The 72,089-nt window shown below is 37.1% G+C and overlaps 1 protein-coding gene across 2 annotated transcripts; it reads right to left on the reverse strand.

Moving 5' to 3' along the window:
- Nucleotides 1-1,218: 1,218 nt before the first annotated feature.
- Nucleotides 1,219-42,361, reverse strand: WDR75 (WD repeat domain 75). Of its 2 annotated transcripts, XM_060302158.1 has the most exons (22): nucleotides 42,223-42,328; nucleotides 39,001-39,158; nucleotides 36,379-36,508; nucleotides 30,638-30,703; nucleotides 29,659-29,749; nucleotides 25,592-25,716; nucleotides 23,780-23,850; nucleotides 22,708-22,827; nucleotides 22,179-22,267; nucleotides 19,374-19,532; nucleotides 18,467-18,526; nucleotides 18,259-18,374; nucleotides 17,003-17,178; nucleotides 15,819-15,976; nucleotides 15,179-15,359; nucleotides 14,282-14,376; nucleotides 13,204-13,299; nucleotides 12,431-12,600; nucleotides 11,789-11,848; nucleotides 8,847-8,996; nucleotides 1,957-2,048; nucleotides 1,219-1,563 (listed from the first exon to the last, which is right to left on the reverse strand). In XM_060302158.1, the coding sequence occupies exons 2-22, from the start codon at nucleotides 39,003-39,005 to the stop codon at nucleotides 1,359-1,361; spliced, it is 2,415 nt and encodes an 804-aa protein (XP_060158141.1). In that variant the 5' UTR covers nucleotides 39,006-39,158; nucleotides 42,223-42,328; the 3' UTR covers nucleotides 1,219-1,358. The 2 variants fall into 2 exon arrangements, with proteins under 2 accessions (XP_060158141.1, XP_030703584.1); XM_030847724.2 differs by lacking the exon at nucleotides 39,001-39,158 and having other exon boundaries at nucleotides 42,223-42,361.
- Nucleotides 42,362-72,089: the final 29,728 nt, after the last annotated feature.

Here is a 72,089-nt window from a genome sequence, read left to right on the forward strand (position 1 = left end):
CAGTAGTTCTGCTCCTAGGTATATAAACAGGTGAAATGAAAATAATAAAAAGAAATGAAGTACTGATACATGCTGCAGAATGAATGCTAAGTGAAAAGAAACCAGTCACAAAGCCCACATATTATATGATTCTATTTTTATGCAATATGCAGACTAGGCAAATTTATAGAGACAGACATATTAGTGGTTGCGTGTGGGGTGGGGCAGACTGGGAGTAATGGGGAGTGACTGGCAATGGGTTGAGTTGTGGGGTGATGAAAATGTTCTAAAATTGACTGTGGTGATGGTGTGCAACTCTGAATATACTAAAAACTGCTGACCTGTATACTTTAAATGGGTGAACTGCATAGTCTGTGAGTTATCTATATCTCAATCTAGCTATTTAAATGAAATGTATAGATCTTACTTGGATACTGACTCAGACATACTTAAAAAGCCACTTACAGCAATTTTGTGAACATTCCCTGAGATGTGCTTTTGTGATGTGTACACTTGTTTTTGCATTAACTTTTTAAATATAAATTTTATGGAAGTGTATCATGGAACTGGAAAACTCTAAATGCTAAGTGGTTAAAATGTAGAAATTTCACTACTTTAAGGTAATACAGGAGTCTTGCATTCTTTTCTACTAGCAATGGGACTGTGCTTAAAAAGTAGTTGTTATTTGACTCAGTATAAACAGGCATAACACTGACAGAGTAATACCAGCTCTTCTTATCTGCCAAGGCTGTCATGAAAATTGTATTTACAAGTATAGTAGACAAGACCTTACCCGAAAGATATGTGACCAGATGATGTGAATGTAGAGTTTTTCAGATTTCAGGCAGCTCATATTATATAAAATCCTCAGTGGGGTCTGTGAAATACCACCATAATCAAATCATTTCTCTAAATTTCTCTATGAGAAGAGAAATACTCTAAGAGGGATTAAACAAGACTACAGAGAACCTCATATCAGTTCAGGTCATATTTGGCCACCAAATGAATTTTGAACTTAACATCATCAACAAAACCTTTTGACTTTTTGTATCTATCTATCTCCGAATTGCAGACAGGGGGACTTATGCTGTAAAAATTCAAGTCCCAGCTCTGCTATAGCACCTGTGAAGAAAATATCTAGCTACTCTATAGGGCTGGTAAGTGAAAAGAGATGATGTATATAGCAACTAAAACATGATGCAAATATAGCTTAATATTACCAGTCATTTAAAAAGTAGAGCCTGTTAATATTTAACATTTTATGAACAAATAACATTAAAATAGAATTCTGGAATAGCAACATACAACAAAAACAAACAAAAAAACCCCACAAAACAAAAAAACACAAAGTGTAAAACCCTCTCCCTATTCTCCAAGGCTTAAAGAGCAGTCATCCAGCTGTAGTCTACTTTCCTAAATTTTCTCAGTTCCTTTTCTTCAGATTTTGACAACTGATGTATAATGTCTTTTCCCAAATCTGTGTTATTTGTATCCTGGACCTCTTCAGTGAAGTTATTTTCTTCATCTGAATCAACACTTTCTTTTTCTTCTTCCATACTGACATCATCAGGAATTTCTTCAGCACTTTAACAATAACAGAATAAAATACAATTACTATTAAAAAATATTTCTAAACAATAACTTTCCAATTTAAGGTATCTATGAAAACACAATCATGAACAAAATAAATGAAAATTCTTGTTACTGAATACACTTTAAAAATTATGGATTATTATAAAACAACAGGTAAATTTATAAAACATGAAATTTTGAAACCCTTAAAACATTACCACGAAAGATCTCTGATATTTAGTTTCGATGAATTTTATTTATTTGACTTAGTAATCCTATATCCTTTAACTATAGGTCAAAGCTGAAATAAAGAGAAACACAGGGAAAGAATATTCTAATCAAGGATAACACAAACCATCCTGTTTCTCAAAACAGTATCTAAACATATCTTATGAATTGCCTTACCTCTTAGTCTCCTTAGACAGCAGCAATGAATTTACAAACATGGAGCACAGGAAAGAAGCAGATGGCAGTACATGGGCTGGAGTGTGAAGAAGCTACAGTAAAACAGAAAAACAGGGTTTCATTTAAAAAGATGAAATACCAAGGCTTTCATCAACAGTAGGCTCTCCCCACAGAAAAACCAAACCGAAGAACTCCCTACTTTTGGGGCTCCCTGGTGGTGCAGTGGTTAAGAATCTGCCTGCCAATGCAGGGGGACATGGGTTTGAGCCCTGGTCTGGGAAGATCCCACATGCCACAGAGCAACTAAACCCAGGCACCACAACTACTGAAGCCCGTGCACCTAGAGTCTGTGCTCTGAAACAAGAGAAGCCACCTCAATGAGAAGCCTGCACACTGCAACGAAGAGTGGCCCCCGCTCGCCGCAACTAGAGAAAGCACGCACGCAACAACAAAGACCCAAACGCAGCCGATAAATAAATAAAATTAATAATTAAAAAAATAGATTAAAAAAAGAACTCCCTACTTTTATGCAAATAAACCCATGTCAGGCTACAATAATCAGAAATTGTAAGTTTTAGGCCATTTAATTCGGGAATTAAAGTTGCACAGTATATAGACTGGTTCAACGTGCTGGAGTAGAAAGATGTGTGCTCACTCCCTCTTGTGAGAACACCGGAATCACAACTAACTGCTGAACAGTCATCGACAGGGAGACACTGGAACTCACCAAAAAAGATACCCCACATCCAAAGACAAAGGAGAAGCTGCAATGAGATGGTAGGAAGGGCGCAATCAAAATAAAATCAAATCCAGTAACTGCTGGGTGGATGACTACAAACTGGAGAACACTTATACCACAGAAGTCCACCCACTGGAAAAGGTTCTGAGCCCCATGTCAGGCTTCCCAACCTGGGGGTCCAGCAACAGGAGGAGGAATTCCTAGAGAATCAGACTTTGAAGGCTAGTGGGATTTGATTGCAGAATTTCAACAGAACTGGGGGAAACAGAGACTCCACTCTTGGAGGGCACACAAAGTCGTGTGCATCAGGACCCAGGGGAAGGACCAGTGGTTAGTCTCCTAACCCAATGGAGACTGAACCAGGCCTATCTGCTAGTGCTGGAGGGTCTCCTACAGAGGTGGGGGGTGGCTGTGGCTCACCATAGGGACAAGGACACTGGCAGCAGAAGTTCTGGGAAGTAATCCTTGGTGTGAGCCCTCCCAGAGCCTGCCATTAGCCCCACCAAAGAGCCCGGTATGCTCCAGTGCTGGGTCGCCTCAGGCCAAACAACCAACAAGCAAATTAAAGTTTTACCAAGCTCTGCCTACCACAGCAACACCCAGCTCCACCCACCATCATTCCCTCCCAGCAGGAAGCTTGCACAAGCCTCTTAGATAGCCTCATCCACCAGACGGCAGACAGCAGAAGAACTACAATTCTGCAGCCTGTGAAACAAAAACCACATTCATAGAAAGACAGACAAAATTAAAAGACACAGGACTTTGTACCAGATGAAGGAACAAAACTCCAGAAAAACTAAATGAAGTGGAGATAGGCAACCTTCCAGAAAAAGAATTCAGAATAATGACAGTGAATATAATTAATGATAGTGAATACGATCCAGGACCTCAGAAAAAGAATACAGGCAAAGATCGAGAAGATGCAAGAAATGTTTAGCAAAGACCTAGAAAAACTAAAGAGCAAACACCTAGAAGAATTAAAGAACAAACAAACAGAGATGAACAATACAATAACTGAAATGAAAACTACACTAGAAGGAATCAACAGCAGAATAACTGAGGCAGAAGAACAGATAAGTGACCTGGAAGACAGAATGGTGGAATTCACTACCAGGGAACAGAATAAAGAAGAAAGAATGAAAAGAAATGAAGACAGCCTAAGAGAGCTCTGGGACAACATTAAATGCAACAACATTCGCATTATAGGGGTCCCAGAAGGAGAAGAGAGAGAGAAAGGACCCGAGAAAATACTTGAAGAGATTATAGTTGTAAACTTCCCTAACATGGGAAAGGAAATAGCCACCCAAGTCCAGGAAGTGCAGAGAGTCCCAGGCAGGATAAACCCAAGGAGAAACATACTAAGACACATAGTAATCAAATTGACAAAAATTAAAGACAAAGAAAAATTATTGAAAGCAGCAAGGGAAAAATGACAAATAACATACAAGGGAACTCCCATAAAGCTAACAGCTGATTCCTCAGCAGAAACTCTACAAGCCAGAAGGGAGTGGCATGATATATTTAAAGTGATGAAAGGGAAGAACCTACAACCAAGATTACTCTACCCAGCAAGGATCTCATTCAGATTCGATGGAGAAATCAAAAGTTTTACAGACAAGCAAAAGCTAAGAGAATTCAGCACCACCAAACCAGCTCTACAACAAATGCTAAAGGAACTTCTCTAAGTGGGAAACACAAGGGGAGAAAAGGACCTACAGAAACAAACCTGTAACAATTAAGAAAATGGTCACAGGAACATACATATTGGTATTACCTTAAATGTGAATGGATTAAATGCTCCGACCAAAAGACACAGGCTTGCTGAATGGATACAAAAACAAGACCCATATATATGCTGTCTACAAGAGACCCACTTCAGACCTAGGGACACATACAGACTGAAAGTGAAGGGGCTGGAAAATGATATTCCATGTAAATGGAAATCACAAGAAAGCTGGAGTAGCAATACTCATATCAGATAAAATAGACTTTAAAATAAAGAATGTTACAAGAGACAAAGAAGGACACAACATAATGATCAAGGGATCAATCCAAGAAGAAGATATAACAATTATATATGCACCCAACATAGGAGCACCTCAATACAGAAGGCAACTGCTAACGGCTATAAAAGAGGAAATCAACAGTAACACAATAATAGTGGGGGATTGTAACACCTCACTTACACCAGTGGACAGATCATCCAGACAGAAAATTAATAAGGAAACACAGATTTAAATGACACAACAGACCAGAGAGATTTGTTATTTATAGGACAAGCCATCCAAAAACAGCAGATTACACCTTCTGAAGTGCACATGGAACATTCTCCAGGATAGATTACATCTTGGGTCACAAATCAAGCCCCAGTAAATTTAAGAAAACTGAAATCATATCAAGCGTCTTTCCCGACCACAATGCTATGAGATTAGAAATCAATTACAGGCAAAAAGACGTAAAAAACGCAAACACATGGAGGCTAAACAATACGTTACCAAGAGAACACTGAAGAAATCAAAGAGGAAGTTAAAAAATACCTGGAGACAAATGACAACGAAAACATGACAGACCAAAACCTATGGGGTGTCAGCAAAAGCAGTTCTAAGAGGGAAGTTTATAGCAATACAAGCCTACCTCAAGAAACATCTCAAATAAACAATCTAACCTTACAACTAAAGGAACTAGAGAAAGAAGAACAAACAAAACCCAAAGTTAGTAGAAGCTAATAAAGATCAGAGCAGAAATAAATGAAATAGAAACAAAGAAAACAATAGCAGAGATCAATAAAACTAAAAGCTGGTTCTTTGAGAAGATAAAATTGATAAACCTTTAGCCAGACTCATCAAGAAAAAGAGGTTTTTAAAAATACCAATTCATGGGTCCCACTCCAGGGATTCTCATTTGATTGGTCTAGAGTGCAGCCAAGGCTTTTTCATAAAAAAAAATTTTCCTTATTTTTAAAAACTCCTTGCGAGATTCCAACATAGAGTCAAGTATGGCAGCTCACGTTCTGAGGGATGCTTATACTCGCATACACACACATGGCATCACTGTTGTCACTGGCCACAGTGACTGTCCTCTGCAGAATCTCTTGAACCACAAGCAAAGCTGACCAAAAAAAAAAAAAAGGAAAAAAAAGAAAAAGTAAAAGAGGGAGAGGACTCAAATCAATAAAATTAGAAATGAAAAAGGAGAAATTACAACAGACGCTGCAGGAATACAAAGCATCATAAGAGACTACTACAAGCAAGTCTATGCCAATAAAATGGACAACCTGGAAGAAATGGACAAATTCTTAGAAAGGTATAACCTTCCAAGACTGAATCAGGAAGAAACAGAAAATATGAACAGACCAATGGTAAGTAATGAAATTACTTCACAGGTGAATTCTATCACACATTTAGAGAGGAGCTAACACCCATCCTTCTCAAACTCTTCCAAAAAATTGCAGAGGAAGGAACACTCTCAAATTCATTCTATGAGGCCACCATCACCCTAATACCAAAACCAAAGATACTACAAAAAAAGAAAATTACAGACCAATATCACTGATGAATATAGATGCAAAAATCCTTAACAAAATACTAGCAAACAGAATCCAACAACACATTAAAAGGATCATACAGCATGATCAAGTGGGATTTATCCCAGGGATGCAAGGATTCTTCAATATATGCAAATCAACCAATATGATATACCATATTAACAAACTGAAGAAGAGAAACCGTATGATCATCTCAATTGACGCAGAAAAAGCTTTTGACAAAATTCCACTCTCCAGAAAGTGGGCACAGAGGGAACCTACCTCAACATAATAAAGGCCATATATGACAAACCCATAGCAAACATCATTCTCAAGGGTGAAAAACTGAAAGCATTTCTTCTAAGATCAGGGACAAGACAAGGATGTCCACTCTTGCTACTATTATTCAACATAGTTTTGGAAGTCCTAGCCACAGCAATCAGAGAAGAAAAAGAAATAAAAGGAATCAAAACTGGAAAAGAAGTAAAACCGTCACTGTCTGTAGATGACATGATACTATACATAGAGAATTCTAAAGATAACACCAGAAAACTACTAGAGCTAATCAATGAATCTAGTAAAGTTGCAGGATACAAAATTAATGCACAGAAATCTCTTGCATTCCTATACACCAACAACGAAAGATCAGAAAGAGAAATTAAGGAAACAATCCCATTCACCATTGCAACGAAAAGAATAAAATACTTAGGAATAAAGCTACCTAAGGAGGTAAAAGACCTGTACTCAGAAAACTATAAGACACTGATGAAAGAAATCAAAGATGACACAAACAGATGGAGAGATATACCATGTTCTTGGATTGGAAGAATCAGTATTGTGAAAATGACTATACTACCCAAAGCAATCTTCAGATTCAATGCAATCCCTATCAAATTACCAACGGCTTTTTTTTACAGAACTAGAACAAAATACATGAAAATTTGTATGGAGACACAAAAGACCCCAAATAGCCAAAGCAGTCTTAAGGGAAAATAATGGAGCTGGAGGAATCAGACTCCCTGACTTCAGACTACACTACAAAGCTATAGTAATCAAGAAAATATGGTACTGGCACAAAAACAGAAATATAGATCAATGGAACAGGATAGAAAGCCCAGAGATAAACCCACGCACCCATGGTCAACTAATCTATGACACAGGAGGCAAGGATATACAATGGAGAAAAGACAGCCTCTTCAATAAGTGTTGCTGGGAAAACTGGACAGCTACACGTAAAAGAATGAAATTAGAACACTCCCTAACACCATACACAAAAATAAACTCAAAACAGATTAGAGACCTAAATATAAGACCAGACACTATAAAACTCTTAGAGGAAAACATAGGAAGAACACTCTTTGACATAATCACAGCAAGACCTTTTTTTGATCCACCTCCTAGAGTAATGGAAATGAGACCAAAAATAAACAAATGGGACCTAATGAAACTTACAAGCTTTTGCAAAGCAAACTACAAACAACACAAAAAGACAACCCTCAGAATGGGAGAAAATATTTGCAAACGAATCAATGGACAAAGGATTAATCTCCAAAATATATAAACAGCTCATGCAGCTCAATATTAAAAAAACAAACAACCCAATGCAAAAATGGGCAGAAGACCTAAATAAACATTTCTCCAAAGAAGACATACAGATGGCCAAGAAACACATGAAAAGCTGCTCAACATCACTAATTATTAGAGAAATGCAAATCAAAAGTACAATGAGGTATCACCTCACACCAGTTAGAATGGGCATCATAAGAAAATCTACAGACAATAAATGCTGGAGAGGGTGTGGAGAAAACGGAACCCTCTTGCACTGTTGGTGGGAATGTAAATTGATACAGCCACTATGGAGAACAGCATGGAGGTTCCTTCAAAAACTAAACATTGAACTACCGTATAACCCAGCAATCCCACTACTGGGTATATACCCAGAGAAAACCATAATTCAAAAAGACACATGCACCCCAATGTGCACTGCAGCACTATTTACTAAAGCCAGGTCATGGAAGTAACCTAAATGCCCATCGACAGACGAATGGATAAAGAAGATGTGGTACAAATATACAATGGAACATTACTCAGCCATAAAAAGGAACAAAATTGGATCATCTGTAGAGACGTGGATGGACCTAGAGACTGTCATACAGAGTGAAGTAAGTCAGAAAGAGAAAAACAAATATCGTATATTAACACATGTATGTGGAACCTAGAGGAATGCTACAGATGAACTGGTTTGCAGGGCAGAAATAGAGACACAGGTGTAGAGAACAAAGGTATGGAAACCAAAGGGGGAACGTGGCAGAGGGTGGTGGTGGTGGTGGTGGGATTAACTGGGAGATTGGGATTGACATGTATACACTAATATGTATAAAATAGATAACTAATAAGAACCTGCTGTATAAAAAAATAAATAAAATCCAAAAATTCAAAAAAAAATTGTACAGTGTATAAATGATTATTTAAAAATTAGTTGTTACAGATTGACTGTATAAATAAACTCTAACTTAAGGAACTTTATTGCATATAACCCATTTCATATTGGTATAAGCAATTAATTTACACTATTAATATTATAATAAACTTATGTTTCACACTAATAAGTAATTAATAATTACTTACCTCACTAATTGCAGGTATGTTTTCTGTTAAGGGTAGTTGTACCAGTTCATTCTCCAAAGCTTCATTTAACTTGTCATCCTGCTGTTGCTGCCTGTGCTTTCCCAATATGAAATAAAATGGGGTTGTTGGAAGAGTTTCTTCTGCTAATAGCTGTAAGGATTTAAGACAAAGGGAAATAAATTACTTCACTAAAGAAGAGGAACTGCCTTTGAGGCGATAAGAAGTTATCACAGGGCTTCCCTGGTGGCGCAGTGGTTGAGAGTCCGCCTGACGATGCAGGGGACATGGGTTCATTCCCCGGTCTGGGAAGATCCCACATGTCACGGAGTGGCTGCGCCCGTGAGCCATGGCCGCTGAGCCGGCACGTCCAGAGCCTGTGCTCCGCAACGGGAGAGGCCACAACAGTGAGAGGCCCGCGTACCACACACACACAAAAAAGAAGTATCACAGTCATAACATGTCCGATGGAAGGAACTATAGAAATTATCTAGTATGATTGTTTCATTTCACAGGTAAAGCAACTGAGAGCAGCCAATTTACTAGGTGAAAAGCTAACAGCAGACACTTCGATGACAGAACAAAATGTGCATCCACCACTACTTAGGCCCCCAGTCCTACAAAAATGGCAGCAAACAGGTTTTCAAAAGAGCATAAATCCACAGTACTAAAGACACTGTGTGATGTGGAAAGTGAAAAGTAGTTTGAATGGTGGTAGCTAACTTAGTAGACCTGAGAAAGCAGGATTCTAAGCTGGTGGTGAAGAAAGCTAAAAGCATCCCCATTTATACTGCAGAATCCCGCAAACACTCAAGAATTGGTACTAATAGTAACAGTACCTCCTCTGTAAAAGGCTAAAAAAAAAAAAGAAAGAAACCAGTTAGCCTGGTTGAAGGTCTATTTAGAGAGCATTCAGGTTTCCAGATCTCCTCCTCAGCCCCAGCAGAGGGCTGGCAGTATGTTCCTTGAAGAGCGAAATAAAGTGTGTCTTTAGAAAGGATGGCTTGGTGTGTGGCGGGGCGGAGGTGCCCTCACAGTTGAAGGCAGTTGTGTTACATAGAGGGTGCTTCTCAGAACACTGGCAGCCAGGTTGACATCTTTTAGGCAAGAATTTGGAAGAATTTTATCTGGACAATTTGACCAATCTAAGAGAAAAAGTCCTAAAAATAATGACTTTTGGAGATTTTCTCATAATAGCTCAGGCAGATAGTGGAGGCCAGAGGTCAAGTTCCACCTAGGTAGAAAAACTCCAAATGGTGATTTTGCTCACTTTTAAATAAGAGCAGATAGCCAAGAGTCATGAGACTTTGATGAAAATCTCCAAAACAGATTGGAAATAAAAACCTAATGGAAATGAACCATGTTAAGAGAGAGAAAAAATAATAGAGGATCAGATGAAAAGAGGAGGAAACCTCTCAGACAACAGGAAGAAAACAAGAGAAAAAATAAGAATATTAGAGAGCACCATTCTAGAAGGTCCAGCAGTAAAAACTAGCAGTTCTAGAGAAAATGAAGGCAAAGAATTAATTCTTCTCCTTAGACAGTTTTTTGATTAAAACCCTCGAAGGGGGCTCTACATTTAACTCAGAGGAAAAGTCAAAGTCTTTTCATTAAAGCCTGTTTTGACTGCTTTATTTAAAAAGGCAAACTGCACTCCACATTCCCTTTCCCACCATTCCTCCTCCCATAATTCTTATTGCCTTCTAAAATACTATATATTTTACTTACTTGATGTTATTATCTTCCTGTTAGACTATAAACACCACTAGTTTAGAGACCTGACTCTTTTGCTCACTGATATATCCCAAATGTCTAGAACATACAGTAATGATCAACAAAAAAATGTTAAACGAATTCAATGAATTTTCAGAGAAAAATAAACAAGTCAGGATACAGATAAAGTATAAGACAGTATCTTCAAAGTTCTAAGACAAAATGATTTTCAACCTAGAACTCTACGCAACCAACCAATCCAATGGGAGAGAATAAAAGCATGTCCAAACATGCAATGTCTTAAATTTACTTCCCATGCACCAATAGGATGTGCTTTACCAAAGCAAGGGAGTGACCAAAGAAGGAGAAAAACTACAGGATCTATTACAGTAGATGTGAATAAACCCCCAGAATGGTAGCAAATGTAGATCCTAAGATGATTACTGTGCAGCAGGTTTACAGGGCAATCAGTTCGGAAAGAAGGTCAGAGGCTCTTGAAAATATTTCTTCAAGACTCGAAAGAATACCTAATATGTCTGAAAATAATGAGAGAGGACTTACAGGGTAGAGGTTAGGGGTAAATTAGGTGAGAAGTAAATAGGAAACTGAGCAAATGAAAAAAGAAGGCAATCATTAACTCCAGAGAAAAGAAGTTGGTCACAAAAGGAAAAACAACCTGTTTATTACTATGTGGCTCAGCTATGAATTGTGTTTACATGTTTAAGGATGAACAGTGACCTGACCAATTTATCTATACTGGAAAAATTAGGCGACAGAAAACATATGGGGGTATGTTATGTATATGGCGGGAGTGGTGTGAAAGAAACTTCAATAGATCAGAGTTAACAAATAATACCTAGATCTAAAAAATCCGGAATTAGCAATATAAACATGTTTCTTAGAGATATGGAGGTAAATAAAAACTTCAACTCAAAGAGTTGAGAGTATCTTTGTGGGTAACGGCAGTGGTGGTGATGTTCAAGTTTTCCCCAAGAAGTCTTGTAGAACTATTTGATTCTTTAAATCACAAGCATATATTACTGCTGTTACAAATTGAGACTACATTTTCAAAGAGCACTATCACATCAAACAAAGCAAGTAGTTTCTAAGTATGTAATTTTAATTCCACTTTAGGGCAGGTAAAACATTTTTCTCATAGCTGAGTTCTAAAAGATTATCTTTGCAGGGAGGCAATGTGCATGATCTGCACCACGAGTGACTAGAACATATACCTGTTTGCTTGTTGGTGTGAGTTTCTCTTCTGGAGACTGTGTACTGAATGTCAATAAACTCTGAAAAGAGAGGTCAATGAATGATGCAAAATATAAATTGTAGAGTGCAAATCTAAATGGTAAAGTTAGAAAACGATGTTGACTTTTCTTCTTGATATAAATATATCTGCTCACAGAAAAGTAATACAAGATTGAAAACGTATTTAATAACTCCTGTGACAGTTGTAAGATTGTCCTCAAAGATCATTTTTAAGAATTGGTAATGAAATAAAATTCAACTGATGGGTCAAACTTAAGCCACTGATTTCTTTATGGTAAATCAAATACTAAAATTAAACAAGAGCCATTCTAATAAATACAATTTAAAGTATTCTAGTTATCTTCTAGGTCATCTCTTTTTTGGTGTCACGGAGTGAATGAATGCAAGCAATACTTAGCCCCAAAGGTGTGGGCTAATATACTCCCACCAGTAATATGACTGTACAGAGCACATAAGACGATTTGGCAGGGGAGTGGGAGGGGAGAGAAGGAGTAATCCTTTAATAAAACTATTCCACTTGCCCTGGGCTATTACTCTCAAATAGTAAAGCAACTGAAAATCACACATAAGAGATGACCGCCTTTTCTGAGGTGGATGGTTACCTGTGATTTTGTTAGGAAGTAAAACTGCGATCTGTTCAGCCACTGGTAGGCTTCTGAGGTGAATGATTCAGGGACATCTCGTGGAACAAACACTCCCCACTGGACTTCCTCTCTGGAGATATTTTTTTGAATATACAATGGCCTTGGCTCGCTAGGTCTAAACACAAACACTAGAGAAAAAAAAAAAAACCAAACAGACAACAACATTTTGCCTGCAAAGGTTAGTTTCAGCCTCAGATTGGCAGATCACACTCATCCTGGGACTTACCCCATTGAATAAATTGATAAGGTCATGATTATTTTAGGCTTTGAGTCAACAAATATCTACTTGATGCTTACTATGTGCCAAGCCGATTAGGAATGAGGGCTTTGAAGATGAAAAACAGAAACAAAAATTTCTGTTTCTGAGAGCAGGGTCAACTGCAGAAAACAGACACCAAAATACTATGGCAGTATTTTGTCTTAAGCACTAGAACAGAGATCTGTATAAAGAGCTTCAAGATCATAGAGGAATGATAAAAGCTCCTTGGGGGATTTAGGAATGCTTCAAAGAGGCAAAATGTCTCTTGGATTTTGAAGGCTGAGTAGCAAATGACATGTTGAAAAATGAGGGATGTGCTGGAGCTGGAACTCGAAAGGAAGGGCAATGGTCAGGCAAATGGCTTCAAATGGACATCTGATTTGAAGGTAAGTTTAAATCAAATTATATTAAAGGTGTTAAAAAGAAAATCTAGGTAATAGACTTCTTCGGTCAAAGAATGGTCTGTACTTACAGTCTGAACCCATGGAAGACTGAGAGACTGCAGCAATGTTCTCTGAATTGGGATCAGGTTCCATAACTCTCACATTTAATTTTGCACTCCACTCCACTGGGGAAAAAAGTGATTCACTTCTAAGAAGAGATTTACCAAAAGCTTTCTTAAGCTTGTTATTTAAACTAGGTACTCAATATTTATTGGGACGATCAATTCTATTATTTTTAGGAAGAGGGATTTTACCATTCCAGATAATACATGGAGAACACACTGACATAATCTGTGGAAGTCTGCACTAAAACGAGGGGCAAGAAGCAGAAAAACAGTTAAAGCAGTGCAACTTCTGTCTGGTGCTTTCCCACTACTGCTAAATGTGGGCAAAATGTTAACCAGAATCACTGTAGAGAATATTTAAAAAAATGTTATCACACACATTATTACAAAGTAACCACAATGTCTTCCAAACATATACTCGAATGAGTAAAATGCCACAAAGTTCACATTTGTTAGGAGGATTGTGATAGGCTACATTCAAATTTAATGCTGTCAGGAATACTGCAGGTTAATATGCATTATGAACTATCAGAAACTTTCCTCAAATTGTTATGAGGATGGATAATATGGAGGGCAACAAAGTCATACACTGAAGACAGTGGAAAAAGGTGAGGATAATGGAAGATGATTTGATGACAATTAGGCAGCTTATAAATACAGTTGACCCTTGAATAACATGGATTTGAACTGTGAGGGTCCACATACATGTGGATTTTAAAATAGTAAGTACTACCAGTAACTGCTCAATCCAAGGTTGGCTGACTCCACAGAGGGCTGACTCTCTAAGTTATAAGTGAATTTTTGACCGCGCAGAGGGTCGGCAACCCTAACGCCCGCATTGCCCAAGGGTCAACTGTAATCAAAGTCTATTATTACAGGCATAGCACTCCAAAGTTTGGTGGTACAATGTACCACGTAAAAAATTATATATTCTCTGGGTAAAGATATGAAGATATCATCCAGAAGTCCTAAAATGCCAAAGATTAGTTAATGTCCACTTCCTGTGTGCTTTGTCATCACTTTATAGCAAAGAATATCTTACATGCACAACTGAGCAGATTCCAACAGCACAGAATGCCATTTTCAGTGGCACCAAGAAGGTACTTGGAACAAGTCAATCTCCCAAAGCAAAGGTGCCTAGATTAAAACAAGGAAGTTAACAAGTCAGTTCTAGCACACGTAGTTACAAAGGACTGCAGACTTCCTGCACAGTACTAGCTTTGTGCAATGCAAAGTTTTAGATAGACATGTATGTTTTTGTTCATAATTATTCTGCAGGGAAGAGGGTAAGGAGCACAACAGTAAAGGTTTATTTAGCTATTTTGTTTCTTTAGGAAAACAGATTTGATGACCAATTCTTTTCTCTAATATGCTGTACGGTACAATAATTGACACATATAGAGAAAATGTATGTGAAACGTACCAAGTTATTTAACAAAAACTCTTTTTTATGCTTCTTTGTCTCAAGAGGAAAATCTGCAATATGAATTCTGAAGAAAGTTTTACAAAGTAAACTCAGAATTAGACATGTTGGGAATTAGAAACAGCCATTTCCCATTCTGTCCTCAAATGCCCAAGTTACCGGAAATAAAATGGAAGATACTACTGTTACATTCTCTTGCCATTATTACAAACAATGAAGTTCGAGCCTAACATCGCTTTTATGAAAATACTGAGAAAATAAACATTGTTTGGATCTACTGAGGCTTATATATATCTTCTATTATCGTGTAGTACAACCATGAAAACTAATGCACATGGTTCATAAACCCAGTATTTTTTAGCTTCCCAGCATTTTGGTTAGCTGCTGGCACCACTGACCCACAGGATACCTCTGGAGAATGCATAAATTAATTACTAAAGTCTATGTAGAAAGACGTGTTTGAATTTAAAAAAAAAAGAAACCCAGTACTTCATACTCCCCCAATTATTTACCTACCTTATTTTCCCAGCTCGTTGACAAAATGTACATTTAAGTTCCCATGTCTCCGAATCCCATATTGTAACTATTTCCTCAAAACTAACTGCTAGTAAAGAGCCATCTTCGGAGAAACAGCAGTTAGTTGCTTGGTATTTGTGATAACTACCCACAAAATCACAGGTCCAGCCAACAGCTTTTTCTGTGAAAATACAGACCATAGAAATACTACAAATGCTAGATAATATTTTACGGAATTTATAAGAAATATGGATTAAGAAACAAACACAACAAAAAACCTCCTCTCCAAAATTTTAGTTACAAATCATTGACTGATTTGAAATTTGCGTCCCTTCCAAGAGACCTTGACCTTCCTCTAGTGGAACAGTAAAGGGACTACTGCAAAAGCCCTTTTTACTGTACCCTCACACACTGGAATAACTAGTACACGATTAATCAAGAATGTCATAAAATAAGTAAAGAGTTGGGAGAAAAGGCATGTAAAAATGTAATCTCTAAAATCTTTTGAAATTGGGCAATATCCTATAGAATTAAACAAAGTAGAAAATGTCCTCCCAGAATGGATACAATGCATAAGATAAATATATCAATTCTTAAAACCGTGCACTACATACAGACATATTATATTTAAGTAACTTACTGTATATATCAGAATCATCTGTTAATATCCACACTTTGAAGTGACCATCTTTACTTGTTGTAACCAAGGTGGGGTTTTCAGATTTTTCTGCATTACAGAAACAGAGAGCTGTGATGTGGTCTTCATGTGGCATGTTAACCTTTGTATTGAGAACAAACCTAGTAGGAAGGAAACCAATTTATTTTTGTACCAGGGCAATATGATACACTATCATGAGTATTAAGAATTCCTTACATATTGCACATTTTACAATAGCATCTTTAAGAATGAGCAACTGATATATTATCACCTAGCATGACAAACAATTGAGTGTTCTGTCACTAATGGCCACAGGATGCAAAGAGTTCTAACACATTACCTCTGGCCTCGTGTAACGTACATAACAGAGATGATTATAAATAGTGTCAGCTTACTGGTACAGAATGAGTATAAAACAGGGGTCATCAAAAAATGATACTTGAAAGGCTACTATACTAAACTGCAGGGAAATTGTGTAGAACACAGATACCTCACTCTTTTGAAAATAAGCAAAAAAGGAAATGGCCATGAAAGCCCTTATTTGTGGCAAGACGGTACAGAAAGAACATTACCTATTTCACTACCCTGGTCAATACTTAATATTTAAAGTCATCCAAACTACCTCTCAAAGCTTGTTTCTGGCTTGACAGAACACTGCCGTGAATGAAAGATTATCTTGTGAAGATTCACAAGACAATGGGCACAAAAGCACTAAGCCCAGTTCTTGACAAGCAAGGACTTGATAAATTGCTATTACAGCCATCGTATGAGAAACTAGTGGGCTCCTTATCTAATCAAGACTACACCACACCACACCTCTACCACCTACCACTGCCATTTTCCCAAAGAAGGTAATATAACACAAAAGAGCTAAGGAACTAAGACCTTTGCATTCTAATCCTGGATTTGCCTGGAAGTAGGTATGTGTTCTTGGGGGTATTACTTCTCCATGTTTCCTTATTTATGCAATGAGGTGACTCATAATTTGGAGGACACCAATGCTTTCTCAGAGCAGAAAGCATAAAGGCTGTATTAGAGGAATAACACCTCCTTCATTTCTCTTAATATAAATTTAACAAAATGAAACATCGTAAAGACCAACAATTGAAACTAGAAAGTCAAATAATTTTCTGCTCTGAAATTAATGTCTATATAGGTAGTATTACCCTTGTGTTTTCTTATTATATGTCCACAGTTTCATTTGCAATTCAAGCTCAGTTTCCTTTTCTTGACGTTGTTCCACCGTTGCAAGCCAATTACCATAGCAGCCAAATGCAGCCTTTGTTAGCTCAATTTGGATCAGACCATAATCATTGATATATTCTTGCTGTATAATATCTAACTGATGGGTTAAAAAAAAATCCAAAATTCTTATTAATGTAAATACATACATGTTAAAGCATTCAAGGAATGGTAATTAACCACATCATAGATACCTTCTGGAATCTACAGTAACAGATTTTTAGGTAAAGAGAAAAATGAACTAATCATTACTTACAGACATCAAAATTGCCATTGAAAACATGGAGCATATTATACAATACCAATTTGGTGGTGATGATTCTTCAATGACCTTAAATTTTAGTAACGACTATGCTCCATTTATATGATACAGCAGAACTTTAGGTTACAGTAATGCTTTTCTTTTGTTTCTAAGAACAAATAGCTTTACATAAAATCTCAAGGCTAGATTCCACATCACTAGAAACAAGGAGAGCAAAAATGAAACCTACAATTTTTAAGAAGTGAAAAAAGCACAACATTTTAAATAGGCCAGCATTTTCTTTATAATTGTTTCTTTTATTGTTTCCTCATCTATTTACTAAAAATGTACTAAGTGCTACTATTTCCAGGCACTGCACTAGAAATGTACAAAGATCAATAAGTTTCCTTTCTTTGAGAGGTTTAAAGGTGTTGGAGAGAAAGAGATAAAGTGTTACAGTGGCTGTGATAGAAATCTGTAAAGGGTACTGTGGGGCACTAAAGAAAAAGTGGAAATTCTGGATTGCATTTACCAGGATTATGGGAAGTGTTCCTCTTTAATCTACACTGAAGATTTTATCTTCAGCATGTACATATGATACTGTTTCACCACAAAGCAGAGACAGGTCTGTATTGTTAATCCATATTCTCATTGCCTATCCTTATGACTCAAAGGCACAGATGTGTGCGACAGTTAATTTAGAGTGTAGTCTTAGAATAAAACAGAGCGCACACAACAGTGCCAACTGGCTTACGTGCAGACTTCATCTGCAACTGTGGCCTCATTAGAATCATGCTATAAACAATTGATAATACTATGTTCAAATAACATAGGCACAGGATCTTGTTTTAGAAGCTATACAATAAGTTACTTGATGCCAGTGGTGCTATAAAGATATTTCATTAGTTTTAAGGCTAGTTAACAGATCAAAAATCTTACATTATATAACTGTTTATCACTTTGGAGAGAATAAAACTGCAAGTGGCCAGGTTTCCCATTCAAAACCAAAGCTTTAGTTCTTGGGTCAATCATCAAACCGGTAAAGATATTTCTGTCTGCAAAAGAAGTGATGAACAATAGCTGAAATCAGACAAATATTCACTTTTGAAAATGTACACAATTCCACATCCACTGAGGTCTGCGATACCTTTCACTAGGCCTTGAATTACTGCGGACGCCTCAAGGTTTCGGTGAATGATTATCATCTCTGTGGGTAAAATAAATAAATAAATAAACAAACATCTAAACATAAATAGGTCAAACCTTCAAGGTTTAAAAAAAAAAAAGTGAATTTATATCATTCTGAAATATACCAGAATACAAAACAATTGAGTACGTTCAATTTCTTGGAGTGTTACTGGAAAATTAGGAATATATTTTGTGATTTAACAGAAAAACTAGGGCTGGGGATGAGGGCTTTTTCTGTTGGAGTCTCTAAGTTTTCTACTGTGACTATGAATACATTAGAAGTGTTAATTCAGAAACTTATATGCCCCAAAAGAGACGGTTGTTTACTTTGAAATGAGTCACTGCACTAATGGATTGCTCAGTTATGCTCTCTTTTGAAGGGAAAGGAGGCAATGGGCAAGGGATTTACATCCAAGCTGAGGTGTAACAGGATGACCAAATGCTGGGGAGGAATCAGAAGACTGCTCCATTTCTGTCAGAATCCACAGGACTCCCACGCTGAGACGATGGCTGTACCAAAGGAAAACCTCAGAGCATTCTTTCGAGAATGCCATTACATTATGAAAACCTCCTTTATTCCCCCAATCATTCCACATGAAAAGATTTTTAAATATAAGTGGCAAAACAATAACCAAATACATTTAGCCCTACACTTTCATAAAAACAACTCTGGAAATGTTGTATTCAGGTGGCATCTTGGGGCAAGAGGGGTGGAGGAAAGAGGAGAAATGGAAGAGAAAAAAATGCTCGTTAAATCCTATGCTACTCTTAGTTTGAGGTCTCTTATTTTCCATCTCCTACAGATGCTACCTAATTTATGACATTACACAAACTGTATTTCCTCATGACAACAAACTGAGACTTACTGTTATCGGAGTGCGAAGTACAGAAGAGATCCCCTGCTGGAGACACTGAGATATGTTCAATAGTAGCTCCTAAACGGGGGAGGAACTCCTTATTCTTCTCTGCTGCCTCTCGCCACTCTACGAGGACAGACTCACGGCCACCACTCAGCAGACTGCTGCCTTCTCATCCACCCAAAGAAATGAAAAGGACAGTGTTTGGGGGAAAAAACAGGAAGATATAATCGATGTTTTGATTTTTCCTATGTTAGAGAAATAAACTATTTAAAAAAACACGCAAACAAGTGTCTTTATATCTTTTAATACACTTGCAAGACAAAAGATTTAAAGATCACTGGTTCAGGGATTTTTCCTTTCCAGTAACATGTGACTACTTTGTTGCTGACAAATTCTTCTGCCAATAACTAGAAAAACTGGATGAAACAAACATCCTCCAGGCCCAGCTGGCTTCACTTTTCCAAACATTTAAGAAATAAACCAGTTTTACACTCTTCCAGGTAACAAAAAAGAAAGAACACTTCCCAATTTGTTTTGAAGACCAGCATAATTCTGCACCAAAACTAGCACATCATTAAGAAAACTACAAGCCAATTTCATAACAGATGAAAACTACCAAATGAAGTATCAGCAAGCTGAATCCAATGATATATTAAAAAGATAAGACATCACTGCAGGGTAAAATTTATTCTAAGCATGTGAGGTTATTTTAACATTTGAAAAATAAACCAATGTAATGAACTCTACTTACAGAAAAAAGGGAAATAGATCATCAGTATCTTAACAGATGCAGAAAAAGTAAAAGATAGAATTCTAGACCCATGATAAAAACTCTCAGTAACCTAGGAATTGATGAGACCTTTAAAATTTCATCAAGAATACTTACAGATAATCTATAGCAAATATTTTAGTGGTAAAACACTGAAAACTTTACCCCTGTGTTGGGAACACCAATACCACTTTTATCCAACATTAACTTGAGGTCCTAGAGCACTGAAATAAGAAAGGCTTAAGAATCAGAAAGAAGTAAACAATAAATTAGATGCTCACAGACAGCAAGACTGCGCTCAAAGCAGAGCCAAAACAGTTTATACTGTTAACATTTGCCTTAACTTATAAACAGTTCTCAAAAACCCTATAATTTGTAGTTCATTTACACAGACAACTAATTTTCTTCTATTAACTCTCTCATACCTATACATTCACTGACAACCATGTACTATATTACTTCTCACAAATACTCACATGATTTAAAAAATAACATCAAGAATTCAACTCTCTAATAGCCAAGATGATCTGCAGTACTTCCTATATGAAAGCCATGGCTCACAATAGAGGCACTTGGTATTCTTTTTTGAGTGCCAACTAATCTAATTATTCCTTCTTCCCCAAACCCCACCTGAGAAGGCCAATCCTGAATGTCCCAGGGCTTAAGGGTAATAAGTAAGGCCATCACAGAAAGCTGTGACTAATAACTAGTGTGAGAGGAGGTAGACAAGATAGGTAAGGGCAACAAAATAGAGAAAAGTCCCAGTGACAATATACATCAACGGGTCTTGGCCTTTGGGCAGGGGCCACAGCAGAGAAAAAGAAACTGATCAGGAAGGGCAGAAGAAACCACCTTAGGTCAGGAGAGAATAACAACACTGCCTGAAACATTACAGACATATGTACACACAATGCCACAAACATACTCATTTGTATTTTTGGTGGGGAGGAGGGTGAAGATAAGAGTAGCCGATGTCTTTTATCCATAGGGTTAACACCCTCTTCATTCTTCTGTTCTTCGTTCCCATGTCACAGCTGTACTCCTGTTGTACTACGCTAAGTATGTCAGGTTGGGTCCCACCCCCATATACCAATCACTGATCCCCAAAATCAAAAGCACAAGTAGGCTGAAGATGCCTCCTGCTTCCTGAGGCTCCACTGAGTTAAACCCAAGTAAGCCTGTAGGAATCTAGAGCAAATGGTACTAAGACTTGTCCTGCCAGTCTCTGGGAAGACCTACAGGAAGAAGAACCACTACTTTCTCTGGGCACGTAAACTTCTGGAGCATCTAGCACCTCCCCTCCCCCACCCCCTTAAGGACCAGTCAAAATGTACTGACATAATTTTCACCACATACGTGTGGGGATGCTAACGGTAACCAAAGACAAAAATGTACTTCTCCAAATTTCTGTTGAAGGTCATCCTATTTCCAGGGAGGTATTTTTACGCATTATAGCCACTCTCATGCAGCTTAAATGGAACAAAGATCTGAATTAACTTAAAATAGTGAATGTGGCCATCTTACAGTTAAAAACAAACTTTCGAATTAGACCTAGGTCCAAATCCCACTTACGAGACACGTGACCTTAGGCAAGTTAGTTCTCAACTACAAATTTCACTTCCATCATCTGTAAAATGAGAATAATGATGCCTGTTTTCAGAGTCAAGGATTAAATGAGATAATGGATATAAAGCATCAGCAGAGTCATTTGCTCCTGATAAACTGTAGCTATACTTATGGACAACAAGCACTTAGCTACGTGCACATACATTAAAAAAAGAAAAGGAATATAATTTAAATAGGTTTATATTAACAAGAGACTTTTTGATAGGTGTACACTTTGATACTCTGAAGAGCTTTGAAAACTTAAGCATATGGCATTGTGCTGAGCAAAGCCCAAAACACAGGGGTGATATACAAGTGCTTAAAAAAATTCATCTGGCCCATGCAATTCTAAATCTTTCAAACTTTAAGTACAGTGAATTAAAACACTTGGTTCACATACTTTAAAAGTTCATTTTAAGTCTTAAACTTGTACTTACCTGTCACTGAAAAAGCCAAATCCATAACCAAATCATGGTGCCAATGTAAACATGTGTATGTGTATTTCTTTTCATCATCAAAATTCCTCCTATTGGAGAAAACCAAAATTCTTAATTTGGCCAAAGGCATATGTTTATCAAGTTTACTGGTCTTAATGTGCAAAAAGTACTTTCTATTTCTAAACCAGTCACTTCTGCAAACAACAGGCCATCATAGTATTCTACTAGTTCAATATTCACTGTTACTCTCTCTTTTTTACTTAAAGGCTGACAAAAAGTTCTCTTCAATTAAATGATTAAGGACAAAATGGATTTACTCCTAGGGACAAGGGTTGAAGTCCTAAAATAGTAAGTCTATGCAATGAAGAGTACAGTAGTAAAAGAAAGGAAGGATGCCAGCAAAGCATCATCTCTATTATCAGCTGTGGCTTTTCAGTTCTATCCTTTTCCCTGCACCCAGGTATACCTTTTCTGCAGGACTACTCTAAAATAAATAAATGATTGCCAAGCTCTTCAAGAGTTAACTGACCAAAGACGAATTTTGCCATCCCTGTGACCAGTTGCTATGCAGTCTTCCTTCGGGTGACATGCTACACATGTAAAATTGTTCTTAGCATGTTTCTTATTTCTTGATGATGATAAAGTAAACCTAGAAGAAAAATATTTTCCCTTGATTATTAAAGGCTTGGTAAGTGATGTAGTTAGGCAAAATGGAGGTCCCACCCATATCAACCCAAACTGGTGAGCTCTCAGAATTCACTGAACATAAATGCATGATTTTTAAGAAAAATCATGACCAAGAATCAAGAATTTTTTTTTGTAAACATTTATTAACACACAATATAAACTGCATGTGAATAACATTCTACCATAACTTGTCTATGGAGGCCACTGAGAGTGAAACAGAGAACAGACAGTTCTTTTTATAGTTTTCTGCCTGGGCAAAGTTTGTTTCAATTTCTCGTTAAAGCTAAGCTTTTAGCGTGAAGTATGGACAAGCCTGAGAAATTATATCTGAGACAACTGGTTAATGTGTCCAAAGATGTCAGGATCCTTATACTGCAAAGGAAAACAAATGTTTATCTTGGCAGGGTAAAAGGCGAGAGGGGACAGTGTAATTTGAAGAGTGACTACTCATGCTTAGCACTAGTTTCTTTAAATACGTTATCTCATTCTCATCCTTACAACTCTATTAGGTAGAAATTATTGCCATTTAAAATACATGTTAATTTGAAGTGTAGTGAGGTTCAATGGACTAATCTGACTCATTTTAAACCCAGATTATACCAAAGCCTATATTCATTCCTACAGCCATAAAATGACAATGTGGTCACCTAGGGAAAACTTTTCAAACCACATCCAATTTTGACATCAAGTATACACAGCAGAATCTAAGTGTGAAAGTGGTTTTGGGGGGAAAAGCTCCCTAGGATTTTGTGACTAATGATTTTAACCCACTGTGGGTTAAAAACTCTACCTCATCTTGTGGTTTCACAATTACTTGTAACATGAAACAGCTTTGGGTCACAGGTATAAGGATGAATAAAATTTTAATGAACTCTTGAGTAAATAAAATAAAGCCATCAAAAAGGAATTCTTACCTTGATGTTGTTTTCTTTTTGAAAAAATAAACCGACAAGTAAAAGTCCCGTACTGCAGCAACATACTCTCCCTGGTATTTCAAAGAGAAGATAACATTCACAAAAATAGTCAACACCCTTTAAGAAGAAATATTACCATAAAAGTTAACATGGGAACAATAAACTTTTGGAGACTGAGAGTACGTTAGTATGAAATGATATACTGGGTTGGCCAAAGAGTTCACTCGGGTTTTTCCGTAAGATGTTACAGAAAAACCCAAATGAACTCTTTGGCCAACCCATATTACAGTTTAACTATGGAAAGGATACTCTTACATTTACAATAATCATAGAAAATTAAAAGATGAAAGTAGGTCCTAAATCCTAAAACCAGACTCTCTAAGTATAATGATTAAACTTTTTCCTATTAAGGCATAATTTATACACCACAGAATGCAATGTTTGACATGTGTATAACCATGTAACTACCATCACAATCAAGATTTAGGACATTTTCTTCGCCTCAGGAATGCTCCGTTGTTCCTCTTTCCAGTCATTCCCCAATGCTCCCACCCCTGTCAGCAACTATTGATTTCTATCACTGTAGATTACTTCTCTGCCTTTTCTATAACAGAATACAACCAGAACGGTAAATACGTTTCATGTCTGGACTGTAGCTCAACATCACCTTTTTGAGATTCACCCACGCTCTTATGTGTATCATTAGTTCCTTTTTATTGTGAAGCAGCATCCCAATGAATGCATATGTATCATAAATTGTTTACTCTCTTATTGATGAACACTTGGGATATTTCCATTTTGGAGCTATTATGAGTATTAATTATTCTTGTGCATGTCATTTTGTGGTCGTGTTTTCATTTCTCTACCTAGGAGTGGAACTGCTGGGTCACAGTAAAGGCATATGTTTAACTTTGCCCCATATCTTTCCACCACTCAGTACTGTCATTCTTTAATTTTATCTGTTCTAGTGGACGTGAAGTGGTATCTCACTGTGGTTTTAATTTGTATTTAACTGACGACTATGATGCTAAAGAATAATGATGTTTATAATGTTCAAGTGTTTTCTCTACTCTAAGAAATTAAACCTTTTCAGAACAAAGCCAAAATAATGCTACAAAACTTAAGACTAAAGAAACAGCCTACCACAATGATATACAGGGGCTTTTGATGGTACTTGATTTTAATAACTTACGTGATTATTAACAAGGGATGGCTAAATAAGTCATGGTATGAACATCATACAGTCATTATTTCTGATGAACATTTAAGTACACACTCATGCTGCAGTGTTAAGTGAAGAAAAAAGATAAAACCCTCATAACTATTCAATTTGAGAAAAGTTATTTTATACATTTAGGAAAAAGTCTAGAAAAAATTCCTCAAATATTACCACTGGTGAGATTTAATTTCTTCATTATATTTTGCTGTAATTTCAAAATTTTCTATAAGGGCGTGTTATTTATAGACATGGAGGTTATATTTTCAAAAGACACATATCTATAATCAAAGCATTTAAGTGGCTTCTACATGGTACAGGCTAAGAAGTATAGTACAAATGCCAAAACATTGATTTCTTTTGGGACAATCATATAGTTTACAAGAGCAAAAAGACACAATCTACAAAATTAGGTAGTCCTAAAAAAATCTATACTACAAACACATGCTAAAGTAGTAAGACAGATTTCTTAGTTACTAACAAAAATATTGTAACTCAAGGCAATATTAAATCACTATAACATAAAATTCTCAGAGGAAAGACTGCAGGAAAGAGATTTTATGTACAAAAAAGAAAACCAACAAAGCAAATTTTACCTCATTTCCAAAGGCAATGCACTTGGGTGACTGGTTTATATAATCCAAAACAAAGGAGAGCTCCTTAGCTTCTATTTCCTGACTTGATGATTTTGGTAGTTTCACTGAAACCAGCTGAAATACATCTAGCCAAAGGCAGCTATATTAATATAAAGCTTCTCTAGAGAAAGTGAAGATGTGCATTTGTTCATATAAAACTGTTAATTAGTACTCCAAAGTTAATTTGATGCTAAGATCATAATTCTAGGCTATCCGAACAAGTTGTGCTCTTCATTTGAATATACAAGTTTTAACTGGAGGGCTAATTCCACAACTCATACACACACACACACACACACACACACACACACACACACACGCTTCATATATGTAGAAATAGAAAACAACTGGTTTTACTGGTGCATACTGCTTTCCAAAGTACTGAAACGAAAGAAACGAAACAAAAAAACCCCAAAGTACTGAGATGAGCTTTAAGATGGAGATGGAATATGATACATTGGTGAACTGAGCAGCCAAAAGCAACAAACCATCTGAGAGCTTTCAGAAATGCTATGGGCTCGCCACACATTCATAGAATAAATCTCCTTTTCTGTAGAACTGGCATGCTCTTCTCTTTGCATTCCATTTAAAAAATTTCTCCTTAAGGGAAAACAGCTATATTTCACTATGCTATTTCCTTATCCTCCTAGACTTTATAATACACTGTAATACACTGATCTACCATTTTTTGTTTTCCAGCCTGCTTATTATATACTCTGAACTCAATTCTTCTAGCCTTTTCAGTCATCTCAAACTTTACATGCCTAAATTCTGAACTCTTATTTTCCTTTCTGAACTTAGTCTTCCCCCACTGCCCACTGGAGGAAATGGCACCACAATTTACCTAGTTGCTCAGACTTAATCCTTGAGTCACCTTTGACTTCTCTCTCATGCCCCACATCAAACCAGCAGCAAACTCTGCTGGCTCTATCTTCAAAAGACATCCAAGATTCAATAAATTCTCACCACCTCTGCCGCTACCACCTAGCCTAAAGCCATGATCCTGCTTCATATCCTAAGTGTTAGGAATAGTGATCTCTTAACAGCTCTTCCTACGCCCACCCTTGGACCTCTTCAGTCTCTTCTCAACACAGAAGTCAGTGTTCTATTACTACTAAGTCAGATCATGTCCCTCATTTGCTCAAAAACCTTCAATGGTTTTTTGTCTATTCAGAGTAAAAGTCAGAGTCCTTCTAATCGCGTACAATGCTCTACATTATCCGTTCTACTTAGGCTCACTCCAATCCATCCTCCCTGCTATTCCTCAAACACGTCAGGAATGCTCTAGAATATGCTTCTCCAACACAGCTGCACAGCGTATTCTTCTTTCTCCCAGGACCTCCCCGATCACTTATTTAATATGTATTCTTCCAGTGTTGCCTATTCCCGTCCCCTGCCTTATTTTTCTCTAGAACACCTGTCATCTTATTGTATTATATGACTGATCTAGTAAGCTTAATGTCTGTTTAGTTCTCTGCAACCAGAACAGTATTTGGTACATGGTAAATGTTTAATTAGCTGGTGAATACATTAATTACAGTCAAGAAATGACACCATATAACGTGTAAATAAAAGGTTCATTTGTTTTTAAACCAGAGAAGCATATTTCAATATGATTTATACAAATTTCTAACAGAGACTCTGGTTTTGGACTGTGGAGCAAAGATGAAACAAATAAAGGATATGTTAATATATATTTTGAGATGCCAGTCACAGGGAATCTTTTTTAGCCTTATTCACATTTTTATATAGTAACTAGATTTTCACAGGCTGAATGCCCACGATGTGCCGAGTACTGAAGAGTAACACTAGATTCCACCATGAACAGAATTCCGATTACATTACAGCATTTGAAGTTTCCAGTTAACTCCAAAAGGCTAATGACTTTAGATCTGAGTGAGACTTACTTTAGATCTACAGTTTTCTATACTGGCTTGCACATTAGACTCAACTGCGGGAATACTTAAATAAACAGACAGGCCCCACCACAGAGAATCTGACATTTTAAGTTCCTTGGAGTGACTGTAATGTGTAGTCAGTGTTAAGAATCACTTGTCCTACTGATATGGATAAAAACTTTCATTACTGTTATTGGCAACTACCCCTCCAACTGATGAATCATGCAGTGTGTATGGGGAGTGGCTACCAAACTAGAGTGATGAGCAGAACCACCTGGGGAGACACAAAAAATGCAGATTCCTAGACCAAATCTCAGACCTAGTGAATCAATTGTCAGTCAGGGAGTTTAGAAACATGAATTTTTAGTAAGCATTTAGACAGACATTAAGAATGCACAGGGCTTCCCTGGTGGTGCAGTGGTTAAGAATCCACCTGCTAATGCAGGGGATATGGGTTTGAGCCCTGGTCCAGGAAGATCCCACATGCTGCAGAGCAACTAAGCCCATGCGCCACAACTACTGAGCTGGCGCTCTAGAGCCCGTGAGCCACAACTACTGAGCCTGCGTGCCACAACTACTGAAGTCCGTGCGCCTAGAGCCCATGCACCAAAAAGTAGCCCCTGCTCGCCGCAACCAGAGAAAGCCTGTGCACAGCAACAAAGACCCAACACAGCCAAACATTAAAAAAAAAAAAAGGACCCAATGCAGCCAAAAAGAAATAAATTTACAAAAAATAAAAAACTCCCTAAAAAAAAAAAAAAAGAATTCACATTTTTATATACAGAACAGAACCTAAATATTGAAAAGTGCTACTTTAAAATAGTCATCTGGTAAGGCAACTTAATTATTTTAAGAAATACACTGCCATTTCCAAAACATTTTTTGGAATGTCCCTTAGAGATGGTTTATGGGCCACATCAGAAATCTAAACTTACAGCTTTTATTCTTTCATGTCACTTTTTTTTTTTTTTTGCCGTACGCGGGCCTCTCATTGCTGTGGCCTCTCCCGTTGCGGAGCACAGTCTCCGGACGCGCAGGCCCAGCGGCCACGGCTCACGGGCCCAGCCGCTCTGGGGCATGTGGGATCCTTCCGGACCGGGGCATGAACCCGCGTCCCCTGCACTGGCAGGCGGACTCTCAACCACTGCGCCACCAGGGAAGCCCTCATGTCACATTTTTGATAGATAAAAATATTACTCATTAACAGAGTTGGCACCAAACGACTTTTAGCTAAAAAAGATTTGGCTTCACAGTTTTAACTATTCTCAACTTACTTAAAAGTCCATGATATAACAATCTGTAAATCTGTTTTAGCAAAACAAACAACAAAACTCCCCGAATTCCAAACAAAAAAACCACTACCAGAACCCCCAACAAAAACCAAGGCAACGCCCCCCCGGCTCCCCCCTCAAAGGATTCACTTAGCTAATGAGCTGTGAGCCAATCTAGCTGACTGCCCAGTAACCAGTTTAAAGCTGGCCTGTACTTTGAATTCTGAATACAACTCTATTTTAAGGAGGACAACACAGGGGGGACTGGCATTCTTGAAGTCTGAGATTAGAAAAATTCTTTGGATATATCCTTCACGTCAATGTTAAATGTATTAAATTTACTGCTAAAGAACAATTATTTGTAACCACTGAAGATATTCTAGAAATCCTTAAATGCTCTGAAACATGGCAGTTTCAATGGAATAATGTTCCAATGATAATGAAAATATAATAATAATTTAGCCACACTATTAGTTCCGAATCACCTGTTTTCTATACCATTTCCTCCAGATTCAAGATCAACGAATGGGTGTTCAGTGATGGGTAAAGTAATAGTGATGCTTCAGAATGACAGATTTAAGGTCAGTAGGAAGACACATATAGCTCAAAACAGCTTTAAAATTGGAGTTAGCTGTCCACTATCACAGCCATTTATTAAGTAATCATTCCCTCATCAATATTTCAGAAATAATACAAAGCCTCCCCAAAATGAATGCAATAGTGATGAAACCAATTTAAAAGCCAACTCCAAAAACTTAACTTCACACTAAAACCAAAATGTTAAATTTGAGACACTGTAAAACGTAAAGAGCCGCTCAATGCTATCTATAAATGTATAAAAAAATTAATTATACTATACCTGGTTTTTCTTTATTTATTATAACAAAGACAGAATCCTCAGCACAGTCAAGAGTAAAAAGGGCATGAAGTTTACATCCAACTATGAAAGTCTGAAAGATAAAAAGCACCATATTGTTCATTCTGTGTACCCCCCTAAGTTCCATAACAGGCAGGATTTTTTTTTTATCCATTTTGCTCACTGCTATATTGCGAACATCAGAAGAAAACCCGGCCTACGGAGACACTCAATACATATCTGTTGAATAACCTTTTAAGTTAATACATATATAAAATCTACCTGTTTCTTATCAATGGTTTCACAGTATTCTACTGAATGACTATCAAATTTTAACTGACCTCAAGATTATATTCAATTTTTTTTTTCTACCATGAACAATGTTTTAAGAACTACATATACCTGCCATTATTTCAACAAGAGATTCCTAAAGGTGAAATTGCTGGAGCAAAAGGTATTTGTTCAGTTTCATTCTCATTGACTGTGTACAAAAATGTCTATTTCTCTACACTTTATCGCTATATTTTTTTCAATCTGCAATTTGGATAAAGTGACAGGGAAAAATCCTGTGTTATCTATTAATTTACATTTAATTATTAACAAGGTTAAGTATCTTTTCATGTTTATTGGCTATTTGTTATTTCTCTTCTGTGTATTACATATTCTTACTTTATACCAATTTTTTTCCCATTGGGTCATTAGTTTTTCCTTATTGGTTTTTGGTAATTTTTTGTATATTAGGGATAATAGCTCTTGTAAATATTTTCTTTCAGTTTCATTGCTCATTTTTTGGTTAAAAAGGTTTAAAATGTTATATAGTCAAATTTATCGTTTCTTTTATGGTGAGTGAATTTTATGATTTGTTTAGGAAGGCTATCTAAAAGGTTGGGCCTTAAGGAAGTATTCAATAAATAATATGTCTGTCATTAAATTATGTTGCCATTCCTCTTCACATAATGAAAATGAAGCTCAATCCACGTACCTTTATCAAAATGCCATCTGTATAGTCCCACAGTTTAATCGTGCTGTCAAAGGAACACGAATATAGCTAGAAGGGTAAAAATAGTACAAAACTGATTAAAAAAAGAACTACATGAAGATATCAAGTAACTTAACTGCTGATACAGAAGGCATTGCCTGTTCATTAATTCATTATCAGCTTTAAAGAGGTGAAATCTGAATTAAAAAAAAAAAAGAGGTGAAATCATTTATTTATATTGTTTTTGCAAAATAAAAAATCTTATCACAGCTCTTTGTAGAAAGCAGACCTATCAATTTCAAGTTTTAATTAAAATAAAGAAAAAAGTCAACCCTCTGTCTTCAAGAGGGAGATGGTGCGGTATTGAGTTATGAAAAGCACTTGAGAGCTTGTTGCTATTTTCCCAGAGCCCAGTCCTTTATCAGCAGAACAGCTTTTATATTACATTGGTATCAAAGAAGTGTCTCTCAAATGATCTGAGAATGTCCTTTTTAAAAAGAAAAGTTTCCAACTCATCATGGACCAATATTTTTGTAAAATACAACTTAAGTTATTATGTACTTGGATGCTGTGGCAATGTCAAAGTGCCCTAAAGTTTTAGACACTCAATTTCTATACTTATCTCATTGCACACCTGTAACCAACAGTTTGTGGCACTGGTCTGTGGGCCACACGTTGGTACCAACAGAATGCCTTTGTAGCATGTTTTTATTTTTGTCCCACAAGACTGAATTTTACTAAAGTCACACTGGAGTTTTTCGTTGCTGTTACTGTGAAAACACTTTACTTAAAATTCTGAGTTTTTTGAAAGAAAGATGGTAGAGTAGGAGGACGTGGAATTCACCTCTCACCACGAACACATCAAAAATACATCTATATGTGGAACAATTCTCACTGAAAACTAACTGGAAACTGTCAGAAAGAGTCCTATACAACCAAGGCTGTAAGAAAGATCCACATGGAATGAGGTAGGCAGGGAAAAGAAGCAATCAGGTTGGGACCTGTTCCACTGGGAAGGAACACAGAGGACAAAGGAGATTACATGGGCAGAGATCTGCCCTGCGGACTGAGTGAGCAGTTTGAGTCACATACTGGGTGCTCCAGTCCTAGGGTCTGACACAGGGAAGAGAAGTTCCCTTGGCTGAAGTGCTGCTGGGACTAACAGTAGGGCAGTGGGAAGCCTGTATTCCACTCAAGAGGAGAGCACACATGTGGGCTTGCTCCTGAGGAAGAGGGTAGACTGAAGACTGCCTTAGTGGCTGCCTGGTTTCCTGTGTCCGCTCCAGTATACGCTCCAGCCCTGCTTACTTCATGACACAACTCCACATTGGAGAGAGGCCTGCTGTGACTGGGGAGAGAGCTTGGCTGCGGAACACAGAAGCAACCTAGCACCTCCACCTCTAGCCCCACCTCTAACCAAGGTGACAGCTGCCAGCACACCCCGAGGAAAGATGTGACTTGTAGTTCATGTCAAAGCCAGCTCTCTTACCAAAGGCACTGAGCACATGCAGACTGCACAGGGATGCTCCCACATAAGGATACCCCTTCAAGACTGGGATAATTAACCAGTTCACCTAAATTCATAGATACAGAGAAAGTTAAGCAAAATGAGAAGACAGAGGAACTGGTCTCAAAAGAAAGAGCGAAAGAAAACCCCTGAAAAAATTAATGAAACAGAAATAATCTACCAGATAAAGAATTCAAGTCATTAGTAATAAGAATGCTAACTGAATTAGGGAAAAGAATAGATGAACACAGTGAGAATTTAAACAAGGAACTAGAGGGAAAAACACACAAAAACACCCACTCAGAACTGAAGAATACAATAACTGGAATGAAAAACACACTAGAAGCAATTAACAGCAGACTAAGTGATTCAGAATGCACAAGTAATCTGGAAGAGAGAATAATGGAAATCACCCAAACAGAAGAACAAAAAGAGTAAAGAAAGAAGGAAAGAAGGAAAGAAAGAAAAAGAAAGCAAGAACAGCTCAGAGATCTCTGGGATAACATCAAGAGTACCAACATTCACAACATAGGGCACATTATAGGGGTCCCAGAAGGAGAAGAGAGAGAGAATGGGGTCTAAAATGTATTTGATGAAATTATGGCTGAAAATGTCCCAATCCTGAAGAAGGAAACAGATATCCAGGTATACAAGCACAGAGGGTCCCAAACAAGATGAACCCAAACAGAAAACCCTAAAGTCTCCACTGAAAAACTATTAGAACTAATAAGTGAATTCAGTAACGTTGCAGGATACAAGATTAATATACAGAAATCTGTTGCTTTTCTATACACTAATAATGAACTACCAGAAACAGAAGAAAAAACAATCCCATTTAAAATCACATCAAAAAGAATAAAAATATCTACAAATAAACTTAACCAAGGAAGTGTAAGATCTATACTCTGAAAACTATAAAACACTGAGAAGAAAACCGAAGATGATACAATGAAATGGAAAGATACCCCATGTTCCTGGATTGGAAGAATTAATATTGTTAAAATGTCCAAACTACTCAAAGCAATCTACAGATTTAATGCAATCCCTATCAAAATACCCATGACATTTTCAACAGAACTGGGACAAATAATCTCAAAATTTGTATGGAACCACAAAAGACCCCAAATTATGAAAGCAATCTTGAGAAAAAAGAACAACGCTGGAGATATCATGCTCCCTTACTTCAGACTATACTACAAAGCTATAGTAATCAAAACAGGATTATACTGGCACAAAAACACAACACAGATCAATGGAACAGAATAGAGAGCCCAGAAATAAATCCACATACTTATGGACAATTAATATACAACAAAGGAGGCAAGACAGTCATAGGAGAAAAGACAGTCTCTTCCATAAGTGGTGCTGGAAAACCTGGACAGCTACATATATAAGATTGAGATTAGAACATTTCCTCACACCATATACAAAAATAAACTCAAAATGGATTAAAGATATAAATGTCAGACTGAAAATCATAAAACTCCTAGAAGAGATGACAGGCAGAACACCCTTTGACGTCAATTGTAGCAATACATATTTTTTGATCTGTCTCCTAAGGCAAAAGAAATAAAAGCAAAAATAAACATATGGGACCTAATTAAACTTAAAAGCTGTGTACAGCTAGGAAACCACAGACAAAACAGAAAGACAACATACTGAATGGAAGAAAATATTTGCAAATGCTATGACTGATAAGGGATTAATTTCTAAAATACATAAACAATCCATACAACTCGACATCAGAAAGATAAACAACCTAAAGAAAAAAAAAGATAAACAACCTGATTAAAAAATAGGCAGGAGAACTGAACATTTTTCCAAAGAAGATATACAGATGGCTAACAGGAACATGAAAAGATGCTCAACATCGCTATTAGAGAAATGCAAATCAAAATCACAATTAGATATCACCTCACACCTGTCAGAAGGGTTATCATCAAAAAGCCTACAAATAACAAATGTTGGTGAAGATGTGGTGAAAAGGGAACCCTTGTACACTGCTGGTGCACCCACTACTGCAAAACAGTATGGAGGTTCCTCAAAAAACTAAAAACAGAACTACAATGTGATCCAGCAATTCAACTCCTGTGTATATACCTGAAAAAATAAAAATAGTAATTTGAAAAGATACATGTACCTCAATGTTCACAGTAGCATTATTTACAATAGCCAAGACATGTAAGCAACCTAAGTGTCCACCAACAAATGAAGGGATAAAGAAGATGTGATGTGATATATACACTCAGCCATAAAAAAGAATAAAACTCTGTCATTTGCAACAATATGGATGGACCTAGGAGTATTATGCTTAGTGAAATAAGACAAAGGGAAAGACAAACAAATACTGCATCTTATCACTTATATGTGGAATCTAAAAAATAAAACAAATGAATATATATAACAAAACAGAAACAGACTCACAGATACTGAAAACAAACTAGTGGATACCAGTGGGGAGAGAAAAGGGGGAGAGGTAAGATAGGGGTACAGGATTAAGAGATACAAACTACTACATATAAAATAGATAAGCAACACGGATATATTGTATAGTGCATGTAAATATAGCCATTATTTTGTAATAACTTTAAATGGAGTTTAATCTCCACTACTGAAGAATCACCATACTGTACACCTGAAACTAATATAATATTGTGAATCAACTCTACTTCAATTTAAAAAAAGTGGCAATTTTAAGATTTCTTCCAGGGAGGACATGGAATCACAGAATTGAAATAAAAAATGATGGAGTAAAAAAATATCTATTCAAGCAAAAGAATTATATTAGGTAAAAAATATACACCAGCATTATTACATATAACATGAATCATGAACACAGATCAGTAAAATATAACAAGGCAAACAGAATCACTATAAGACAATGGTTATACACAAATACTGTGAGTTCAGAGTCCACAGAATCTCTGGCACCCACCCCTTCACCTCAACCAAGCCTGTTGTTAAACCTGGTAATACAGACTTCACAAATTCCAATTTTAATTTTCTTTTCTGCTACAAAAAACATTCAAATGGTACACATAACCATAACCTCTTTTCTCAAGTCCTCAGAGGACAGCAAGGACAAAATGTGTGCTTGAACCCTGCAGAAGAGCTACTTAACTATGATTTTCAAGAGTGGCTCATTTAATTTTAGAAAGAAAAGATCAGTGTTAGTGTTACTTTATGCCCTACTTCTTTTATGACAACACAGTGAATGGCAATGCAAATCCATTCTTAAATTAAGCAGTAACTGTCAAGTTGGCTGAGACTAATCCAGAAAAGGGGAACTTGATCAAAAACTAGAGCAAGTTTTTTTTTTTTTTTTTTTTTTGCGGTACGCGGGCCTCTCACTGTTGTGGCCTCTCCCGTTGCGGAGCACAGGCTCCGGACGCGCAGGCCCAACGGCCATGGCTTGTGGGCCCAGCCGCTCCGTGGCATGTGGGATCTTCCCAGACCGGGGCACAAACCCGTGTCCCCTGCATTGGCAGGCGGACTGTCAACCACTGCACCACCAGGGAAGCCCTAGAGCAAGTATTTTTGAGATAACTCTCTAGCAGCTTTGCTGACACTTAAGAACAAATTAAAACGACCATTTTATTGTTGATTTCTGAAAAGCAAGGGCTGTTTTGTGGGGAGAGTGGGAAGGTCCAGGCTCCACTAGATCCCCAAGTTTGTTCTGAAATTAACTGGTTGATCCACTGACTGAAGAATCCCTTCTTCTTGTCTAGATACTGGCCCTAAGATTCGGTGACATCTGCATTAACACTAAAGAGCCTCGTCTGTAAAGAAATATATCTACAAAATCAGTACCTCAAAGATGCATTCCAGAAACCAAAGAGTTCAGAGGTCAAATAAATTTGAGAAACACCCAAGACAATATACCCCTTCCGGATATTCACCATGCATATAAAGGACTTGAGAAGACCTATAATCAAGAAATTCATTTAACTGTGCCAAATCCTGAATTTCAGAAACTATACAAACAAGAACTCCTTCTTTCAAGTAACACCTATTAGCATCCTGTGAACAAATGATTCACAGAATACACCATGAACAATGTAGTTCTAGGCTGTGACCCTATTTTAATAATTAAAAATAAGTGAAAACTACACTAAATCAGAAAATCAAAATAGGTATTTCCCTGATCATCACCTAGAAAGCTTCTCAGCCAAATTCAATTCAAAATTTTCTTGCAACAATAAAGCCGATATTAAAATATTTGACTGTAAATTAACACCTGTAGATGGTTCTTGGGGTTGAGCTGGATTCCAGTCACCAGATTTCTGTGCCCTTGCAATATATGTACACATTCTTCTGTAGCTGTGCTATAAACTTTAATAAAGTCTCCAGAGACACAGAAGACATACCTGGAAATAAGAGAGAAAAATAAGATTCACATACTGTATAGACAGCATAATCTTTTTATTGTCCATGAAAAACAAAACAAAAACCAAAGCTATAACATGCAACAGAGATTTCTTTCAAAATAATAGTTTAAGAACTGTATATTCAAATTGTGCTGCTTAAGCCTATGGGGACATCTGAGGTCGTTTAGTTCACGAATTCTGAAAGTAGATCAATGACGCCAAAGTCATACCTCTGACCTGTTCCAGGGGCAGAGGCTGTATGGAATCATCCTGCAAAAACAGCCAACCTAACCAAGCTGCCTGTTCACTAATGGATGCAGACACTGTGCTACGCCTTCACTATCAGCTATTATTCTGCGGTGGTTCTACTAACAGCAGCGTCTTCCCCTGTCCTCCAACTCTCCATCATTCATTGCACAGACACCAGCCTACAAATACGAAGTCAAATATTCTCTCTAGTCAGTGAGGTCTCTTAGATAGCAAAGTATAAAAACTTTATGACAGTTCTTTTTCTTACTCCCAAAAAGCTGACTTTGCTTTTCTGGATTTGTGGCTTTCTTCCATATATCAGAAGCTACTAAATTATTAACTGTGGTTAAACTGGGGTAATATTTGTTTAACTTTTTTCATAATAGATATAACCATAAGACAAAGCTCAGAACTGCAAATCTTCTAGCATCAAATAAAAAACGTTTGCACTGTGCCTATTACATCTGACAGCGTACGTGTCTAACATGGTGCTTTCTCATATACCATAGAATGTACAAACCACAGAATCCTTAGGCTGGACCTCTTCTCTGTGCTCCCAAAGTACCCAAGGCATGATTTGATCTGGGTACTTTCAAACTATGTTGAAATGTCTCATTTATGTAAATATCCATCTCCCTTATCTGGCCATATGCTTCTATAGGGCAGAGGCCCTATTTATCTTTGATTTTCAATGTCCAATCCAGTTTGTCAAACAGAATATGCCTGATCTTCAAAGGTTTTTTTTTTTTTTTTTTTTTTTTTTTGCGGTACATGGGCCTCTCACTGTTGTGGCCTCTCCCGTTGCGGAGCACAGGCTCCGGACGCGCAGGCTCAGCGGCCATGGCTCACAGGCCCAGCCGTTCCACGGCATGTGGGATCCTCCCCGACCGGGGCACGAACCCGTGTCCCCCGCATCGGCAGGTGGACCCTCAACCACTGCGCCAGCAGGGAAGCCCTCTTCAAAGGTTTTATAAACTATTTAGATAAAATGAACCAGTAAAAAAATTATTACAAAATAATCATAAGGGTAAATCTTCTAATGCTGACTGGGGTTGCTACTACCCTATTTTATCATTTTCAAGACACTTGATTTTCACATGTTCACCTATCTAAAATCGGGATGCATCTTTTAAGTGCTGTAACCAGGGGCCATCGTTCTGTTCAACTGTTTATAAGATCAACAAAGTACAAGCAACAAAGCAACCGAGGTACATGGATTCCCCTTTGGTTGGACCCTCCTCTCCATTCCCATGAGTACCCTAGTTCTTGCCATCTCCTGTCTGGACCACTCTTAAGGGCTTCCTACAGTCTCCAGGTGTGGCCCCTTGATTCAACCTTTCATACTCATACCAGACTAATTTTACAAACTTGAGCATATTACTTCCTTAAATAAAGATAAAATTAAATGAAACTCCTTCAGTGTTTTCTCACTGCCTTCAGGATATGATCCAAATTCCTATGTTTGACTCCAGTCTGACTGGAAATACTTTTTCACTTGAACAGTAGGTTAAGTGGTTCAAAACTCCAACGACCCCCTCGCTCTCCCCTGCTCCCCATTAGCATCAAGTCCTTTAGGCAGTGTTTCCTGGAGATGTTGGTGGGTGAGGGGGCACTGCTGTTTGCCAAGAAAACTCCCCCTAATTGATTCTGATATTCTTCCCCAGTGGAAAGCAATTCCCTCTCTCCTTGCTCCTCAGCAGGGAATAATGACTTTAACTGTTTGAATGCAAACCTCTAGAGAAAACACTCTCCACACTTGCACATTCTGCTATCTACTGAGAACGCTTTCTTTCTGACTACTTCTTTAAGATTCAGCTCAGGGGTCTTTCCACCGGAAGCCTTCCCTCATCTTATTCCAGATCAGCACCAGTCCTAACATGCTCCTGCAAGGTGCGGGGCTTAACTCTATCCCAGCACTTTCTGCACGGTGTTATGAGAGAACTTCCCCTCCTTGAGGGGAGGAACTGTGTGTTTACTTACTTCAAATAATAACAGAAACAGGGTGTTGTAGAAAAGGAGGCATTTTTAAAAAGTCAAACACAGATGGGTTCGAATGCCAGCTTTACTATGTACAAGGCTGAATGATGTTGAAGAATTTACCTAACCTTTCTAAACCTCGCTGTTCTCCACTCGCAGGGTTATTATTATAAGGATTAAATGAAACAATGCATGCAAGTGCAAGCTTGGCATATACAGCAAACACTCAATAAACGGTTCTGTAAAATGAGGATAACAATACCTACACCATGCAGACAGGGATGCATGTAAAGCACCACCACAATGCCTGTCACACAGGACTCAAATCATCTTTGTTGATCAAGTGGTGAAGTAAGCAATTAGGGGTGTTTTCAAGCAGGAATCAGGATTTAAATGAGCTTCTGAAGGATGCATGATTTAAGGGCTGGTAAAGAAAAAGAAGAGCAACAAAAAACAGTAGGGAAATAACAACACGGTACCTAGGAGAGACAGGGAGTGTACCTATGTAAGTAGCAAAGTGTGCACAATGGGCACTAGCAGGAAACACAGCCCCATAAGCAGAGTTGAGCTAGATCAGGGAAGGCCCTGAAAGTCAGACATAAGAGCTATAGTTAAGGAAGGCAACAGAACCCTGTTACAGGGTTCTGAGCAAGACTAGGAATAAGTTACAGTATCGTAACAGCAGCAGTATCCAGAACGATCTGCAGGGGAAAATACCTAGAGTCAGGGACATCGATTCTGTGATAATTTAGAAATGTAAAAGGCAAGAATGACTCATTGTTTTAGTTTTCTATACCCTAGTAACCTACTGCTATGATACACAGCACCATATAACTGTGAGAGGCAATAGGGTGTGATGCAAACAGTGCCGGACTGGGAGTAATACTTGATAGGGGGATGCCAGGTCCTTTCATGTACACCTCACCTCCCTGCTTGCCTCTCAGAATAACGCACTCAAGTAGGCAGAGTAGAGTTTTGTCCTAGTTAGAAGAGGACCTAGTGACCAAGAGAAAGCTGTTAAAATTCCACGATTCTGTTGTTTCATTTACTATTTCAGCTTTTTTGATAAGCTCCTTGAGGTAAAATACAAAATTATTTTATTCCCCTTTGTATAAGTTAGCCAACCCTTGTGGCAGCTTTTAGATAATATTCAAGTCCTTGGTGAATTCATTATAACCCTGTTAATTTGCCAGAAAACTGGTTTAATTATTAGCTTCTATATATATGAAAAAAATGTATCTCTAAATCTCGACCAAGTTCCCGTCCTGAATTTCTGCCTAAACACCTGCTACACCCACCTGGTCGTTTTAAAGGTACTTTAAACTCAACAGGCACATGTGAACCCTACATCTTCTCCTCGTTAATCCTAATTGCTAAATCACTCCAAAACTCTGTCTTTTCTCTTCATCTTCATTATTATCTTAATTCTGGCCAAAATCATTTCTTGCTTGGATGCCTGCATTAGTCTTCTAATACCTGGTCTATAATGTTCTAGACTCTTCTCCCACCACTTACCTTCAGCCTATGCTGCAAGTATACTGACTTTCTTATGCACATGACACCCATCCCCCGCCCCAATTTCTAGTTGCTCACTTTGCCTGGTTGCCCTCCCCCCAGTATCACCGAAGGGGCAAACTCCTGTTAGTTTTGCAAGATCCTACTGCTGAAGGGAAACTTTCACTGTGTAACTCCTCCTTCGGTGCCATCACTGCACCTTGAATATGCTAGCCTAGCCACCTCTCGTCTCTCCACCACATACTGTATAGTTTTATAGAGTTCTCAGATTAATATTATTGAGGAAACACAATCATGTGTCCCGCCCTCCCCTCCCCACCAACACCTTATCTGCAGAATTAAAAAATACACTCTCTTTGGACCAAACAACCAAGAACTGACTCTATGTTCCCTTTAGAACCTCGTTTCCCACTAGCTCTCTTCATATACCATTCCTACAAGCTAACTGTACCACAGTCCTCATGCTTATACTGTGCCCCCTATCTGGAATGCCTTCCATCCATATCTCCTAGTCAAAATACCATCCATCTATCTACGTCTAGCCTAAACATCACTTCCTCATCAACCTTCTCCATCCTTCCAGTTTGAAGTACTCTTGTTTCTTATGGGATCCCAAACTGCCACTGTATGAAACATCTGTTACTGATTATCTTCTTTTCCTCACTACACTGAAAGCTCTTGAAGGTAGGATCAATCCTGGAATTATCTTAGTTTTTGTCATCGCAGCTTGCTATAAATACATAGCTAATAAATACTTAAAAATGAATTGTAGGACGAATCAATTTTCACTAATCAAGTGAAATACAATGGATCCCAGTATAATGAATGAGATATACAAACAGTACACTGGATATAAGTCCAAAGTGGCAGAACTTTAGCAATCTTTTGAAGCCTCAGTTTCTTCCTCTGATTCACAAGGTTAAGTATCAAAGAAGCCCTCTTTATTGTAAAGACGAAGGATTTTTTTTTTTGCCTCTAAGGCAGTTGATGAACGCTCCTTCAAGTCATGCATGCATTCAATAACTATCTGCCATACACCCACAGCAAGACATTGCGGGGCATACAAACTTTCATAAGATACTACCTCTACTTTTCTAAGATAGAAAGGGTTTTTACTAAGTGTCTCTCTATCCCTGAGTGACTTGAAAACGTTTTTTTACATTGTGTCACTTCTAGATGATGTTGACAATAGAGCAATGATGGAGACAGCTGACGTATATTGAGCCATTAAGTGCTAGGCATTGTTTGACTTGCTCTATTTGTATTGTATTAAGGCATTTAATCCTCTCAACACTACGAGATAGATTACTAAATATTATTCCCCTTTCATAGATGAGACAACTGAGGCAGAGATTAAGAACCTTGCGAAGGGCACACAATGGATGAACTGGGTTTAGTTAAGCTTTCCAGCTACCCTGAGCTCCTGAGGAAGGGGACCAGGGCTTACACGTGTTTTTATCCCACACAGAATCTAATGGCAGTTTTTACGCAGAGCTCCAAAAAAGGTTGCCAAAATGCCTTTTTAGGGGATAGAGAAGTGTGGAGAAATCAGAATCTTTAATCATACAGTAATTCCAAGTCACGATTCGGTCCGAAAAGGGGATACTCCTCGTGGTCTTGCAAGAGCAGTGGCGTACAAATCCGTGCCCGGACCATTTTCCCAGCCGCCCCAACGCCGAGCCGATTCTAGATACGTGGGTCCGCCCGGGGGCCCCTCAATCTACCTGCAGGTCCGGGGACGGGGAAAGCGCGCCCCAGCCTGAGGTGCTACGGAACTAAGGGGTTCTGAGTCCTCTTACAGCACACGGGGACCAGCTCCCTCCCGCTGGCCCTGCAGTCTCCCGCACGCGCGACCCTTCCCCGAGCCCAGAACCGCCTGCTGGTTTGTCCAGACGCGCCCGACAGTTCTTTCTCTCCATCCCCCGGGGACTCACGCCCCTCAGCTGGGCCTGCAACGCGTGGTGGCCTCTTACTTAGAATCTGCAGAGAACACCGCTCTCCTGAAGTTCAACTCGCTGCCGCCACAACGAACCACGCGGAGACTCTCCTCCTCCACCATCTTCGCGCAAGCGCAAGGACTCGCTGGCGCCGGCCCCGCCCCGAGCTGCCCCGACGGAAGCCGGTTGATAGGGCGTTTTCCCCAGCCCACAGACCCCATCCTCGCAGGGCTCCTCTAGGCCTCCGTCTCTATGGTAGTTCTCAATGGTAAGACCCAGCGCCTGAGCGGCCATCTTTGGTTTGGGCAACGTCAAATTAGGACATGTGAAAAAAGGAAAGAGCGAAACATAGAATGCATTTATATTAGATCCCTCTAAACTTTTATTTAGAAAAGATAAATTTCTCTCCGGACTTGTTAATCTGTCTCTAAAGTTTCTTACGCCGGAAGGGAAAGGTGGCCCGAAGTGTGTCAGATGACCGCCAGTCCTTTCCCATATCCCGCCAGGCTTCACCTTTCTCTTAACTTTGATTCAGGAGCTGCGAGATGACGCCAGCGTTTTGCGCCAACAGCATTCCTGGTCGCGCAATTGAGTTCTTGGTTGGGAAGGTAGCGTTCTGTTTTTACACAGCTGTTAGCTCCTCTCGTTGGCTGTCACTTTGTTCTGTTCCTCTGAGCAGAGCATACGTTCCTACAGAATCTTCACAGCTCCAAGAGGTTTGCTTTTTCCTTTGGACACCTGGCTCTTACTCCGGGATTCTGGTTTCTATTTCTCTCCCTGGTTCATTGGACCTTCTTGGCCGATCTGACATTGCACTCTACCCTGGCCAAGTTCCAGGGCCGCTGCTCCCTGGTTTGCTACTGTTTTGTGCGTGTTGCCGTGGTTTTAGCTTCCGTAATTAGTCGACCGAAGTCCTGAACTCTGAGAAAGTTTATGTCTCCATCTCCATTCCTTTTTATAAACTTATGTGTGTCATTTTCGTGGCCCCTGTATATTAGCGGGTGCTTATCTTCCTCCCTCCCTTCCTTCCTTCCTTCCACCAATCCCCTCTGTGCTGGCTCTGTAACACTCCTAAGGGTAAAGAGCCAGTGACAGGTTAACTTTAACAAGAACAGGAGATCTGCCTTGATTGTGTAGAAAATTACCACATCCCTTCAGTGTTTCTGGAGGCAAATAATTATTGAGAGCCTTCTATATGTGAGACACAATGCAAGACAGACGTGACTGCTGCCCTGTTACCTTCTATGGGAGAGAGACGTTTAACAAACGAGATGATCAGAGATTGTGTGCCGAAGAAAATAAAACAGTAATATAAGAGAGAATAGTTTTCTCTGAGGAGGTTTAGGCTTAACCTGATGAATATATATTTGTTAAGGTCGTGTAGGTTAAAAGATGATATTTTAACAATTCAATGTTAATACAAATTTGATATAAAATAATTCAATGCAGAAATAGAATGGTCTCGGTAGATCCTATACCCTATGAGTATCTCTCCACCATTAAAAGTTTGGTGTATATGCTTCCTGATATTTTTCTAGGCATACATACACCTTAACATTATTCTGCAGTGCAATGCAAGGCACCATGTATTCTTTTTTCCCCTCTCTATATGCTTTCACTGCAGTGTATACATACTTTTAATCTCCTTTTTGATAACTGCATAGTATTTCATAGAGTAAATGTGCCATAATTGATTAAGTCATACTCTCAAAGGTGGACATTTAGTCATTTCCATTTTTTAAAAAGTGGCACATAGTGCTACAGGACACATAAATTTGTGACAGTGTTGCTGTAGGAGAGATTCCTAGAATAGGTATTGTGGGGTTAAAGGATATTTGCATTTTTTATTGTTTTATTTTTTGTGGTACACGGGCCTCTCACTGTTGTGGCCTCTCCCGTTGCGGAGCACAGGCTCCGGACGCGCAGGCTCAGCGGCCATGGCTCACAGGCCCAGCCGCTCCGCGGCATGTGGGGTCTTCCCGGACCGGGACATGAACCCGTGTCCCCCGCATCGGCAGGTGGACTCTCAACCACTGCGCCACCAGGGAAGCCCTGCATTTTTTATTTTGAGAGTATGTTTTGTGGAATAGAGATATGTGTTACTGGGAAAACCAAGAGGAATGACTAATGGCAGCCAAAAAAAGGGAACTATTTAAAATTTTGGGAAAATCCATAAGAGGAGGGAGTATTATAAGAGAGTATGATTTCTTAAGAAGAAATCAGGAGGGAAAAGGACTGATGAAATGGTGTAAGGCAAATGAAGTTGCCTATACATACTGCATCAATGAACAACGATTGAAAGGTAGCAAGGGTGGGGAGTTCACTGTTTAAAATTAAGAGTGTAATGTGGAGTCACTTTTTCAAGAATTGTTAAGTATAATGAATTCTGCTTCTTAAGTCTAATATTTCTTTTCATATACTGGCATTCATATATCATACAACAGTCTTTGTTGATTGGCCTGCAAACACTAAAATAAAAGCAAAATTTTCTAAAGTGTTTGGAGGACTGGAAAGAAGTAATAGAATACTGAGGGTGATAGAGGTGGCTAGATACTCTCTGTACATGGTTTCAGATACTTCCCTAAGCGTTTTGTAGAAGAGAGCAAGGGAAGTTTGGTTCATTTATTGAGTTGAGCATCTTTGACAGGTCTTCAGTTTTCTTCAGCTCTCCTCTTTTCTTTCTGCGTCCTCACCAGAATCATCTTTAAAAGTCCCTTCATGAAAGTACTGACTTTTCGTAGCACACACTTTAAAACTTTTCCAGCCTCTACCTTTATCCAGTTCCAAGGCTGCTTCCATATTTTTAGGTATTTGTTAGTTACAGCAGCACCCCTTTCTTGGGACCAAAGTCTGTTAGTCACGGTTCTCCAGAAAAACATAACCAATAGAATTTATTTATTTGTTTGTTTATTAAAAGGAATTGGTGCACTCAATTATGGAGGCTGAAAAGTCCTACAATGTGCAGTCTACAAGTTGGACACCCTGGAAAGCCTGTGGTGTAATTCAGTCTGAGTCTGACGGCCTGAGAACCAGGGGAGCTGATGGTGTAAATCCAGTCTAAGTACAGGAGAAGAATGACGTATCAGCTGAGCAGTCAGGTAGAGAAGCAACGAATTCTCTATTCCTCTTCCTTTTGTTCTACTTAGGCTATTAATGGGCCCTGAATGATGCCCACCCACACTGGGGAGAGCAATTTGCTTTACTGGGTCCTTATTGAGTCCACAGATTCCAATGCTAATCTCATCTGAAAATACCTTTACAGACAAACCTAGAAATAATGGTTAGCCAAATATCTGGGCACCCTGTGACCCGTTAAGTTGACACATAAAATTAACTATCACACTGGGCAACTACTAATCTGTTCTCTGTCCCTGTAGTTTGCCTTTTCCAGAAAGTTGTATAAATGGTATTATATAGTATGTAACCTTTTGAATCTAACTTCTTTCACTTAGCGTAATGTATTTGAAATTCATGTTGTATAGATCATTGGTTTTCTCGTTTTTATTGCTGGGTGGTATTCTATTATATGAATATTCCGCAATTTGTTTATTTGTTGAAGGATGTTTAGTTTTTTCCCCCAGTTTTGGAACTTATGAATAATACTGTTTAAACAGTAATTTGTAGGGTTTTGTGGGAACATAAGTTTTCATTTCTCTAGGATAAATACCAATAAGTGGGATTGCTGGGTCAAATAATATGTTTAAATTTTTAAGAGACTGCCAGACTGTTTTTCCAGTTTTGTACCATTTTGCATTCTAATCAGTAAATTTTGAAAGTTTTAGTTGTGTCACATCCTTGTCAGCACTTGGTGTTGTCAGTATTTTTAATTTTACCCACTATAATAAGTTTATAGTGGGATTTCATTGTTTTAATTTTTATTTCACTAATGATTAACAGTGTTGGGCATCTTTTCATGTGTTCATTTCCTATCTGTATATCTTCTTTGGTGCAATGTCTTCAAATATTTTATCCATTGTTTTCTTGGTTGGTTGTTTTATTGTTGAGTTGGAGATTTCTTTATATATTTTGGACACAATTCCTTTGTCAGATATGTGAATTATAAATATTTTCTCCTAGATTGTGGCTTGTCTTTTCATTCTTCTAATAGTGTTTTTCACAGAACTGAAGTCTTAAATTTTGATGAAGTACAGTTATCACTTTTTTTCTTTTATGGATCATGCTTTTGTTATTGTATCTGAAAACACTTAATGTATTCCAAGTTTATGAAAATATTCTCCTATGTTTTATATGAAGAGTTTTATACAGTTGACTCTTGAACAACACAGGTTTGAACTGTGGGTCCACTTATATGCAGATGTTTTTCAATAAACATGTTGGAAAATTTTTTTGGAGGTTTGTGACAATTTGAAAAAACTCACAGATGCACTGAATTGCCTAAAAATATCGAAAAAATTAAGAGAAAGTTAGGTATGTCAGGAATGCATAAAACGTATGTAGATATACATTTAATAAAAATATATGTTAACTGATTATTTTGTTATTGGTAAGGCTTCTGGTCAATGGTAAGCTAGGAAGGGAGAAGGAGGGTGTTCGTGAAGACTGGAAACATGGATAGTATTATTTTGTTTTGTACAGATTGAGGGTGTAATATAATTGGGAAGTAACACTGCAAAAGAGAACTTACGGTTTTCTTTGGTGGTCATTTTTTTCTCAGATTATTAAAATGATATCTCAAAAATTAAAAATTGTTATTGAACTTTCAGATTTCAATCTGAGAGGCTAGGCAATAAGGCATAGCTTCATAAAGCTAAAAAAAGTTCCACAATTTAATGACAACTGTGCAAAATAAGCCATTAAGTAGACTCGCAAGTCCTACCAACATAAAAATCAACTCATACAAAACACTATACTTTTAAGTACCTGGCCTTAATAAATATTTTATGCTAGTTATATCCCCAAGGATATTCTAGCTATTCATACCAACCTTTTACTAAATTCTCCTTAATATATATAAAGCTGTAGTTAACTTTAGCTACACATAGGAACCACCTGGTGTGCTTTAGAAAATAATGAAACCTGGTCCGGTCCTATCTTCAGAAATTCTGACGTAATTGGTCTGCAATGTAACCTGGACATCAGTTTTTGTTTTTTTTTTTAAAATTGCGGTGAAAAACACATAACAAATTTTTTTATTAGTAACATTTAGTACATTCACAATGTTGTGCAACCACCACGCTATCTAGTTCCAGGACATTTTCATCACCCCAAAGGAAATCGTTTACCATTAAGTATTTACTTCTCCCTCCATCCCCACAATTATTAGTGTATAGATATAAAACTGATCTTTGTGTGTTGATCTTGTATCCTGCAACTTTGCTGAATTCATTTACTAGCTCTATTAGTTTTCTGTTTTGTATTCTTTAGGGTTTTTTATATGTCAGATCATGTCAGCTGTGAATAGATACTACTTCTTCTTTTCCAATTTGGATGCCTTTTATTTATTTCTGTTCTTTTTTTTGCCTAATTGATCTGGGTAGAACTTCCAGTACAATGGTGAATAGCAGTGGTAAAAGCAGGCATACTCGTCTTATTCCTGATCTTGGGAGGAGAGTGTTCAATCTTTCACTATTAAGTATGATGTTAGCTGTGAATTTTTCATATGTCCCCTTTATCATGTTGAGGAAATTCCCTTCTCTTCCTAGTTTTCTGAGTGTTTTAATCGTGAAAGGATGTTGTATTTTGTCAAGTGACTTTTCTGTGTCAGTTGAGATGGTTGTATGGGATTTTTCATGTTGGCTGGACTGCAGTCATCTGAAGGCTTGACTTGACTGGACATCCAAAATGGCGCACTTATGGTCAGAAGTCGATGCTGACTGTTTGCTGCAAGCGTACTTGGGGTTATCAACCAGGGCACCGAAACCTGGCGTCTCTGACATAGCAGCCTTAGGGTAGTTGGAATTTTTTTTTTTTTTTTTTTTTTTTTTTGCGGCACGCGGGCCTCTCACTGTTGTGGCCTCTCCCGTTGCGGAGCACAGGCTCCGGACGCGCAGGCTCAGCGGCCGTGGCTCACGGGCCCAGCCGCTCCGCGGCGTGTGGGATCTTCCCGGACCGGGGTACGAACCCGTGTCCCCTGCATCGGCAGGCGGACTCTCAACCACTGCGCCACCAGGGAAGCCCAGGGTAGTTGGAATTTTTACGTGGTGGCTGACATTCCTCAGAGAGTGTCTTGTGGTCTAGTGTCAAAAGTCATATAGGGTCCCTTCTGGTTTATCACAGTAGTCACAATTCTGGTCTAGCTTGTATGGAACTTGGAAATCATTACTCTCACACTCACAACAAGAAAAAAGAAAGAAAAAAACAACTGAAAATTAACAATTCTTGGGTCCATCAAATAATTGAGGTCACAAGGAAAAGCACTGCCCCTGCTCCCCAAACTGGAGACAGGCAGATAGAATCACAGCATATCAGAGCAGATGCCCAAGTGCAGAGTGCCATTGCTGGAGCAGTACTTGGGAAAGAAAACTTAAGCTATAATTGACAAATTATTGGAGGCTCAGTGTGGACAACTTTGATAGTTAAAAATTCCAAGGGGGCCTAGCTGCATGAGTGTCCCCACACTTTCATATGTTTTATCTCCAGGAACCATGCCAGGTTCTCACAGTGTAGATGGGAAGATATTTACCAAGGATGAACCTACATTGCCACATCATAATCACGCAAGGTCCTAGCTTACCTAAGGGTTCACTCTTAGTGTTGTACATTCTATGGGCTTGAACAAACATATAATGACATATATCCAGCATTATAATATCATACAGAATATTTTCACTGCCCTAAAAATCCTCTGTGCTCTGCCTATTCATCTTTCCTCTTCAACTCCCACTCCTGGAAACCACTGATTTTCTTATTGTCTCCATCCCTAGTTTTGTCTTTTCTAGGATGTTATATAGTTGCAATCATACAATATGTAGCCTTTTCAGATTGGCTTCTTTCACTTAGTGATATTCGTGTAAGTTTCCTTCATGTCTTTTCATAGCATGATAGCTCATTTCTTTTTAGTGCTGAATAATAATATTCCATTATCTGGATATACCACAGTTTATTTATTTATTCACTTAGTGATATTCGTGTAAGTTTCCTTCATGTCTTTTCATAGCCTGATAGCTCATTTCTTTTTAGTGCTGAATAATAATATTGCATTATCTGGATATACCACAGTTTATGTATTCATTCACTTGATGAGGATGTGACATCTTGTTTGCATTGAAGTTTTGGCAGTTATGAATAAAGCTGCTATTACATCCATGTATAGGTTTCTGTGTAGATGTTAAGTTTTCAACTGCTTTGGGTAAATACCAGGGAGTGCTATTACTGGATTGTATGGTAAGAGTATGTTTAATTTTGTAAGAAACCTCCAAATTGTTTCGAAAAGGGCTGTACTAATTTGCAACCCTACCAGCAATGTATGAGAATTCCTGTTGCTCCACATCCTTGCCAGAATTTTTTGTTGTCAGTGTTCTGGATTTTGGCCATTCTGATAGGTGTGTAATTTTATCTTTTTAATAACACATTTTGCTTCCTAATTCAACAAGCATTGAATAGTTACTATAAGACAATGTCCTGGTTCCTGGGGATATAAAGATGAGTTAAGACATGGTACATGGTACATCAGAGAGGATCTTATATTGAGGAATATGGACACAAAAGTGATCATTATGTTATGGTGAAAGCAAGTGCAAATTGATTAGGTATATACATGGTGATGTGGGTTTACAGAAGGCCCCCTAACCTGGCCTGCATTTTTGAAGGAGGTGATGATTCACCTAATTCTTAAAGGATGAATAGAAGTAAGCCATGTAAAGAGATTCTGAAAAGGACATTCCAGGCAGAATGGACAGCATAAACAAAGACCCCAAGTTTTCCCCGTGATTTCTCACATGTGAAGATTCAGGAGATTTGAATCTCCCTGCCTGGAGATCTTTTACTCTTCATGGTGCTCTGTAATTACGTTTTAAAGAACAAATCAGTGTAGCATCCAATAATATATAATATAAAAAATTTTCTATTTTTTCTTTTGATTTTTACATCAACAATTTGAATCAAAGTGACCCACTGCTGGAGTTTTTATTTTTACCTGGACATCTAAGTGTCACCTAGCAATTGTCCTAGTCCTTCATTCCTTTGCCTGCCTCTGGTCCTCCCCAATACACACTACATTACACTTCGCTTTGAAAGGGGCCTATGAGCCTAAATTTCTTCTCCTTTCTTCTTTGTTAAAATTCTTTTCCTCCCCTGCAATGCACACCCATCCTCTCAGAACAGATCTCAGTAAAATATTAGGAAGAAGGTTTCACATCTCCTTGGGCCCAGTCATCCTCCTTTTTAATATTTATTTATTAATTTTTTCCCTCTGGGGTGATTTCCTGGTTGACTTTGATTTCAGGGCTCTGTAACCACAAATTATTACCTACTCAGAGTGAGGGATTAAAGGATCTGAGCTGTTAGATTATTCCCAATTTGGGAAATAAATTATTTTTGTATAAACTCATAGACATTCACGTGGCAGAGGGATTATATCTACAGTGGGAAATAAAAGCATGATATTTTGAATCAATGATTCCCTATGACCCATAGGCTAAAATCTAGGCTTCTGGATCTGGCAATGAAGGACTGACACAAATTGTCCTAACTTTTTCTTATCTAGCTTATTTTTCTCACCTCTGTGAACCTTACTGTGGGTGTGGTCCGCCTAGCATTCCATGATGATTCTAGATCTTTACCTTTATTTAATGTTGCTTCTACCTGAAATGCCCTCTTATTTTCATTCTGAATATCTAAATCCTTTCCAAGAGCTTCAAACCTTCTCAATTCTCTTCCATGAACATTCTCATTTACCTTCCTAGTTTCCAGTCAGAGCACTTAAACTTTTCTTTACCACTTATTGCGATTTAATTGTATAATAGCTTGAGTTGTTTCCTGTTAATATTGATTTGTCTGTGTTTTCGTGTTTACAGATGTATGCTCTTCGAGAGCAAGATGGTATATTGGTCTTCAAGGTATCATAATGCAATGTTTCGTGCATTGTGGGTTCCTAATTACCATTTACTGGTTGATGATTTATTAGTATGTAAATTATCTGGGAACAGACCCTATATTCCTAAAGTATTTAATAGTATTTGCATGCCAGACATCTGAGCTGATGATGACGACTTCAGAACTAGGTATGAAAACCATTATTTAAAAAAAACTATGACTGGGCTTCCCTGGTGGTGCAGTGGTTGGGAGTCCACCTGCCGATGCAGGGGACGCGGGTTTGTGCCCCGGTCCGGGGGAGGGGGGGTCGCGGGGCGGGGGTACCGCGTGCCGCGGAGCGGCTGGGCCCGTGAGCCATGGCCGCTGAGCCATGGCCGCTGAGCCTGCGCGTCCGGAGCCTGTGCTCCGCGACGGGAGAGGCCCCAACAGTGAGAGGCGCGTGTACCGCAAAAAAAAAACAAAAACAACTATGACTGCAAAAATACAGATATACCACATGGTGGCACCAAAGGTGCATCATTATTTTTGTAGCTTGTGTGTTATATTGTACTTCAGTCTACCAGAAATTATAATTATCGTATGAGCACACTGAAAAATATTTTTAAATATCTAACTAATAATTAAACTTAGTAGAGTGTTATAGAATGAGAATTTCTTAGTATAGAAACATTCAAAAAGATCTTTGCATCTTTACTTGTCTGTTTTTACAAAAGATGTCTTTAAGTTCTAGAACTCCTGTATATTGTTTTGGAATCAGATTCCTCTTCCTTCACTGTCTTATCCCTCTATACTCTAAAAATTTCATGAGCATTAGAAGCTGTTCTTTGACATTTGGGTTTTGAGATGGGGGTCATTGGTGGCTCACAGATTATTATGTTGTGTAGAATGTGAACCTAATCAAATTCCAGCTGTTAATGGTATGTGTAGTTCTTTTGCAGACAGGCTTCTTAAGCATGTTGCCTAAGTTTAATTTCCATGTGTAAAGTCATACTTAAAGTATGTAAACTGAAACAGATGTTAGTACTCTGAGAATGCATTTGGTGCATGAAGGAACAGTTCCCTAGCCTCTTATTCCATCCCCATTTTATTTTGAAAGCCCTTTGACTAGAAAAGGGCCTCTGGAGAGCCATCTAGTATCTTTGACCCCATTAGTGAGTAGCAGTTTATTACTGGGAAACAGTTGCCCAAATAAATGTTGGATTTTGCTTTAAAATCCTTCCTTGATAACCATATGATTTTCTTTCCTTCTCTATAAGCTTTATTCTTTAATTAGCAAGCTGTTCACTCTAATGATACAAGTTTTCTTAAAACCAAACTAAATCTCACTGATATTATCATTTAATAATAACTGAACTTTTATTTTCCTGAAGATTAGCAGTAATAAAGGCAGATTTTTATGTAACGCCTATGTACCTTCTCAGGTATCAGATATTTAAATACTATATTTGGAAGTATTCTAATATCTGATTTATGTTGATGATAGTTTATAGAGTTCTAACCACACAGAATTTGTGCTTCCAATAGTTTTCCCAAAAAAGGTAGAGTTATTATTAGTTATTAACTACTTTCTTTTTCTTTATATCTTCTTCTTTCCCCCTCCCCCCTTTTTCTCTTTTCAAAGATATTTGTTAAGGGCCTACCTCAGGTTCTGTGCTATGCTCAGAAAGGATTAAGAAAGATCCTCATCTTAAGGAACATTCAATGTAACTTAGGAAAGAAGCACAAATTAAAAATTTCTGACAGTGTAGGACAGCCAACCCATAATCTAGGGGAACTAAAGAAAACTTTATAGAAGAGAAGTTATCGGAGGTAAGTGTTGAATGATAGAGGGGAATTTCTCTAGGCAGTGAAGGGAACAACAAGTTTTTGAGCCAGCAGAATGGATTAGCACTAGTGTGATGGGTTTGTGGAACATAAGGACTCTAGTTTCGTTTTCTTACAGATACATGGAAGGAGTAACTAGGTAGCGAGAAAGAATTGATAGAAAGGGAAATTCCCTGGCAGTCCAGTGGTTAAGACTCCACGCTTCCACTGCTGGGGGCCTGGGTTCAATCCTTGGCTGGGGAACTAAGACCCCACAAGCTGCATGGCGCTGTCAAACAAAAAAACAAAAAAGAAAACGCCCAGCGAAAGTGCCCGCACTACCTTGTGCTCCGGCCCACCCCCCGCAAAAAAAAGAATTGAAAGAAAGGGTGAGACCAGATTTAGTTTTGTCTAAAGGTTTGGAAATATAAATGCAAAATCTTTTTTTAATTAAAAATTAGAGATTATAGTTTTAAAGTTTTGATATATGTTTTGATTTATGAAAAAGTTTTGATTCATGTTATTTCAAGGTGATAATACATGACCTTTTTTCCTTCATAGTAAAAACTTAATAGGTATCATAACAGCTGATGTTCTTAAGTTAGTGAGTTACCTGCTACATGTATCAGTAAAATATATCAGTGACTAAAAATTTATGCAGTTCCATGTATATTCACATATTTTTGTCTTGTTAAATAAACATAAAAGTGTCCTTGAATTTGTCATTATATTTAACTGTTCAAGGCCATAGGTATTTAGCTTCTAGATTAAGAAGCAAAGCTTTAGTGAAAAATGTGTATTATGCATTTGTATAATTATAATACATATGTATAATTATAATGCTGTGTTGGTAATTAATTGATAATTTGGCCTTTATTAATGGTCAACTTAGATGGCTAAATGATAGCTCTAGTATATATTAAATGTAACAGAAATAACTTAATTATCTGTAGTATTTTCCTCACAAAACCAAATTCAAAATGTATGTGGAGAAACTTGCATTCAAAAAATATATTCTATGTTATTTTGTCTAGCTAGCTTTTAGAATCATTGGTGGAAGTGTTTCAGGAGCTCTGTTTTTTCGATACATAATGCTATTTTTCTATCTTATAAAAATAAATTTTCCTACTTCTGGTTTTAGTATTTGTTTTATTCTCATATATACACCTTTTGGTCCTGCCACTATAGTCTTAGTTACATGGAAAGAAATGATGTTATTTGTTGGAATATATGTTATTTGTTGGGATGTATGTGGATATTGGAAGTTTGCCCTGAAAGTATTTTATATATACTATTTTTCTATTGGATCAGAATAAAACATACTTCTAATTTAAGAGAGAAGCATTCATATTGCTCACTTACATTTAATGACTGATATTGAGCCCACTCTTTTTCTTATCCTGAATTATAATTCTAAAATAAATAGATTCTAAGTGCTCTATTTTCCATCTTAAAGTTTTCATCAAACTATGGTTAGAGATTGAATAGAAAACTATTATGACATTCTTTAAGTTTTCTAGTTTGTTTGAGAGGTCATGAATAATAGTAAAGCTTCAGTAATTTCACTTATGGAAGTCACTTGAAAAAATAATTGTCTAATAATTTAGTCATAAATAAATTATCTTATAAAGGGGTGTTATAAACATTGTATTTTTATTTTAACATTAAAACAATTCTATTTTTAGGGTGAAGTGAATAGTTTTTTTTGTTTTTGTTTTTGCGGTACGCAAGCCTCTCACTGTTGTGGCCTCTCCCGTTGCGGAGCACAGGCTCCGAATGCACAGGCTCAGCGGCCATGGCTCACAGGCCCAGCCACTCCGCGGCATGTGGGATCTTCCCGGACTGGGGCACGAACCTGTGTCCTCTGCATCGGCAGGCGGACGCTCAACCACTGCGCCACCAGAGAAGCCCTGAAGTGAATAGTTTTTAAAGGAATTAAGTGGTAGTTTTAATCTGAATTTTTCCATTGACTTAAGGTTTCCCACTCTGCCTCCAAATTAGAAGTAGAATCTAACTCTCATTTCCAGATCTTCTCAAAGTATTAAGGAGAAACTAAAGATAATTTCCTTGTTTCACTAACCCCTTACACAATATTATAAGATGAACAGTGCCAATTGAGCAATTAGACTTGCATTTCTGATTGACTAGGGCATATGTCTTGGCATTGAGTGGATATATAAAAAATCAATAAAATGTAAGGGTATTTCTATAATTCTGTGAGCAGAATCTATCCTGTGTCATTTTGTGAGTGTAATTTTATGATGAAAAAGGAAATACTCGTGACTTTCAGAAAGAAGTTTCACTAAATGAGAATAAATGCCATGAAGTGAAAATTTTATAAGCACAACTACAACTTCAAATAAGAGAATGGATTCATGCTGATTTTCAAGTGAAGGACTGTAGTCATAAAAATTAAACTTGTAAATACTCAGACCATGGACACCCTCAGTTATTTCACTTTCCTTTGACTGTTTCCAAGCTGGGCTTCTACAACCAAAGTCAAGAGGACCAGTTGAATAAACAATCCAGTTCATTACATCAAAACATCTGATACGGCTTCCCTGGTGGTGCAGTGGTTGAGAGTACGCCTGCCAATGCAGGGGACCCAGGTTCGTGCCCCGGTCTGGGAAGATCCCAAATGCCGCAGAGTGGCTGGGCCCGTGAGCTATGGCCAGTGAGCCTGCGCGTCCGGAGCTTGTGCTCTGCAACAGGAGAGGCCACAACAGTGAGAAGCCCGCGTACTACAAAAAAAAAAAAAAAAAAAAAAAAAGATAGATTTACAAATATTCCTTGATAACTCAGGATAATGCGGTTAAATGATCGTGTCTGGATTTATATGGAGTGCCTTTCATCACTATATTCCACTGTGGGTCTACCTGAGGTCAAGGGAATAGTAGAGGTGGTGATTGTGTCTTGTATGGCTTCTATCCAGTGTTTAGAAAGATGATTTAAAGTAAGGCTAACGGTAAAAAGATAAATTAGTATATCTGAATCATAGTATTTTAATTTTTATTATATTCCAATATCTTTATTGATATAAAAATTCCTATTTATTTTTGAGATATAATTGACATATAACATTGTGTAAGTTTGAGATATACAGTGTGATTGGATACATTTATATTATATTCCAATTTAAAGAATGACTATTAAAAGTCACAATGGTCACTGAATTTTATACTCTGGGTTGCTTTCCTTTTTATGATTTATATCCTGTGTTCTTCAGACCAGTATTAAGAATTAATAACCACAGAATTTTTTTTTAAAAACAGCTTCTTTGAGGTATAATTGACAAATAAAGTGTATATATTTAAGGTATACAACTTGATGTTTTGATAGTCACACATGTTTTTTAAGAGTCAGATTTGAATGAAGTATGTCAAATCTATTTACATAGCAATGCTATGTACTTTCTTTTGACATCACACCATCTGAGAGGCAAAAAGCAAAACTGTGTACATGTCCAGGCACTATAGTTTATACAATGGGCAGCATGTGAATGTCTGTGAGATTGAATTAATTTTCCTTTAGCTTCAGCTTCAGCTATAGCCTCTTATTTCAGATAAGTATTACTATTATTTTTACTCAGATTTGTATTCACTTACCTTTGTCCTTCACTCAGAAGGAATATTGGCATTCTCACTTGAAATGAGTCCCTTGTGCTAAATAATTGGCTAAATAATATAGCACATCTTTTTACAATCCCAGACATTAGAGTGGATTGCATCTTGATCTGTAAATTAAGCACATGAATCTGGGTCAAGGGTGGCCAGGTAAACAGAACCAGTCAACCCAATCTTGGTTTGAACAGCCTTAAGTAACACACTCTACTTTCACCATCCAAAATACTGTGTCCATCCTCAGTGAAAGATCTTTAAGCTGCCATAACAAGATTTGGAGTTTAAGTTGCTATTATTGGAAAGGCAACTATAATATTTTTCTTTTCCCAGAAAATGAAAAACAGAGAAACTCTCATTTCCTCACTATATGTCTTAAAGCAAAAGAAAATGGAGCTTGCCTTTGTTCAGTACAGTAGTGTCAGTAAAGAAGTGTAGTGTTGCTGTAGTATTCCTGCAAGTTAATTTATTTGTTGCTTTAGAAAGAGATTCTGTTTCCATTAAAATTAAGTCTCTGGGTAGGTGATTCATAAGCAGAGGACCTGGACATGGAATCAGTCTCTTGAGCCTGTTTACATTGTTAATCATGCACAGCTGCTGAGTTGATGGAGGATTTTGGACTTTTCAAAGGTAGAAAAAATCTTATATTTTTCAGTTAAAATGTTAGATAATGGTCACATTTAACCAATATCAAGTAACATAATAGCTTAGAATACTGGAGAAGGTGGATATCCCTTTCCATGTGTGGTGAACCTCTTTTTAGGTATTTTGAACTTGGCTTTTAGCACATTTCAAAAACCTTTCCTTTGATACAAAACAGCTGTAGCTATGTTTTGAGTGATATAAACATTTCCCTCCACCTCATCCTTATTCTTACACTTTCCAGGCTCAAGGCAAAGGATTTAAAAACTTTTCAGTTTCTTCTTATCATGCATTTCCTAAAATTATTTGTGTTTTTAACTAATAAAACTTTATAAGAACCTTTTACAGAGATACAGTTTGAATGCTTACTTGAAGCAAATAACCTAAAAATGATTGAAACACTGTAGCATTTTCTTGAAAATTTAGTGTAATCTTAAAACATCCTCCTATGGTATAGCCATTAACAAGCTTTCAAATGTGTTTTTTTGCTGGGGAAGAACTTGGCCAGCACAGACAAGACAAATTAATACATGTTCAATAGATATTTGGCTTGAAACAGGCAAACCAATTATAATTCTTTTCTCTTTGAGTTTACAGGAAGTGATCCAGTTTCTTCAACCCCTATAAATTATAGCTCCATCTTTCTCACTTTTGTGATGATTTGTCTATGGGCTCTTTGAATAATGTTAAGATCTTGCATCATCATTCATGAATTTCCCACACTTTAGAAGCTGTATTCACAAATTAATAGCTTTTTTTGGCATCTTGTATTGGAATAACATCATGTACAAGTGGCTTTTAATATATAAGTAATCCAGGCTAAACCAACTTTCAAGCAGTTTTCCTAGTTACATGGCTAGAGGTCAGAGCTGGGTCAATCATGTTTAATTACAGAACTATTTTTGTACTGAAATTTTCTTCTAAGACCTCAAGAAGTGCATTTTCTTGTGGAGCTTAAGCAGGGGGACGAACTTGATGTTAGACTAAGGAGAAGTGCAAGGATAAGATTATAATTTGTGGCAGGAAATATGCACTAAAACTAATTTTTTAGATTTTAGCAATATATGCTTTTTTTTAATATATGCTTTTTTGATGGTCTTGGATATTTCTGAACATAGTCAGCTATTAGTAGTGTCTGAGATGGAATTATCTCAGTGATGGAGTCTACCACCTCTTCATTTTATTTGTGAAATACATAGTTACCAAAAAATACAGTACTTTAGAAGAAATATATCTTAAAAAGCATTAAATCCATGTTTTTAGAAGCATAGCTTAAAAATTAAGATGAGATTGAAATTAAAATTGGCAATTTCCAACACATTTTGATAATGGATTTTATTTATTACTTTGAACTTATTTCTTTAGTCATTCATTTATTAAAAGATATAATGTTAGCACTTGAAAAATATGAAAATTGATTACTGTTTGTGAATAACTTTGGTCTTAGCTGAAATAAGTTATCTGCATATTTCCTTTAATCATTGTATGATGTGGTTGCAAATACTCTAGAAAGAGCTAAGCTATTCATATTCATTGCTTTGAAAATAAATTAAGAATTTCAAATGATGCAACAGATTAATTCATTAGTCCAAAAAATAGTTCCTAAAGGACCATAAATGTTGACTAAGTTTTGACAGTGGTTTTAAAAGTTATCAGAAAAACCTTGGGACAACAGAGATTTTTGACTGAAATGCACTGTAATTCTATATTAGATTCATGCTTATGGATACCCAGATGGTTTTACATGCATTTTCCACTGTGAGCATGAAATAAATTGTGTGCAAGAGTTTGTCTTTTTTAATTTAGCACAGTATTACGTTATATACCTCTGCTTCATATTTTAACAAAGTTCTTTTGGGTCTCTATTTCCTGCATGCCTCCCCAGTGGCCAATAAGTACAATGTTCTATACAATGCAGTAAACTTAAATTCTGTGACACTAAGCTTTGTTAAAGGGTAATTTATTTGCAAATGGATAGCCTATGTCATTGTTTTTGTGTGTGTGTGCTTCTTTTTTTCAATTTTCACTCAATTAATTTGAATATTTTCCAGTTAGTAATAAATATATTGATAAAAATGGCTAATATTTATAGAGAACCTCCTATATGCCAGCAAAGTACTTTTACTGGATTATCTGATTTATTTCTCACAGCTAACCTATAATGTTAATAACCTATACAGTTACTATCATTGTGTAGACAAGAAAACTGAGATGCACTGATATTAAATAATTCATCCAAAATTATATACTTAGCAAATGGCAGAACCAGTATTTGTATCTAGTCTGTCTCTAGAGCCCTTGCTTAGCCTCTCTTAATAGGAAAAAATTAGAAGGATGTAAATATGTGATAATGAAATTAGTGTGAACCACCTGTCTTCTTATGCACAAAACATAAACAAGAAAAGCAAGTGTATTTGGCTTAAAATAAAATATTTTGTAAAAAGCAGAACACCCAAGTTCCACATTTTTTTAAGAATTTCTTTTGAATAAAAAAGGCAGTATGTGCATATAAATGAAAAACCAGACATTTAACCAAAGAAAAATATGAAGAATACCTATAGACAATCTGACACTATTGACATAAATACTATATCTCTTTAGATACCTTACATGTATACATTTTGTATATTATTGATTTTTTACAAATATAGAACCTTGCCATGTATGTTTTATAATTTGCAGTGTTTTCTCCAACAATTCATTACGTCAGAACACCTCAGACTCATATGTATACTTGGATAACTTAGGATAATGTGGTTAATTGATTGTGTTAAGTGGCTACATGCCACTGTGGAATTATCTTTTCTACATGAGATCAAGGGAATAGTACAGATGGTGATTGTATTTTATATGGCAGATAATTAGATGGATTTTTACCTCTAATATACCTCTATTGACTAATTAGGCTGTTTCAACTTTATTATAGCAAAAAGTGATTAATTACTAAAATGATATATATCTGAAAACACCTGAAAAAAGTTCAAAATATTATAATATACCTAAAGTGTTATAAAAAGTTATAATAAATGCATACACTATTTGGGGATATTTATTTTAGTCCAAAGAGTTATTTTACCCAAATCATTGTGTCTACTAGCTTGCTTTCAGTCTTGCTTTTGAAACTGTATGCTAATTATAGAGCTTGTATCCATTAGACATAGCTGTGGAGGAGAAAATAATGAATTATATTATCCATGAAGCCAATGATTCTCAACCTTGACTTCATACTGGTTTTACATGGAGAGCTTTGAAAATGCTAATGACAGAGACTCTGATTTAATTATTCTGGGCTGTAGCCTGGACACCATGTTTTTAAAAGCTCTGCAGGTACTGATAATATTAAATATTGGTGAGATTGAGGAGCAACTGGAAATCTCATACAATGCAGGTGGGCAGTTATAATGGTACAACTGCTTTGGAAAACAGTTTATTTCTTATAAAGTTAAACATATACCTGCCACATGACCCAGCAGTTCCACTTGTAGGTGTTTATTTAGAGAAATGAAAATGTATGATTACACTAAGATTTGTACAGCCAAGGCTGAGGACCACTGATATAAGTGGATTAGAGTAAGAGCAAATTGTGTTGTGCAAAGTTTGGGCCTGGACACATGTGGAGAATTAGAAAACAGTGTCCTAATACCACCTTGAATTAAATTTATCAAGTTTCACCTTTATCTTCATCTCCAAGTGTACTGATGTGCAGATTGAGATCCATGGGAGCCAAGTGTCTGTGTTCAAACAATCATAATGATAGAACTAGGGCTAAAACGCTGAGAAAAGATAAGGCTTTTCTCTTGGTTTGCCTTGGATACTACCCTGGTGGCACTCTCTCTATTCTCCCTTTTTTTTTTTTTTTTGTGGTACGCGGGCCTCTCACTGTTGTGGTCTCTCCTGTTGCGGAGCACAGGCTCCGGACACGCAAGCTCAGCGGCCATGACTCACGGGCCCAGCCACTCCACGGCATGTGGGATCTTCCCAGACTGGGGCATGAACCCATGTCCCCTGCATCGGCAGGCGGACTCTCAACCACTGCGCCACCAGGGAAGCCCTATTCTCCCTTTTTGGTGGCTTTGTAAAAACTTGGCTTGTCAGAAGGAGCATGCCTGTTCAATGTAAGAAGAACAAGGTCTCTTACTGGCACCTGCTATTTTGCTAACAACTAATACCTTATCTGAGCTCCAGAGGCTCCCCTCTTCTTCAAACATTTCTTCAACCATGAAGCCCCCATTGTTACATAGTCCACTTGAAGTTTATCTTGACCCTATACCACTTGACAATGAATACAAGGGCAGGGTTCCTTTCTTGGGTACGTTACACGATGAATCTAGCTGTGCTCACCCCAGGTACTCTACTCGGTGGGATTATATGCACTTTGGGTATCATGTGCAATCTGCTGTTTTCTCCACTTGTAAGTTTTGTTTTTCATAAACCTCACTTTATACTTATACAATATGTTCCTAGGGCTATTTTTCGTTTCCCTTGAACAATAGTTGTTGTCCATGAAGGGAAACACATTACTGTGATTTCTTTGCTAAAGATGTGTTAGTTCAACTGGAAATATCTACTTTTTGGGTTGTTAAGTCACTAGCAGAGCTAGTAATTGGTAACTCTGGCCTCTGCCAGCCACCACTAAAAGACCAGTAACTCAGAATTCCCACAATAATGGATTTTCTAAGAAAGAAAAAGCTAGAGGAGATAATTTGGGGAGCTATCAACATTTCTGAATGTCCTAGATACTAGAGCATTTCTGCTGGATCATGGTTTTATTTTTCCCTTCTTTTTCTTTTATGTTGCATTCTTGATATGGACTTTCTGAGCTATCTGAGCCTAGTATGGGTGCACCAATATTCTGGCTAGAAATGTTTTTTTGTTTGTTTGTTTTTTGTGGTACGTGGGCCTCTCACTGTTGTGGCCGCTCCTGTTGCGGAGCACAGGCTCCGGACGCGCAGACTCAGCAGCCATGGCTCACGGGCCCAGCCGCTCCACGGCATGTGGGATCCCCCCAGACCGGACCGGGGCACGAACCCGTGTCCCCTGCATTGGCAGGCGGACTCTCAACCACTGCGCCACCCGGGAAGCCCTAGAAATGTTTTTTAAGATTTAAAACTTAAGTGACATAGTGTAGAAGGAAGAGAGTAGCCACAAGGTAAAGGATTAAAAAATGAAATTAGAAAGAGAATTTCCATTAATGACTAGGTTATTTAAAACCAATTTTTCTGTTAAGAATGATTATAAAATTTGGTTAAAATATGAAGAAGAAAAGAGCATCTATATGAAGTCATCAGATGTGTACTAATTATTTTTAAGCCAAGAGCTGAAAGAAGAGGGAAACTAGCAAAAATGAGCCCAGCATTTGGGCATACTTTCTCCCTCAAGGAAATTGTAGATTTCAAAAGTGAAAGTAGTGATTGGAAGATTGAGAAGCTGAAGAAAGCTGCTTTGTATTATAGAGATTGAAGAATAAAAATTGGAATTGAGGATTTGTCAAGGAGGTAGGTGCCTGGTAAATAGCCTATCTTCTCAGTTGGAACCATCAAGTGCTGCATCCTAGAGTAAGGGTAAACCAGAAATAGACTAGTCATGAAGACCAGGAACTGAAGGCAGTTTCAAATTATCTTGATCTCTAATTAGATTAAAGCAAACTTTTCTTTAGCCCCAAATTCTCTGGAAGAAGGTAACACCACCCAGATTCTCAGATTATCTTTACAATGTTTTAAAATCTGCAGTGTTCATCACCCAATAAAAATCTAGTTCATTCATACAGGGAGAAAAGAATTGACCCAAGCTAAGGATGATAGAATATATTCTCAGGAGTTCCAGATGCTGCGGTTATCCAACATAGACTTTAAAATAACTGTGATTAATAGTCAAGGAGGAAGAATTTTGGCAGAGAACTTAAAAAATCAAATGGAAATTCTAGAACTCAAAATAAATATCTGAAATTTAGACCTCAATGGATAGCTTAACAGCATATTTGGTACAACTAAAGAGAGAATTAGTAATTTGGTATATAGAGAATAAGAAAATGTTAATTTAAGACAGCAGCACAGAAACAAATAAATAGAAAAAGTAGGAAAAGAATATAAGATATGTAAGACAAAGTGCAAAGGTCTGATATATGTGCAGTTGGAATTCCAGAAGAAGAAAGAAAATGGAACAAAAGGAATATTTGAGGAGATAATGACTGAGAAATTTCCGAAACCAATTGAAGAAATCAAGCCATGTATTCAAGAAGTGCTATGGATTCTGAGCAGAATAAATATGAAGGAAAAAAACATATCTAGGCAAATCATAGTAAAACTGCTGAAAACCATAGCAAAAAGAGAAAATAATAGTATCAGACCAAGAGAGTTATTATTGCCAATTGAGCCACAATGTCTTACAGTTGACTTTTTAACAGAAACAATGGAAAGCAGAAGGTACTGGAATGATGATACCTCAGTGCAAAACAAATATTATATGTAATTAATATGTATCAGCCACAACATTCTATAAAATACATCCTTCAAAAAGGAGGATGATATAAAGATTTTAGGATAAACAAAGACTGAAAGAATTTATACCCAGAAGATCTGTACTAAAAGAAATAGCAATGAAGTACTTCATGCAGAAAGAAAATAATTCTACCTGGAAGCATAAAAATGCAGAAAGAGATGAAAATTTATGGGAAGAATAAAGATATGGATATATCTAAATGATATTTATTGTATTAGCCAATACTAATAATATGCTACTGGTTTAAGAACATATAACAAAAACAGCATAAAATATGAGAGAGGAGAAAGAGAATTCAATTATTCTAAAGTCTTTAAATTGTCTAAGAAATGGTAAAAATACTGTATGACTTAAAAGAATTAAGGATACATATTGTAATTATAGAGCAACTTTTAATAGAATAAAGAATGTGTAACTAAATAGCTAATATAGAAGAAAATGAAACAAAACTACATAAATCAAAATAATGCAAGAAAAGAAACATACTAATATGGAAGATTAACCCAAATAGACCAATTATTACATTAAATTTAAACATAAAATATACCAATAAAAGACAAAGATTGTCCAACTGGATAGAAAAACAAATCTCAACCATATTCTCCTCCAGTACTCACAGGTTAAGTGTAAGCATACAGAAATGCTGAACGAAAAAGAACTGAAGAAGATATATCATGCAATCAGCAACCGAAAGAAAGCTGGTGTAACTAAACTAACATAAGACAAATTAGACTACAAAGCAAGAAGCATTATAAGTGATAAGGAGAGATAAGTTATAATGACATAAGTGTCAATATTTTAGGAAAATATAATAATTTAAAACTGTGTATCATGAAAAAGCTTCAAACTATGTAAAGCAAACATTGATTGTAATAAATGTAAACATGGACAAAAACAATTAAAGTGAGAGACTTTGCTATAACTTCTCTAAGTAATGATAGATTGAGCATAGAAGAATATATAATATTTGAGTAATAACAGGCATCATCCAATATGTAAATATGTTTACACACATGTAAAACTGAACCCAGAAACTGCAGAATACTTATAAAAAATATTTGCCATGTGCTTGACCATAAAGCAAGTCTCAACACATTTCATCAGCTTGAACATCAAAATATATTCATTGAGCACAGCTGAATTATGCTAGAAATCAATGACTAAATATCAACTAGAAAATTTCCAAGCATTTGGAAATTAAGAAATGCCATTATGAATAACTCATGGGTTTAAAGAAAAATTGCCATGGAGATTAGAAAACATTTCAAACTGAATGCTAATGAAAATATGACATATTAAAATTTGTGGAATGCAGCTAAAGCCCTGCTTTGAGGTAAACTCATAGTCTTGAGGAAGTATATTGTAGAAGAAAGGCTAAAAATAAATGATTCATCTCAAACTCATTAAACAGCAAATTAAACTCAAAGAAAGAATAAAACACATAAAAAGGGTAAGAGCAGAAATTAATAAAATAGGAAAAATATGCAATAGAGAAAATAAAAAAGGCAAAATTGGATTCTTATAAAAGACTAGTAAAATTGATAAATCTTTGGTGTGACTAATTAAGGAAAAGAGAAAGAAGGCACAAATGTCCAAAATTGGAATGAAAAAGAGGACATCACCACAGATACTACAGACATTAAAACAATGATAAGGGAATATTATAAGCAAATTTGTGCTAACACATTTGAAAATTTAGAGCAAATTTCTTAAAAACTCAACCTAACAAAACTGACATGAATGAAAGAGAAAATATGAATCCTACCAGATATTAAAGAAATAGAATCAGTAATTGAAAGCCTTCCCACCTGGGATTATGTTTTACCTTCAAATCTCCAGTACCAAGTAGGATGCCTTGTTCATAGTAGCGCTCATGTAATACTAGTTGAATGACTATATCTAGTCTCTGGTATTGAAATATTCTTACTGTACTGCTTATATTTGTTTATACATCTGTCTGTCCTATTAACCATGATCTACTTGAATGGAGCGTGATATCTTAGCTATCTTTGTATCCCCAGCATCCAGGACTAGTACTTATAACTGGTCAGTAAAAGTTTGTTGAATAATTGCATTAAAAAGGAAGAGAACTACTAATGTTTACTGAGTGCCTTCTACACACCAGGATCTGTGCTAGGAACATGTACATAATTATCTTACTCTTTTGAGAAGTAATTTTTAAAATTATTTTTTCACAGTGTTTATTATTTTTTCTCTTTTTTGTTAAAATTTTTAAAAATTGAAGTATTTTTGATGTACAATATTATATGTTATAGGTGTACAATATAGTGATTTACAATTTTGAAACATTATACTCCATTTATAGTTATTATAAAATATTGGTTATATTCCCTGTGTTGTACAATATATCTTTGTAGCTTATTTTATACATAATATCTTGTACCTCTTAATCCTCTTCCCCCTTTTCTCTCCCCACTGATAACCATTAGCTTGTTTTCTTTATCTGTGTCTATTTCTTTTTTGTTATATTCACTAGTTTGTTGTTAATTTTTATATTCCACATATTTGTGATTTCATACGGTATTTGTCTTTCTCTGTCTGACTTATTTCACTTAGCATAATGCCCTCCAAGTCTATCCATGTTGCTGCAAATTGCAAAATTTCATTCTTTTTTATGGCTGAGTAGTATTTCATTGTATATAAATACCACATTTTCTTTATCCATTCATCTGTTGATGGACATTTAAGTTGCTTCCATATCTTGGCAATTGTTAATAATATTGCTATGAACATTGAGGGGTATGTATCTTTTCAAATTGGTGTTTTTGTTGTTTTTGGATATATACATAGGAGTGGAATTGCTGGGTCATATGGTAGTTCTAATTTTAGTTTTTTGAGAAACCACCATACTGTTTTCCACAGCTGCTGCACCAGTTTACATTCCCACCAACAGTGCAGTGTACGAGGGTTCCATTTTCTCCACATGCTCACCAATGTTTGTTATTTGTGCTCTCTTTGATGACGGCCATTCTGACAGGTGTGAGGTTATATCTTATTGTGGTTCTGATTTACATTTCCCTGATAATTAGCGAGCATTGTTGAGTGTCTTTTCATGTGCCTGTTAGCCATTTGCATTTCCTCTTTGGAAAAATGTCTATTCAGTTCCTCTGCCCATTTTGAAATTGGGTTCTTTGTTTTTTTGATGTTGAATGTATGAGCTGTTTATATATGTTTGATGTTAATCTCTTATTGGTCATGTCATTTGTAAATATTTTCTCCCATCCAGTAGGTTGTCTTTTTATTTTGTCTATGGTTTCCTTTGCTGTGCAAAAGCTTTTAAGTTTAATTAGGTCCCATTTATTGTTGTTGTTTTTTCTATTTCCTTTGCTTTAGGAGACAGATACAAAGAATATTGCTAGGATTTATGTCAAAGATAATGAGAGACAAATTTTTGGTCCTATGAGAGGACTACATTAGCTAATTAATTTGCTCATGCTCATAAGTGGCAGAGCCAGGTTTTGAATCTGAACTGTCTTCAAAGCCCATTTCTCTCCACTATACTAGTGGTTTCCAAATTTACTGCATGTATCCTAGGGGGGTCAACCAAAGAAAGAAATTTTAGAAAGGAGCAAACTGAGAATGAGAGAGGTTAAATAATTTGAGATCACACACTTCAGCTTTTTCATCTAGTACATTGATCATTAAGAAAATATTTATAAATTTCTTAAACTTTATAAAGTTTAGTAAAGCTGATACCAGTAAGAAATTCAGACCAAATGGTAATAAAGTTTTCTATATCAGGATAAAATATCAAAAAGAGATATTTGAGTATATTTTTTACTCAAATATCCTGATTCCCATCTAGTAGATGCTTTATATATATTCTTTGTTAATAGTACATTCTAAATACCAACAGAATAGCCACAAAGATATGTAGCTACCCCTTTTCATGCAAAGTTGTGAAATTAGCCAATAACCTCTTAAGAATGGCTTTCTATAGTACCTTTGTTCCAAATTTTACTTAGAAATGTGAACTATCAGCTATATTTTCCTAAAACTGTTAATTAAAACAAATAATTTAGTAGCGATAAGAAATTTCAAGTTGCACCTGGCATCTCTAAGATAAAAACCAAAAGGAGAGCTTATGGAGCTTATTGACACTTTTTTTTGTGTGCGTGATCAATTACAAGTATATGCCTAGAAGTGGTTTTTAAAAATAGAAGAGACTAAAGTTTGGTCTACAAATTATATGTGAAATTGGAAACTATTAATTGATGAAAATTCTTTCATTGCTTTCCAGCTTATATCTACATTATGCTTTTCTTTATAAATTCATTTCATTCTAATTCATAACGTAAAAATTATCCTCATTCAAAGGACCATGAAAAGTGTGAAAAAATCTTAAATGATGTTAAAAAGTGTTCAAGAAGTATGATACAGAACTTGTCAACATCTTAGGCACTTTTGGATAGTTTCTTATCTTTTATTTAAAGTATTTCTGTAGTATGTGGAAATGATTTTATTGACTTTGAAAATTTTTTTAGATGATCATGCTTATAGTGTCTCAGAAATTTCTCTGGTATCTTTTTAATCTAAAGAGCTTTGTGGAAGCTTTGATAACAAGCATTGTACTCTAAACAAATAAATTCTGGAGCTGCTATAAACCATCTCATGAAAAGACAAACCTAAAATGAGCGACTAAAATAAAGTGGGTAAATCAAGACTAGTTACTGTCCAATCTAGTTTAGAGTAGGTTTAGTGTCATGAGCAAAATGTGACTATCTGGGACAGGAACCATTTTTAATTAGGTAGAATTAGCTTTCTGTGAGCTTCATCTCATTCTATTGCACACCTTTTTTCCTACCGTCTTGTCTCTCAATCTTCGTGCCTCTCTAAGCTTGTAGAGGAGGAGAATGTTTTATGAGTCTCTGACTTTGTGTATTTAGTTTGCTGAGTTAACCCATCTTAGATTGGTTTGTTATAACAGAATACCTTAGACTGGGTGACTTCAACAGCAAACATGTATTTCTCACAGTTCTGGAGGCTGAAGTTTGAGATCAGTGTACCAACATGGTTGGGTTCTTTGTAAAGGTCCTCTTCCTAGTTTGCAGATGGCCATCTTCTCACTGTATCTTCACATGGCAGAGACCAAAGAGAGGAACCAAGTTCTCTTGTGTCTGTCTTTATAAGGGCACTAATCCCATCTTGTGGATTTCACACTCATGACCTAGTTATCTCCCAATGGCTCTATCTCTAAATAGCAACACGTTGGGGATTAGGATTTTCAACACATACGTTTTTGGGGGGCATGATCATTTCATCCATTGCATAACTTTTCCAAGTGTATTTGTATTTTAAAAGGGAACATTTGTATGAAGAACCTTAAAGGAATTTTCTTATTGTTTTTCAGAAGCTTCCTGATATTCCTTAATCTTGTCATGTAGATATCTCTCATAGTGTATCACCTTCTGCAACTAGGTTAAGGTCAACATTGTCCAGGAACAACTTAACTTTTCTGTGAGAGGGATAAACCTTTGAAAACAAATACAATAACGACTAGTAAGCAATTATAGGGATTGGTTGCTACCGAAACTTGTTATTGAGAGGTGTGCCCAAGGGGAGGCCTAATATAGTTTCTGATTAATATAGTTCAGCAGAGGGAAATTGCCTACTAAGTTTGGGGAAGCATAAAATATGTGGCTGAGAAGGAGTGAAAATTAAGTGGACAGAATGTCTTTTAATGCACTAACAGCAAGCAGGCAGCTGGGAGTTAGTGTGTGGTGAAGGCCCTGTTTGCCGTGAATAGCCAGACAATATTTCTTGCCACTGTAACTGAGATATATTGAGGGAATTTTTGCATTAAGTAAGGGCACTGGCAAGTTCATTTCTTCTGGCATTCTAGGAATAGCATACTAAAGAGAAGGCGTGTAAATAGAGGGGTAACAACTAGTTATTGAAAGATGCACTTATCAGTTTATGACTAATGTTTTTTGTAGATTAGGAGTTTGTTTGCATCACTGTTGTCCACAGGAATCCAACTTTAAATCTCCCTGTTATAAACAGCAGTCCTCACACCATGAACCCATCCTATCAACCATCAGACATTATACAGATACTGCTTTGACAATGATTCACATTCTCTTTCTGGGTAGAAATGAAAGTTTTGTAAAATTTAAGTAGAGATGTTAGACTGTAGAAAGACAGGTCTCTGTAGTTCTAGCCAGTATTCAAGCTGATAAAAATACTTAAAAAACGAATTAATGGGAATGCGTAAAAACCTTTAAAATATGAAAATTTCCAATTACTATAAAATGGGACATGGTCTAATCCTATTTAGTTATTAGTTTTCTTTCATTTTACAGTTAATTTTTTCCCCCATCTTTATTGGAGTATAAGGGCATTACAATGTTGTGTTAGTTTCTACTGTACAACAAAGTGAATCAGCTATATGTGTACATATATCCCCATATCCCCTCCCTCTTGAGACTCCCTATCCCATCCCTCTAGGTCGTCACAAAGCACCGAGCTGATCTCCCTGTGCTATGCAGCATCTTCCCACTAGCCATCCTTTTTTTTTTTTTTTTTTTTGCGGTACACGGGCCTCTCACTGTTGTGGCCTCTCCTGTTGCGGAGCACAGGCTCCGGATGCTCAGGCTCAGCGGCCATGGCTCACGGGCCCAGCCGCTCCACGGCATGTGGGATCTCCCCCTACTGGGGCACGAACCCGTGTACCCTGCATTGGCAGGCGGACTTTCAACCACTGTACCAGCAGGGAAGCCCTAGCCATCCATTTTATATTTGGTAGTGCATATATGTCAGTGCTACTCTCTCACTTCATCCCAGCTTCTCCTTCTCCTCTGTTCCCTCAAATCTGTTCTCTGCATCTGCGTCTTTATTCTTGCCCTGCCACTAGGTTCATCAGTACCACTTTTTAAAATTCCATATATATGTGTTTAGCATATGGTATTTGTTTTTCTCTTTCTAACTTACTTCAATCTGCATGACAGATTCTAGGTCCATCCACCTCACTACAAATAACTCAATTTCGTTTCTTTTTATGGCTGAGTAATATTCCATTGTATATATGTGCCACATCTTCTTTATCCTTTCATCTATTGATGGACATTTAGGTTGATTCCATGTCTTGGCTATTGTAAATAGTGCTGCAGTGAACATTGTGGTACCTGACTCTTTTTGAATTATGGTTTTCTCAGGGTACATGCCCAGTAGTGGGATTGCTGTGTCATATGGTAGTTCTATTTTTAGTTTTTAAGGAACCTCCATACTGTTCTGCATAGTGGCTGTATCAATTTACATTCTCACTAACAGTGCAGGAGGGTTCCCTTTTCTCCACACCCTCTCCAGCATTTATTGTTTGTAGACTTTTTGATGATGGCCATTCTGACTAGTGTGAGGTGATATCTCATTGTGGTTTTGATTTGCATTTCTCTAATGATTAGTGATGTTGAGCATCTTTTCATGTATTTGTTGGCCATCTGTGTATCTTCTTTGGAGAAATGTCTGTTTAGGTCTTCCACCCATTTTTGGATTGGGTTTTTTGTTTTTTTGATATTGAGCTGCATGAGCTGCTTGTATATTTTGGAGATTAATCCTTTGTCAGTTGCTTTGTTTGCAAATATTTTCTCCCATCCTGAGGGTTGTCTTTTCATCTTGTTTATGGTTTCCTTTGCTGTGCAAAAGCTTTTAAGTTTCATTAGGTCCCATTTGTTTATTTGCTTTTATTTCTCTTATTCTAGGAGGTGGGTCAAAAAAGATCTTGCTGTGATTTATGTCATAGAGTGTTCTGCCTATGTTTTCCTCTAAGAGTTTTATAGTGTCTGGCCTTACAGTTAGGTCTTTAATCCATTTTGAGTTTATTTTTGTGTATGGTGTTAGGGTGTGTTTTAATTTCATTCTTCTACATGTAGCTGTCTGGTTTTCCCAGCACCACTTATTGAAGAGGCTGTCTTTTCTCCATTGTATGTTCTTGCCTCCTTTATCAAAAATAAGGTGACCATATGTGCGTGGGTTTGTCTGTGGGCTTTCTATCCTGTTCCATTGATATATCTTTCTGTGTTTGTGCCAGTACCATGCTGTCTTAGCTTTGTAGCTTTGTAGTATAGTCTGAAGTCAAGGAGCCTGATTCTTCCAGCTCCGTTTTTATTTCTCAAGATTGCTTTGGCTATTTGGGGTCTTTTGTGTTTCCATACAAATTGTGAAATTTTTTGTTCTAGTTCTGTGAAAAATGCCATTGGTAGTTTGATAGGGATTGCATTGAATCTGTAGATTGCTTTGGGTAGTATAGTCATTTTCACAATGTTGATTCTTCCAATCCCAGAACATGATATATCTCTCCATCTGTTTGTTTCATCATTAATTCCTTTCATC

Source organism: Globicephala melas, chromosome 7 (genome assembly GCF_963455315.2).
Source record: "Globicephala melas chromosome 7, mGloMel1.2, whole genome shotgun sequence".
Classification (NCBI taxonomy): domain Eukaryota; kingdom Metazoa; phylum Chordata; class Mammalia; order Artiodactyla; family Delphinidae; genus Globicephala; species Globicephala melas.

Coding starts and splice junctions, on each gene's coding strand:
- WDR75 (XM_030847724.2), bottom strand. CDS start 42,308: ATGGTGGAGGAGGAGAGTCTCCGCGTGGTTCGTTGTGGCGGCAGCGAG. Junction 17,179..18,258: donor GTGATAAACAGTTATATAAT/GTAAGATTTTTG, acceptor TTAACCCATCAG/TTAGATATTATACAGCAAGA. Junction 15,360..15,818: donor AGATGATTCTGATATATACA/GTAAGTTACTTA, acceptor GTATTTTCACAG/AAAAAGCTGTTGGCTGGACC.